The sequence below is a fragment of the Mobula hypostoma genome, chromosome 5, assembly GCF_963921235.1.
Source record: "Mobula hypostoma chromosome 5, sMobHyp1.1, whole genome shotgun sequence".
NCBI classification, from domain to species: domain Eukaryota; kingdom Metazoa; phylum Chordata; class Chondrichthyes; order Myliobatiformes; family Myliobatidae; genus Mobula; species Mobula hypostoma.
The window spans coordinates 81,718,801-81,790,889 of record NC_086101.1 but is presented as its reverse complement, the minus strand read 5'-3'; positions in this window follow the sequence as shown (position 1 = coordinate 81,790,889).

Below are 72,089 nucleotides of genomic sequence, written 5' to 3'. Positions count from 1 at the left end.
ACACATTCAAACTATGACATCCTCACAAAAAGTAATGGATACAGCCAGTTACGTCACAGATAAAGCCCTCCCCATCATTGAGCACATCTACATGAACTGTTGACTAGGGAGATCAGCATTCATAATCAGAGACCCTCACCACCCAGGACATGCTCTCTTTTCACTGCTGCCATCGGGAAGAAGGTATAAATACCTCTGGAATCATATCACCAGCTTCAGGACAAGTTACTACTTTTCAACCATCAGGCTCTTGAACTAAAGGGAGTAACTTCACTCATCTTCACTTGCCCCATCATTGAAATGTTCCCACAGCCAATGGTCTCAACTTTCAAGCACTCTTCATCTCACGTTCTCAATATTTATTGCTCTTTTATTTATTATTATAGTTTCTTATTTTTGTATTTGCACAGTTTGTTGTCTTCTGCACTCTGGTAGAACATCCTTGTTGGATAGTCTTTCATTGATTCTGTTATGGTTATTATTCGGTCGGTTTGTTAAGTATGCCCACAAAACAAGAGTGTATATGATGACATATATGTGCTTTGATAATAAAATTGACTTTGAACTTTGATGGAATACAAAGCATTTCATTTGTACAGACACAAATTTCATTTTTTTTTACATTTTATTTGTTCACCTTTAAAACGGAGCTTAAACCCACCTGATATCTGGCTTTGAAATTAACCCATCAATGAGGATTAGTTTTTTTTATTCCCCTGCAAGGGAATGTAAATTCATCTTTACTTCTGTTTTGAGAAAACTGTTGGCATCTCAAAGGATGCTTCTGGCCATTCACAAATACAGATTGTAAGATTAGTGAATGGAAAATTTCATTGTATGGAAATAATACCAATCATAAACTTTTGCTTGAAGAGCTCTCGACAGAATAGGTAAAACAAGTTACATCACTGATCCTGATGAAGGGTCTCAGCCTGATACATCGACTGTACTCTTCTTCATAGATGCTGCTTGGCCTGCTGAGTTGTTCCTGCATTGTGTGTATGTTCCTTGGATTTCCAGCATCTGCAGATTTTCTCTTGTTTGTTGATTGAAATTACATCACCTCAGTGTTTTATCTTTAACAGATCAATGACAGCAATTAACATATTGCATCAATGATTAACTCTAACAAAAAAGAAGAAACTACGGGTATTTTTATAACTGCTCTAAAAGACCTGTGTTATTCAGAACATATGTCTGCTGTTTAACATTAACTCTCTCACCACAGGAAACTTCCAAGGGTTTTCTACTCAATACAGATTTTAACCTTCATTACTCAAGCCACAGTATAGCTGGTGACATAAAACATAAGATGCATGCAGTCAGTTGCATTATGAGGGGCATGGCAACCTGGTAGCTAGCATAATGCTTTACAGTGTCAGTGCAGTGACTGGGGTCCGAGAGTGAGGAATGGCCCAAGGGCTAGACAATTTCAGTGTAAGACCAGATTGAAAAGGAGGCAAGGAATGCGTAGGTTCAGCTCGCTGCTCCGTGAGGTTCACTCATCCCTGTACTGAACTGGGGCTGTGGTCTGCAACAACAGTCTCCTGAATCGGCTGCAGCGATGCCTGGCTTCGTGGCTGTGGATTCATTTTCGTGAACTTCCGTTGCTTGCTTGCTTTTGTTGTTTGCACCATTTTTATTTCTCTGTACATTCGGTGTTTCATGGTCTATTTATCTAATTGGCTCTATTGGCTGTCTTTGTTTCATGGCTGTCCATGAGGAGACAAATCTCGTGGTTGTATAAAGTATGCATACTTTGACAATAAATGTACTTTGACTTCGACTTTGAAATTGCCACGAGTATCTGTAAGGAGTTTGTACATTTTACCCATGACTACATGGATTTCCTCCAGGTGCTCTAGTTTTCTCCCACATTCCAAAGATGTAGTTTAGTTAGTAAGAATTAGTAAGTTGTAAGTTGGTACTAGAAGCATGGCAAAACTGCAGGCTGCCCCCAGCACATCCTCAGAGTGTTGGTCATGGCCACAAAAGTTTCATTTCACTGTATGTTTCGATATACATAGACAAATAAATATAATCTTTAATATTTTTCTACTGTTGCATTACTTTGCTTTTCTTGGATTATCACAGCAATTATTTCTATGGCCCATTATAATTAGATTAAAATTACAAATAGAAGTTTAATTACATGGAAGATCCCATTTTAGAATCAGCTCTGTAACATTAAGGGCTCATTGGTTTTCTATCAGATTAGCTCTCAAACACCAATGAAGAATGTTGATGATGCTGGAATCTGAAAGGCAAACCAAAATACATTGCAGACCAGTCAGCATTAATGGAAAAAGATGCAAACATTCTGTTCAGGTCATTAACCTTTCATTAGAATTGAAAAATGATATTTTAATAAAGTATGGAGGCATCATAATCTGATTTTCAGAAGAAAGGGAGAAATATTAAGGTTTGTGATCAGTTAAATAAGTAAGTAAATTAATTTATTATTGGCACATATACTGAAGTACAGTGAAAAACAGTTTTGCATGCCATCTATGCAGATCGTTTCATCACATCACAATTGTAATAAGATAGTATAAGGGAAAACAATAACAAAATGCGGAATAAAGTTTCTTGCCACCATGTGTAATCAATTGTTGTACATTCATGTCATTTTTAATCAAAATTTGAAAATTAAAACTGATCTGCCAGAAGTGAACCCTTTAACAGGTGTAGTATATTGAATTAAATTGATTGTTCATAGTTCTGATATTCAAAGTTAAGAATATGTTGGCCAGAAAGAACTGCAATCAGTAAACAGAAATGGAGTTGGCCGTTTTGTGAGACTGTCCTTGCACCGGCCATTTTGTGAACTGCATGATGAACCTATTCTTGCTCTGGGGTAATTTACCTGAGCAATTGCAAATGGACATGGACAAGAAGGGCCGAGATGGCCTGTTTGCGTGCTGTAATTGTTATATGGTTATATATTGTTATACGGACACAAGAATTTTCTGCTGTTGATCGACTAAACCTGACACCAGTCTCAAATAAGAAGCTGATTAATAAGAAGCTATGTAAAATGGCAAGTTTGCAGAAGTAACGTTGTAATCTGGGACCAGAGTCTGGGTGACCTGGTATGATTGGTTTAAACCAGTCAAAGTTGAAGATTAAAACAATACCGCTTATAGCCCTGGTCTACGTCCAATGAGAACTGACATAGTCTGTCAGATGACTTCGAGCCAATGAAACTGAAAATCAGAGATTGATCTGATAAGTGAAGGAATAAAACTGAAAGATTTTGGGAGCACAGCAAAAACAGCTCTCTGGAGACCAACTATTGCATATGTAGCGAACCCTGCATTGGGACTATAAGGAATACCTGGCCAATGTAGATTTTTCTCCTGGTATTACCTTTTCTATTCTTTGACTGTTTATGAAGTGTCAGGGAAACTTGGTGTGTACATATATATTTAGTTGTGTGAATTCATGTGCTTGTGAACTGAGCCAATAAAGTTAGTTGTCAGAAAATATAGATTCTCTCTGTGGCTGACTGATCATTACTACTAAGCGGTGTATGGGGTGTCAGGGAGCGGTAGCACCGCTGGTAGGGGAAAATGTCACGTCCTTTTCAGGGCGGTTAGTCCACCTTTGGTCCCCACCTGGCACTCAGCTCTCACCTGTGGCTCCCCGTAGCTGTTTGCATGCGACAGCGGCCACACCCCGGGCAACGGCTTCCACAAGCCGGCTAAACCAGGTGAGGGTAGCCGACGGGTCTCAAACCCTTGGTGTGATAGGGAGTTGTCTATCTCAGCATGTGAAGGAAGACTCCGGCGGATTGAGCGGACGAGACCTATGGAAGGTCCAACGGTCAAGAAGGCGGTCTCTGCAAGCGTCGTGGAATGTGTAGAGCAGGACAAGACACAGAAGACGTCCTGGTCATCCACTGCACCTAGTCCCATCTCCAGCCGTCTAGACTCTGTCTTGCCACTGGATCCAGATGGGAATTGGGAAGAGAGAGTGAGGCTGACGCTGCGCAACTCTCCCTCACTTAAATCCAAATCACACGCTAGTCTCGACATCATCATAATGGTGTCGAGGTCCTCATCGACGTCAACGATGGGCGAACAACCAACTACTAAGGGGTAAACTTTGTCATAAATATTTTATGGAATGAGCTTTTCTTCTCTTCAATTTTGCTAAATTTCTTCCATCCTGACTCATGCTGAGGTAAGGTTCCATGTTTCCGATAATTCAAAACAACCTCACCCATAAATTTGATTTTCATGCCAAAACTTTAGCAGTGATGTGAGGAAGGAAAACGTGGAAGAAGCAGGTTTATGGGGAAGGTAGAGAGCATATTGCAGTCAAAGAGTGCAATCACCTGAAAGTACATGACTGTGTACATGCCTACCAGAAGAAGGGATTCCTGTTGAGGTATCTGTTCAACAGTCTAATGCTATGTTTTAAAACTTTATTGCCACACAAGCTGAAATCACTTAACCCAACGTACCTCAACACTGCACTGGTTTGGTTCCTAATCATCTGAAAATCAGGAAGCTCGAATAATTATCAATTACTATTGAAGAGGCCACAAGAAATAGGGAATTATTTAATATGTTTTAAATAAAAGCATTAAATAATCCAAATTTCTTGTTTGTTTCATTCTATCGCATATTTCAATTATGCTTGACATCCACTATATATTAGAATCTGAACTCTGATTAATTGAGAGCAGAGTTAAACATTGGACTATCGAGTGTGAGCAATTATCGATCTGTTCCATTACAACTTAGTATATCTGTTCACATTAATCAAGTTATGAGCAGCCATTTACAAAACCATAAGCCTTCATATTTTAATCCATTATACATGCTATATTTTGAACAATAAATTGAGCTGTCATCATTATTTATTACATAAATATATTTTTTTCTGAATCTCCCTGTGCACAATGTGAATGCTTTGCAATGTTTAACAAATTAGCAATAATAAACATTAACTTTCCTATTTATGGGAAATAAAGAAGATTAAATGCACATAGTCATGAAATTATTACTGGGTATTATGGATTCACATGCAATTAGGACTTGGTGTTGAGCTAGCTGAGCTAGCCTTGCAGATTTCATTGTACATCATAGAGTTACCATGGCATTTTGAATACTATCAGTCCAGCAGGTTTTCAAGATTCAGGCATTTGGAATAGACAATATGGGACACAGATTTCTGGACTTGGCATCCTTCAGAAAGAGATTGCATGCAATTTAATAATGCTATTAGAACGAAGTATAGAGTGGCAGAGTAATCCTTGTAGGCTTTCACAGAATGATATATTCACTTCAACATGGATGAAGGCCACTTATCCCTTCAAGTAAAGATGATATAATAGAACATATATCATCTTTATATCAAGTATAGAGCCTTCGGCCCACAATGCTGAGCCTACCTTTTAACTTACTCGAACATCAATCTAACCCTTTCCTCCAACATAGCCCTCCATTTTCCCATCAGTTAAGAGTTGCTTAAGTGCCCTTAATGCAGGGTTCCCAGCCTAGGGTCCACAGACCCCTCAGTTAATGGTAGAGGTCCATGGCATATAAAAGGTTGAGAACCCCTGCTTTAATGTATCTGTTTCTGCCAGCACCACATATATCTTAGCCAGTCACATATCACATCTCTTTATCCAAACTTCCAGCTTAAGTTGTTCTCAGAAAAAGCTTGAATCTCCTTTTCAAGTGTTTTCCAGTGACGTCACCTCTGATGACCATTTGGCTTTAATGGCTACCTGAAACACGTCATTCCGGAGCGTTCCTCTCTGGATATTGTAGTTGGATTCCATTTTGCTTCTAACAGAGGCCCGTTAGTATGCAATGATCATTCCTGTCATCACCTATGTACTGAAATGTGAGGTAAGCAAAATTATATCCAGATGCACGCAAGGCTACAAGGAATGTATGCAGTGATGGAAAAATAAGAAAGCTAGTATCTCTAAGAATAAGTTAAAATAACATTGTGAAGAAGTGCAGTAATTAAGTTAAATGGTAAAATGATACAAAATGTTTGTAATTCATTGGAGGTGGATACTGCAAGTCTCTTATTGAAAACTAAAGCTATTTCATTCATAACCAGCTTCAAGTCTAATGAAGTTGTAGCTTCCTTTGGAATATAGTTTGGACAATGTTAGCTGAGTCAACTAAAAACAATTTTTGTGTATTCATTCAGCACTGCAAACATAGCAAGACATTCTCCGAAAGTGGTGCCACAAGCACACAGGGTGGTGAAGAAGGCTTTCAGCAATGCTGGACATCATCAGTCAGGATATTGAATACAAAAGCTGGAACCTTGTGTTGCAGTTGTACAAGACATAAGTGAGGTAGCATTTGTAATATCATGTTCATTTTTGGTCACCTTGACATAGGAAAGATGCCCTTAAACAGGAAAGAGTGTTGAAAAGAAGAGGATGTTGTCAGGACTCAAGGGAATGAATTATAGACAGAGTTGAGTAGGTTGAGATTCTATTCATTGCAGCATACAGTAGGACAATGAGGGGAGATCTTCATAAGATCATGAAATACCAAAAGGTGAATGAAGACAACCTTTTTCTCAGGATTGGGAGGTGAAGGACTTTGTCATCAACTTCTGGTATGATGGCAGCACGTTCGGTTGCAGCGGCCTCTATGGGGTCAACCAAATGAGCTGGATTTGGTACAGGTGCCACTGCTCCCTGCCTCAGAGAGGCCTCCTTGTGCGAAGGAGGTGTGCAGTCGAACAGCCAGTGATCAGTTCAGTCAAATTTTCTTGTGATGACAAGACTCTGTTGGAGGGCAAATGAACTGCATGGCTTTGGTCATAGCAACAACTAGACCTCAAGCAGTAGTGTTGCTTGTTTACAGCTGCCCAGGAGAGAGGCATTGCAGTTCCATCAGAGGTGGTGTGACGTAGCGTCTAAGCTGAAGTTGGTGCTGCCCCCCCCCCCGCCCCCAGTGTTTGCTCAGAAGAAGCCAAGCCATATTGTGTTCTGCTGAAGGTTTCTGCAACATTCATATATGTGCTTATGCTGTGTGTGACTGTTGGTACTGTGTTTTGAACCTTTTTCCCAGAATAATGCCCTTTCGTTTGGCTGTATACATGGGTGTTCATTTATGGCTGAAGGACGATTAAACTTGAACTATAGACAACATACTGTAGGTTTAAGGTGATAGGGGAGAGATTTAATAGGAGCTGGAGAAGCATCATTTTCACCCAGAAGGAAATTCACACATGGATTGAGCTGCCAGTTGAAGTGATCGAGGCATTTATATTAAATACATTTAAAGGATACTTGGACAGGTACATAGATAGGAAAGGTTTAGAAGGGTTTGAGCCAAACACACCAAATGGGATGAGCTTAGGTAGGCATCTTGGTTGGCATTGACTGGTTGGGACAAAGGGCTTTTTTCTGTGCTGCATGTCTCTCAGACGCTAAATAATCCCAAGGCACCGTACAAGAGTGTTAGATAAATGTGAAATATGACCATAAGGAGGTATTAGGGCAGGATCTCTTCTCATCTGGTCAATGAGAAGGTTTACTGAATGTTTTAAAGGCACAGAGCAAGAGAAGTTTAACTGTCTGGGAAAGGAAGTCCAGAAATTTTGGCCTAGTCAGCTGAAACCATACTTCTTAATGATGGGGTGATTGAATTCAGGAAGGATATAGTTGGAGGAGGCAGGGTGCTGTAGGGCTGGAGTACATGACAGAGGGATTACAAGGAAGGTTTACATAATGCTTTGAAAACAAAGATAAAAATAAGTACAAGGGCAATAGATGATAACTGCCTTTCACTGCAGAACTGCAAGAACCATTTGTTATACATTCCACTTGAATTTCATTTTCACAGAACACAATTATACTAAATTTCATACAAGATGTTATCAGAGAGAGCTGATCTGGTTGACTCAACAGAGGTTAAATCCCAGCTCCTCAACACACAGATTCTGCAATGCTATTGTAAAGAAGCACGCTATCCAAAAGGATATTTCAGTCTACGTTTCAGGTTGATGACGTTTCAATGAAAACTTAGCAGCCTGAAATGTTAGCATTGTTTCTCTCTCTCCTTAGATGGTGTTCTATCAACTGAACGTATATGTATTTTATGTCCTGAAAAAGGGTCTCTGCCTGAAACATTGACTGTTTACACTTCTTCACAGATGCTGCCTGACCTGCTGAGTTTTTCCAACATTTTATTGTGTGTTGCTTTGGAATTCTAGCATCTTCAGACCGTCTCATGATTTTATTTATGCATTTTCTACTTTCTTGTCATATTTCCAGCATTTTTAATACTTTGCTGTTTGGAAACTACCTACTCCCTGAACTCAACAGAACACATTAACATGTGTAGGGAGATGGTAGGACTGGCAGGCCAGATATCGTTTTATATGTTGATATCGACATTGGTCACTACAAACTTGGCTGGAACTACTGCTGTAACATTTCCTCTCTTTCCCTGTTTTCTATTGACAACACCTGATAATGTTGAAGCTGAATTTATTGTTAATCTTAATTTTGCTTTATATAAAATAATCACATTCATTTTGAAGACCTGAGACTACTGGTGTCGGAGGAGACAGTTTGAAGAGGTAAATACAATACTCAAACTTTTATGTTCTTATGGAATTACAATAGGATGCACGTAATTATTTGTACAATTACAGAGATTTATTTGTTTAGACACATTCATATACAAAAAAAAAATTCCTTTCTTCATGTGGAGAAGCAAACAGTACTTATTTGCCAGGAACTAAACAAAAAAAAATTACAGTGGTGTACAGTACAACATCTATCGAAGTTTTTAGTGCCTGTTTCTTTCCAACTTAATTCACTTTTGCTTCATAATGCAGTGTAACTTTTGATTTGTGGTGGATATGCAATGGCACATACTCTAATTGCATTTGTAGCACGTTCAACACTGACCATGAATTAATGGGGAGGAAGGTTAGTAAAGAGACCGCCTCTTCTATCATCTTATACAAAAATAATCACTCCAATCTCATTTTTAAAAGTAGCACACATCTGGTCATGATTTTCCTCAAGTTCAGGTGATTCAAAATTGGCTCAAGGCAAGTTCAAGTTGCTGTTCCTCATTTAAATCAACTTTGTAACTCATGTCAGCAGAACGCTCAGGGAATACATAGATCAGAACTAACTTAAAGCTGTGCATTACAGTGATGAGAACCCCCCAAAAAAGGTTAAGAAAAACGGTGGTGGCGTTAAACCTGCAAATAAGTTGATGGTGGAACACATTATAATACTTTTGCATGACAACCTTAGCACACAGAGACCGGAATTTTTGGGGGGAGGGGTCAAAAAGAAAGCAACTGTTTAGTTGTTTTTATCTTATTTGAGTTAAGAATAAATGCCAAGATGCGTATGAGTATTTGATCAGATCCAACAGCGATGTCAATAGAGCTTTTCTAGGTTCATATTATAACAAATGAAGCCACAAGGTACAGAAAGACAGTTGATGTCTATAAAATATCAATCTAGCATTATAAATAATTTCTGCAGACAAAGTAGCAAAAACATTCCAACAAGCTCAGCTGGCCTTCCTTAAATTAGTAGCATCTGGAAAATGATAGGGATTACTCCTAAAACTTCAAAACCCATTTTTATATGCAGAAAGTGGCATTTGTCAATAAACAAATTCTACAGCAAAACCTGTTCGCTTACATTTCCAAAAAAGCTATAGTGTTGCAAAAGATAATCAATTGAACATTATTGATGTTTACAGGCTAATAGACTGAAGAATTTGTCAGATACACGCTGCACAGTGTTATTTATTATAGAAAGTAGAAAAAAATAGTTTATCATGTTCAGATTTATATCATAGTCAGAATTAATTACTCATGGGAAATACCTTAAGAACACTCAAAGTAGTCATGGTACAAGTAATTTCAAAGAATCACAGCTTCTTAAAATTTAAAATGACTTCCTCAAAATTTATTTTCACACAATTTTGAATGAACTTGTTCCCAGTGTGAGAATTATCAATTGTCCACCGAACATATTATGTTTTGTAATTTCAAAATATTAAACTAGTTCAAAGGAAGTCACGGGAGTCCAGGAACGTGTGTCTAACCTTAAGTTTACTTTAAGCGAGGCATGCATCTATCACGTGGTAATGTGATGAAGTATGCTGTTTACGTATTTTTACATATAATCATAATGAATTAAATAAACAATAAGGAATGCTTAATGAAACATATATTAACTAGTTTACTCAAATATTGCCGAGATATTAAATACACAACATTCCTCCATGCTTAACTATAAACTCCAGCTCAATATAGAATGCATCTCAACTGTATAGACAGTATACCGTATAATACAACTACTATACAGACATCCACAGCATAGTCAATTTTAAATGTTCCACTCAGGCCTAAAGATTAAATTGCTGTGGAGGGTTTCTTACTCTTGCCGGGTAACATCTTTCTCGACAAAGGGGATCACTCTGCTTGGTAGGTGAGACGTGACTGCGAAGCAGTTTCAGGTTCTGGGGCCTCCTTCATGGTGGTTGTAGAAGTTGACTCTGACACTGCTAAAAGTGGTTCTGATATCTTTCTTTTTCCTTTTTCTTCAAGTTTGTGCATCTTGATCTTGGGAAGGTACATTTAGTTCATTGGAGTATTTGCTTAATAATCCTTCTATTGCTCCCTTTATGATCTGGTCTCTTCTTTTACTTTCCTCATCCACAACATCGTCTAATGAATCCTCTGTTTCTATATCTCCATTGACCCCTTTCTTTTTGGACTTCCATTCATCCAGCTGAGCTTTGATCTTTGCACCTACTTTTTCAAGCAACTTTCTGTCTTCCACTTGAAGTTTATCCAATAACCTTGATGCACTATCAATAACTCCAAAAGACTGGAAGTAGAGTAAATACTGAAAAGCTTTTATTAGCAGTAAAATGTGACCTCCACCATGCTGAGTATCTGCCCTTGGACTGAGAGGAGAAGCAATGGCACAATTGCCTTTATTCAGGGAATTTGTGGGAGGAGCTACAGGAGCAGTCAGCAGAGAGGCGTGTCCAGACAGGTAACCCAGTTACAACATATATATATATGGTTTACCACAAACCTTAATGTACACAGATTAGATTCTGGTTTTTCATACTCAAAAAAAGCTGAATGCTTGCAACATTTCAGAAGCAGTTTGGGCTCTCTTCCAGCTTAAAACCAAGCCACATTTTGTGAGTAACTGCCAGATTAACATATCAGAAGCTTTTCCAAATCGGTTGCCTATGAAACCTGTTGTAGTCGGACCACTGCTTTCATAATGTTCATGCTTCCACTGAGCAGCATGGTCCTTCCTTGGTCCAATATGCTTCCCAACTGGAGGCATGGAGGTTAGCACTCATGCTTGTTTGCCTTCTGGTGGGAAACAGTTTGTGGTATACAGCATAGAGACAGTTGTGGCATTATCTCGTACCTTTCTTAATTCAGTTTCAAATGGCTCTGTTGCAGGGGATGTGGCGTCCAAATGATAGATGGATCTCCAATCAAGTTCTAGATGTCTCAGCCAATCACATCCCCACAATGTTGGCCTTCTTGTTTAACCACACACAAGCTCAATGTGGCTTGTTTGTTGTTGTATTTCACTGTTACAAGTGTCATTTCCACATGAGTTATCTTTTTTCCAGTATAAGTTCTTAGTCGGATATCTGCAGGCTTCAGTTTTGTACCTTTGAAATACTGTCCAAACACATTTTGTGGAATGACTGAAACAGCCGAGCAAATGTTCAATTCTATTTTAGTTACTTCACTGTTCACTTCAGGAACAAGCTAAACTGATTGTCTATTGTTAGTTTCCACATTGTAAATCTTAAGTCTGGCCTGTCCTGCATCATGCTTATCATTATTTGATTCTTCTTCAGCACTATGCAGATCAGTGCCCCTTTGGAAACTACAACTTGAATTTTTAGCTTTTTCTCTTCCCTGTGCAGTCTGTTTATTTTTAACTGCCCAACATACTCTTTGTATGTGACCTACTTTGTTCCATTTTCTGCAAGTTTCTCCTTTCAACCAGCATTTGTTTGGTGTACGTGAGCCCCAGCCACAACAGTAACAAAAATTGTTTGGCCAAGCTGGTTTCTGTTTAAGCACTGCAGTTTTATTTATGCTCACTTTCATTCCTGACTGCAACTCAGTTGAACCTCTGCCTGAGGTTTGCATTGAAACAGCTGTTTCAATTGCTCGTTTGAATGTAAGCTGTGTTTCAGTTAGGAGCTGTTTTTGAATGCTTTCTTTTGGGATTCTACAAACCAAATGATCTCTTAGTGCATCATTAAGCCCATTTCCAAACTGAAAATGCTCAATCACTTCAATTCAGCCATGAACATTGAAATGGACTCCCCTTCCTCATTATTCCGCTTATGAAATCTAAAGCATTCTGCAGTCAACAATGGCTTGTGTCCTAAATGTTCTTGCAACACTTTGACAATATCAGCAAACTCACTTCTGCTGGTTTGGTTTGAGCAGACAAACGTCAATAAACTGTATGCCTTTAAACCCAATAAACTCAGCAAAGTTGGTACTTGTTTCTCATTGGCTATTTCATTTGCTTTTAAACATTGTTGAATTAGCTCAGTATACATATTCCAGTTATCTTTTGTGTATTCAAATGTGTAAATTTTTCCAATGTATCCTGCATTCCCGCTTTTTAATGATAATTATCAGCCGACACTCATTCTTTATGAATCTGTGAATTCTTTCAGTTCTGCCTTTATTTAAATTTGACAATCTCTACCCATGCTCGGCTGTTTTTTTTCCACTCGGCATTCCTTGATGCCTTTTTAAATTTCAACATCACGCTGCAATTCAAAATGTCAGTGGCTGTCTTGGGTTCATTTTAAAAATGTCTCTTTGCCAATGTTATATTTTGTAACTTCAAAATATTAAACTAATTCAAAGGAAGTCACGGAAGCTCAAAAATGCAGGTCTAACTTCATGTTTACTTTAAGCAAGGCATGCACCTGTCATGTGGTAGCATGATGACATATACAATTCATGTATTTTTACATAGAATCATAATGAATTACATAAACAACAAAAAATGCTTAATCAAACAACATAGTTATAAGATTACTCAAATATTATTGAAATTTTAAAAACAAAACAGAGTACACCTAGCGAATTTGTCAGTTCCAGAAATTGAAATGGAATTGAACTAAAGTTGGGTGCCAGGGTAATGTAGCACTGTTATAGCCTGGAGCATTCCGGTGTTTGGAGTTCAATTCCTGCACCGTATGTATGTAAGGAGCTTGTACGTTCTCCCCATGACCACGTGGATTTCCTCCAAGTGCTCCGGTTTCCTCCCACGATCCAAAGACGTACCAGTTGGTAGGTTAATTAGTCATTGTAAATTGTCCTGTGATTAGGCTAGTGCTAAATAGGTGGGTTGTTGTGTGGTGCAGCTCATTGAATAAAATATATATAAAGTTATAGAATATCAAAGATATTTTCTGACTGATCAATTAACTACAGATATTTTTTAACCACATTGCAATTTTCCAGTAAACTCTGGGCAGGCCAATCAAAACATCTTCGACTTATTTTATAATTATCTTGGAAACAGAGAGAGAGCTACCAAAAATGCTACTGCTGGCCTTGCAAACAAAAAAAATCAAACCATTTTTCTAGTTATACGTACCCAAAACTATTTGAAACTTTACTTTTACAGAAAAAATGCAGGATGAAAACTTGCTTTTGGTATGTTAGCATGAGACTTACGTGTTTAACCAAAATGAATTTAAATTTATATTTTTAGACACAGTATGAGCTGCTATACCATTTGAAATGAGCTGATATCAAGGTGAATTACTAAGTTTGTGAAGGAAATGATGAAACCCTAGTCACATTGGGATTGGAACCATATTGAGTTGGTGACAGTAATAAAATGCAGCATTGACATCCAGACATGTAAGAGTCATGATGTTATGGTGGGCATACAGAAGCAAGGCTAACAAATGTGAAACTTGAGCACTGGAATGTGGCTTTCAGTATTTTGTAAAAAAATATTATTCAAGGCTTGCTCAGAGAAATTTATACAATGCTGGTTGATAGAATACTTTCCAGTTATACTGAGTCTCTTCACTTCTGTCAATTTCCAACATATATTCACAATCAATTAATGCCTTTAAATTTGATGAAATGCGACAACAAATTGGCGGTTCAACGAGCTTCTGCAAATAACGGTTAAGTAATTGGGTGGAACAACCAGGTTAATTTTTGGATGAGAGATAATTATTGACCAGAAGAATTCCCCAGTGGTGTGAGATCACTTATAGCAATCTGTGATGGCTTCAGTTTTATCCAAAACATGGCCCCTCCAAACAGTGCAATATTCCCTTAGTACTCCACTTGGTTATATTCTAGATTATTTATTTAAGTCACTGGGATATCTTTTAAATCCACAGCCATTTGATTCAGAGACAAGAGTGTGGCCAATAAGTCAACAGCTGAGCACACATTAAAAAGAAACAATAGATGGAATTAGGAAAGTATCGTTTGAGATGCTGCATCATTTGCAATTGGAACATATTATGAGATCCCAAATGAGTAGATCATCAGGCTTACAAAAATTCTGCCCAGTTATGATAGCCAGTAGTTCAAATTTGTAAAAATCTATCCTCTCCCTAGTAAACATGAATTTTAAAACTGTCTTGCCTCAAATTAAAAATACAGCAGTTCCGGCAGGGATTAGGTCTGTGCCAAAAACACAGATCCAGTTCATGTGCAGTGCAAATTTTATGGCACATTAGGTTTACTTTCCATTCTGTGCTATTTTAATCACATGGTTATTGTGTTTACGCAGATTCTGGTCTGTGTATTTTATTGCACTTATTAAGCTATTCAGAACAAATGGGTTAAGAACTCTATTAACATAAGAAGGCAGTAATTAATATGGATGCATTAACTTCTACAGTCAAAACAGCCTGCCTAAGAAATTGAACATTTATTTTTTCATTAAAAAATTATCAGAGTTAGCTTTAAATAAACCATGTAGTAGGCCTTAAAGTACATTGACATGAAAATTCTATCACCTGTTCTCCTGCCTTTTCATCCCTATATGGGATAGTCCATGTTCCAAGCCTATATGGTCCCCAACTTTTCCTTCACTACATTGGTGACTGCATTGGAGCTACTTTCTGTACCCATGCTGAGGTTTTCAATTTCATCAACTTTGTCTCCAACTTCTATCCTGCCCTCAAATTTACTTGGTCCATCTCTGCCATCTCTCACATTTCCCATCTCCAGAGACAAACCATCAAAACTGATAACTTTTTACAAACTGTTCTAACTGTCACAGTTGTCTTGACTTTATGCATCCATAAATGCATCCATATTAATTACTTGCATCCTACCTTGAGCTCGCTCATCCTTTCCTCATAAGACAAGTTCTCTAATTCAGGCATTATCTTGGTAAACCTCCTCTGCACCTTCTCGAAAGATCCCACACTCCTCCTATATTGAGGCAACCAGAATTGAACACAATACTCCAAAGTTTTATAGAGATGCAATGTTATCTCACAGTTTTTTAATTTAGTTTCTTGACTAATGAAGGCCAGCTCACCATAACCCTTCTTATTCACCCTATCAACTTGTGCAGCACTTTAAGGAATCTATGGATTTGGACCCCAAGAACCCTCTGTTCCTCAACACTGCTAAGAATTCTGCCATAAACCCTGTACTCTGCTTTCAAGTTTGACTTTCCAAAGTGTATCACTTCATACTTTTCCAGATTGAATTCCATCTGCTATTTTTCAGCCCAGCTCTGTGTCCTGTCAATGTCCTGTAGTATGACAAGCTTCTCCTCTATCCACAACACCACCAACCTTTGTGACTTCTGAAAACTTACTAACTCAACCCTCTGTTTCTTCATCCAGGTTATTTATAAAAATCACAAAGAGCAGGGGCCCCAGGACAGATCCCTATGGAGCATTAGTAGTTACCAATCTCCAGGCAGAATAGGTTCCGTCTACTACCACACTCTTCCGTACAGGGGCAAGGCAATTCCAAATCTATGCAGTCAAATTTCCATGCACTCTAAGCCTCATGACTTTCTGGATGAATCTTCCATGGGGAACCTTGTCAAATGGCTTACTAAAATCCATATACACTGCATCCACTGCTCTACATTCATCAATTTGCTTTGTTGCCTCCTTGAAGTACTCAGTTATTTATTGACATGCAGCTTGGAATAAGCCATTTAGCCTTTTGATTGGTGCTGCTCAGTTAGGCTCGTCTCTCTCTCTCTCCAAGCCATGGTGACTATACCTAATAAGACTAAGCTTCCCCACATTCTTATAAATCTTGTCCCTAAGAATCCTCTCCAATAATATGCCCACCACTAGCATAAGAGTCATTAGCTTAAAATTCCCAGGATGATCCCTATTAGCTTTCTTGAACAATAGAACAATATTTCCTATCTAATGGAGTATGGAGATTTGACTCAATCAATTCAACACTCAATCACATAAGTGTTAACAGTATTCTTTCTTCTTTGTTTTCCAAGAATAGCTCCATTTGTTATGGTTCTATCACAATGACTCCTCATTTTTAAGTAAGTCTCTTCTGGACCCACTGAACTTGCAGCTATGCTGACAATGAAAGGATAATAGATTTCCTTCTCAGTCCACCAGAATTTTTTTTTTTTAGCTCCCTCACCCTGTGCTGGACATTTGCCTTGGCTCTGGAGTAAGCTTCTTTTTTATTTTAGCCTTGCTGCTGATGTCATTCTGCCAGGCACAAAGGCTTTCCTTCTCTTGGAGATAACTTGTTCTTTCTCCATGTCATTATCACCAAAGCAATCCTGAAGTTTTCTGGACTTGTGCCCAAGGATGCTTTTGCACGTATCAAGGATGGTGGATTTTAGCAGATCCCAGTGTTCTTCGATATCCTCCAGATATACCTGCTGAAGGTTTTCTCCAGATGAGACCTGAATGAGCTGTTAGTTGACAGTGTCAAGCAGGCTCTCAAGTTTTACTCTTGGCCTGGTCTGATTCTTATGAACCCTCCTCTATTTCATGAGTCTGAGGAACATGGTGGAGTGGAACAGGTGATGATCTGTTCAGCAATTATCTGTGCCGATTGTGGCCCTTGTAATATTCACATCATGGGTGTCCTTAGCTTGGACAATGACATAGTCACTGTGATGCTACTGTTTAGATCAAGTGTACTGCCAAGACAGCTTGAATTTGTTTCTCTGGTGGAAGATAGTACTTGTGATGATAAGATTATGCTCAGCACATATAGTGAGAAATGGTTCTCGATTTGAGTTGATGTTGCCAATGCCTTCCTTCATTACCCTTCCAGAAGCTGAAGTCCTGACAGACCCTGACACTGAAGTCCCATAAGAGAATTATCTTGGGGATGCCTGACATTGTTGCATCTAAGAAAGAGTAGAAGGTCTCTTTTCCATACTCATGTGAGTCCAGAGTTGGTGCATAAGCGACTTTTGCTATCTGGTCGCTGGCAAATACCAAATGGATCATCATGACAGATCCCCACAGGAAGTTCAGAGAATTGACTGACAATGTGGTACTTTACTGTACACCTAACAGCAGCGGTCCCCAACCACCGGGCCACAAAGCATGTGCTACCAGGGCGCAAGGAAACAAAATGATTTGGCAATATGAAACGATATGAGTCAGCTGCACCTTTCCTCATTCCCTGTCGCACTCACTGTTGAACTTGAATGTACGCGAGGTCATCAGTGACCCAAGACATGCAAAAGAATGGGTCCGTAACCCATTTGTGAATGTCCCCGGTGAATCATCCGTGTCAGCGCGGGAAAAAGATCAACTCCTTGAGCTTGCACATGACGGTGGGCTGAAAAGTATGTTTGACATAACATCTCTGCCAGCATTCTGGATCAAAGTCAAGGCTGAATATCCTGAGATAGGCACAAAAGCACTGAAAATGTTGTTTCCATTACCAACATCTCATCGCTGTGAAGTGGAGTTTTCTGCAATGAATATAACGAAAACTAAATTGTGGAATAGACTGGACATAAGGAGCTCCCTTCGAGTATCTCTGTCTCCCGTCACCCCTCGATGGGAACGTCTTGTTGCAGGAAAACAAGCCCAGGGCTCCCACTGATTCAGCGATATTGGTGTGTTACAATGATTTTATATGTTCATTCGTGGAAAATATGCGCTATGTGTTTAATATCCAAATGTTACTTAAAATGTTATGATGCTATTGACTTATAAGTGACTTATATGTACCTTGATAATAAATTTGAATGTTGAACTTTGAAAGGAGACCTGATAAAAGTTTATAAGATCATAAGAGACACAGACAGAGTTTTGCTGCTGGCTGGTTCTTTGCTGCGAAGATCAGGAGGGAAAAAGTTCTCCACCACTGTAGGGTTTTTCTTCCTGCCTGCGCTGCGTAGGTCACAATTGACTTATCACTATATTCATACGAGGAAAATATGCACTGTGTTTAATATTAAATTTGTTAGATAAACCCATTTAGAAATGAAATTGAGTGTATTAGCCACTTATAAGTGACTTATAGTTGACTTATCACCTATATTGCGGTCATGATTAACACCCCACCCCCCCCCCCCACCCGGTCAGCCGGTCCACAAGAACATTGTCAATATTAAACCGGTCTGCGGTGCAAAAAAATGGTTGGAGACCCCTGCCTAACACCATGGATCTTGGGCTCATAAGCTGCCTTCCTTCTCCAGAAAAACAGAAATCCAGAGACTGGCAGATTCTGGTGACCCAGGGTGTTTCTTCAGTGTCACCAGAGAAGCTTATGGTACAAGTTACTTTGGATTAAACCTCCGTGCTGAAAGGATGGAAAGAACTTGCTAAAGGATTGAAAGGATACCAATAATTGATGGACAGAGCAATATCAAGAATTTCTTAACCTGCAACAGCAGTTCTGAACCAGAGGTCACTAACCAAAACATCTAGAGACCTGTGAGATAAGTCATAGACTACCAAGCTCTTTGGTGTATACCATCAAGACATGCCTGTCCTGACAAGTACTTATGAATACTGAGGCTACTGCATCATAACATGTCAGCCACAGTACTCAGCAACAGTGGCACTGAATCAGAGTACTTCACTGTCAACACAGGAGTCAAACAGGATTGTATAATTGTATCCGCCCTATTTGCTGTCTTTATTGCTGTCATCCTTCACCTCATTGGACAAGACATGCCACAGAAATCCCTAATCATAAAAAGAAAGGAGAACAGATTTTTCAGTCCAAACCAGTTCAAGGCCAAGAACAAGGCCATCATGATCACTCTCATGGAGCTTCAGTATGTGGGTGATAACGCCATCACAGCACACTCTGAACAAGACACCCGATACATCCTGAACATCTTTGCCAAGGAATATAGAGCCCTGGGTCTTTCTTTGATAGATAAAAGTCACAGGTCCTATATCAGCCTCCACCCAACCAGCCATTACCCAGCCTTCCATAAGAGTTGACGTATCACCCTTGAAAGTGTAGATACTTTTCGTAACTTGGCAGCATTCTCTCTTCAATAGCAGACATCAACTCAGAGATCAACCACTGCCTGAGCAATGTTAGTGGAGTCTATGCAAGCTTAAGGAAAAGAGTCTTTGATGACCACGACCTCCAGGTCCAAACAAAACTTCAAGTCTGCAGCATAGTCATCCTTCCTACATTAAGGAATGAAGTTGAATCATGGACCACCTATAGCAGACATCTGAAAGCCTTGGACAATACCATCAAAGATCCTTATAAATGATTTTCAGAATCAGCTGGAAGGACAGATGCACTAACACCAGCATACTGGAAGCGGAATGGAGCTGAATCAATGAACAACCGCTTACGAGAACATTTTACTCGACTCGAGTAATAGATACAAATAAATTCCTATCTCTAAAAGACAGGTCAACCAGTTATGCCTTTATGAGAATCTGACAGTGCTAAGGTAACTTCTACTGATTCCAGTTTTTTTATAAGACCATAAGATATAAGAGCAGACTTCTGCCCATTGAGCTTGCTGCATAATTCCATTGTGGCTGACTTAGTATCCCTCTCAAACACACTTTCCTGCCTTCTCCCCATAATCTTTTACACCTTTAGTAGTTAAGAACCTATCAGCCCTTAAATATATCCAATGATTTGGCCTTCACAGCTATCTGTGGCAATGCATTCCATAAATTCACCACCAGCTGGCTAAAGAAATTTCTCCTCATCTATGTTCTAAATGGACATCCTTGCATTCTGAGGCTGTGCCCTCTGGTCCTAGACTCTCCCATTATTGGAAACGTCCTGTCCACGTACACTCTATCTAGGTCTTTTCAATATTTGACAGGTTTCAGAGATCCTCCCTCATTCTTCTAAACTCCAGCAAGTACCAGGCCCAGAGCCATCAAACGCTCCTCATATGTTAAGCCTTTCATTCCCAGGATCATTCTCATGAACTTCCTTTGGACCTTCTCCAATGCCAGCACATCCTTTTTAGACATAGGGCCTAAAACTGCTCATTATACTTCAAGTGTGGATGGACCAATGCCTTATAAAGCCTCAGCGTTACATCATTGTTTTCATATTCTGGTTCTCTTGAAATTAATGCTAACATTGCATTTGCCATTTCTATAAAAACAGAATTCAATTTCTGAATCAGCAAGCTTGGAATCTGAAATCACACTGGCTGATTTTACAAATACAAGGGTTCAGGGTTTCTCATTCAGTACCACAAATGGTGCACCACCTCTCACATTTCAAAACTATGGAAGCTTACAAAAGCAAAATCAAGAAGCCTTGAATTATCCTACAGCAATTTCATATTGTTAATATGTCAATAATGTACCTGGAGAAGATTGCAGAGAACTGGTGTAATTCCTGAAGCTAGGATTAGTGTTATTCAAGAAATATGGGAGATAAGTTGAAGAAAAATCTTCGGGTTTCGTGGGTTTTATTGACTAAATCTCAAACCTTTAAGAAGGAAACAAAGAAGGAACTTCATTTAGATTGCCTGAAGGCACACCAAAGTGCTTCACAGTCAATAAATCATTTTAAACTTTAAATCAAACTCAGTTCAAACTCAACACAAAGCAATTCTAAACATATGTTCACATGCCCAGTGTATTTGATTACACTTGGCATTTTTGCAAATATTTACCAGTCTGAATAGACTACATATGTGACACCAATCTTTTGTCTCCATTTAAACTGTGCTGCCAAACATGTTTTTCCTTTGTGCAATAAAACTCGATATCCTTCTCTCAGGCACGGCCTGTCACTGTGTCAGATCTTCCATTAATCAGAGTTTTATAAATTATAAGGACAAAGTTTGCATGTTCGAAATGACACATATTGGTCTTGATCACAAGCATGATACAATCTCAAGGTTTCTAAGAAACGTTTAAATTAAAACATCGATCTCATAGTTTTTGATGTTATTTGAGTTTCAACCCTGTAAATTCTTTGCTGCCATTGTTATTTTATGCATATTGGTTTTATGAATGATCTCAGACATCTGCTTTGCAATGGCTTTGGGCAAGCTCTGGGTTTGGCCAATGTAGCTAAACCTGCAGTAAGAACATGCTTAATTCAGCCAACACTAAAGGAGACAGGCATTTGTAATGTAAAGGCAGTTTCATGGTCTTTGCACATGGAAAAAGACCAAGGTTAATATGCCAATGTGCTGCAAAAGAAATACAAAAGGCTTCATAATGAATTGCTGAAAGTAGACTGTAAGCTAAGATTGTAGGGGAGGAGAAGATAACGCCGCGACGCAGTGCGCACAGCCGCTCTGAAATGATATCGTATTTGTTAAATAGGGGCCATGCACAATCCTGATTTGACGGAGACAGACGTGAGAAGCACGGAGGAACATCTGGAGAAACTTCTGGAATGCCCGCTTTGCTGCGCTGCTACTGTGTGGTCGAGAATCTCCGGAGGGGAAGGCCCCAAATCCTTGGCTTTGCCTATTGCCTGATGCCAGGGTCAGGGTCGAAGCGCTTGGCAGAGATGGTGCTTGGTGCTCGGTGGTGGAGGGCTGGTCGGAGGCTCAAGGTTATCGGATGGACTCAAGAGTCGCTGTGGTCGGGTCCTTCCCGGGGTGTTGCTTCGGCAAGTTTGTGGTGCTGGAAGCTCATGGCAGGGAGAGTTTCTCACTTCTACCATCTGCATGAGATGATGGGACTTTTGAGAGACTTTGAGACTTTTTCTTACCATGCCCATGGTTGGTTCTTCATCAAATTATGGTATTGCTTTGCACTGTTGTAACTATATGTTATAATTATGTGGCTTTTGTCAGTTTTTTATAGTCTTGGTTTGTCTTGTGTTTCTGGAGGAACATTGTATCATTTCTTAATGCATGCATTACTAAATGACAATAAAAGAGGACTGTGTGTCCTCATAATCTAATAATCTGATCTAAGATAAAGTAATTGGAGTGTATTTACAAAACTTAATTATATTTCCTTCTTGAATCACAGTGGTATGACTATCCACACCACCAAGAGGACCACAACCTTTTCCTGGTTTGGAGACTTGCGCGCCTTAATGACCCAAAGAGTTATGCTGGCTGAAGTCAGGGCTTTATGCATTGGCTCTTGGTACAATCACTCATTCAAATGGTCAAAGGGTAGAGGCTAGACTAAGAGTGGTCCACTAATCCTTCAGGTTCAGGGGTTCAGCTCAGGGCTAACCAACCCTGACTGGTCAATCAAAACAGTTATGGAAACAGCAATGAAGAATCCTCCTTCATCAGTGCAGGATTGTATTCCTGAGTCTCCACCCGGGACTTGCATGACTGACAGTAAACTGAGAGGAATCCACTGACAAGATAAAGGAAGCCATGAATGCCACCAGAGACTGAAGACCTTTGTTTGCTGCCTTAAGTGCCAGCGGTGTAATGGGCAAGAGAAGAACAAGAATGGCTGTCCACAGGACGTACAAATCCACAGAGGAGTCTCATCCTTGCTTTCACCAAGCCTGGATTTACCCACAAATGTCCTTGGGACTATTAGTACTCAGGTTGTTAATGGACCCATTCATCAGTCCTTCAAAATTCCCAATATTATTTCAGTGAAAATGCCTTTGCATTACTATGGCCAATTATCCTATATGTTGTATGGGCATATGTCAAATAAAGCTACCTTTTAACCTTTATCTACAGAATCACATTTGCTGAATGGCAATAATGAATTTGGAACAAACAGGTTAAAGATTGACTATGCTGGACAAGGGGTGGAGGTGGAGGAATGGTGAAAAGATCTGCGTGCTGGCAGATAGACTGAGTATTCTGATGTATTTTTTTCTCTCACACAAAGCGAAAATTAATTGCAGACCAGGGATCTATTGTTAGATCTTGAATTTATGTTCCCATACAGCATGACTAACCCAACACAGATTGAAGAGACAATGCTGAAATTTGTTGTAAGGATGGATTCTATAGCAGTTTGACATGGATATATCCTATTGGATATTTGATTAAATTTTTTGAAAATGTAACTAATTTCGTTGATGTCAGTTTGTGATTGATGCAGGATGCATGGATTTCATTAAGAACTTTGACAAGGTCCACATGTGAAACTGGTCCAGATGATAAAAGTGATGGAATTCATGTAACTTGGCAAATTTGGTTGAAAATTGGCTTGGTGATAGAAGGCAGAGGGTGATAATTTTATTGCAATTGAAAGCCTGCAACATAGGAATCAGTGCTGGACCCCTTGGTATTTGTTAGTTATGTTAAAAGTCTATTTGCCAATGTTGGAGGTAGGATCAGTGTGTTTGCAGCATGAGAATATGATCAGGCTCTTTGGTGTCTCCAAGGAGTCTGGTCAGGTTTGGAGTGAACCGTGTGACCTTGAAGCCTGGAGCCCATGATCGACTCCACTGCTTCCCTCTCATTGAGGTGTCGAGTAAGGCTGGAGTCAGTGATGATGAAAGCAGAGGATGGACAGGTGTTCAGTGCTGTTTGCCTGCATTTGATTGGTCTTCCTCTCCCTCTCACTAGCTGGCACTGGAGGAAAGTGCTGGAATCTTGGGAGCCACATTCTAAAGATTGATCAGTGAGGTCGTGGACTAATTTTTCGGGGGCTTTGAGGTCCTTATTGCATTGTGTTTCTGAATTCTGATTACTCTTATCTTTACTACTTTTGAGTGGTTTGATCGGTGCGATTGATACATGCAGGGGAGTTTCAGTGAAGAATGGCATTGCAGCCTGCAGTGGGCTGGCAGTGTGGTTCTGAACTGTACTGAACTGAATACTCCTGGACACCTGGTTTGATATTGCTATGGTGTTATTCACTCACTTTTTGCTGTTTGTGGAATTTGTTCTTTTTTGTATACTGGGTGGTTTCTTGATGGGTTCCATAGTGTTCCTTTTTTCGGGGTTGCCTGTTTGATAATAAATATACTTTGAATTAGTATGTTCACAATATGAGAATTGCTGACTTAGTTGAGAATGAGTGCGGCTCTCCATTAGAGAACAATATTGATGAATCAGTATGTTGGGCAGTGAAATGACACAGAATTTAAACTGAATATCATGAAGTGATGCATCTCAGAAAATCAACATGATACAGGTTGATTGAATAAATGACAGGACCCTAGAAAGTACATAGGGAAAAAAGCTGAACATGCCCAAGGATCCCTGAAGCGAGCAGCACCAGTAGATAAGGTGATGAAGGATACTTGCTATCATTAGATAGGGCACAGAATATAAAATCACAGACATTATATTAGATTGTTTATGTCACATTTGGAGTATTGCGTGGTGTTCTGGTAACATGGGTTCAATCCTGACCTCGTGCTGTCTGTGTGGAATTTACACATTTCTCCAGTGATTACTTTGATTTTTGCAAAGAACCCTCACTTCATCACCCATCACAAGTAAGTGCAGTTTGGACAACTAATTGCCCATTGTGAATTGCCCCAAGTAACTTTGCAAATTGATTCATTCTGTCAAATATTCCAAAGTGCAGTGAAAAAATTGTCTCGCGTATTAATCAGTCAGATCAAATCATTACAACAGTATTGAAATAGTTCAAGGTAAAAGAATATCAGTGTGCAGAATAAAGTATTAGTTACAGAGGAAGTACAGTGCAGGTAGAATATTAAATGCAAGGTCATAAGACAGTGGAACACTCACAACACGCTGGAGGAGCTCAGCAAGTTGGGCAGCATCCGTGGAAAAGATCTGTGGATGTTTTGGGCTGGAACCCTTCGTCAGGACTGTAGGGGGAAGGGGAAGAGACCCTATAAAGAAGGTGGGAGGAGGTTGGGAAGGAGAAGGCTGGTAGGATCCAGGAGAAAAACCAGTAAGGGGAAAGATAAAGGGGTGGGGGAAGGGAGGCAGGGAGGTGATAGGCAGGAAAAGTGAAGAAAGAATAGGGGAAAACACTATGGGTAGTAGAAGGAGGTGGAACCAAGAAGGAGGAGATAGGCAGCTTGGGGAAGGGGGCATAGGGATAGGGGAAGGGGGGGTGGAGGGAATTACCGGAAGTTGGAGAACTCTATGTTCATACCAAGGGGCTGAAGACTACCTAGACGGTATATGAGGTGTTGCTCCTCCAACCTGAGTTTAGCCTCATCATGGCAGTGGCGGAGGCCATGTATGGACATATCTGAATGGGAATGGGAAGCAGAGGTGAAGTGGGTGGCTACTGGGAGATCCTGTCTGTTGTGGCGGACGGAGCCAAAACAGACAGGATCTCCCAGTAGCCACCCACTTCAACTCTGCTTCCCATTCCCATTCAGATATGTCCATACATGGCCTCCTCTACTGCCATGATGAGGCTAAATTCAGGTTGGAGGAGCAACACATCATATACTGTCTAGGTAGTCTCCAGCCCCTTGGTATAAACATAGAATTCTCCAACTTCCAGTAATTCCCTCCCCCCGCCTCGCCTTCCCCTATCCCTATATCACTCTGCCCCCTCCCCCAGCTGTCTACCTCCTCCCTCTTGGTTCCGCCTCCTTCTACTACCCATAGTGTTTTCCCCTATTCTTTCTTCACCTTTCCTGCCTATCATCTCCCTGCCTCCCTTCCTCCACCGCCTTATCTTTCCCCTTACTGGTTTTTCTCCTGGAACCTACCAGCCTTCTCCTTCCCACCCTCCCCCCACCTTCTTTATAGGGCCTCTGCCCCTTCCCCTTACAGTCCTGACGAAGGGTTCCGGCCTGAAACGTCGACAGAGCTTTTCCACGGATGCTGCTTGACTTGCTGAGCTCCTCCAGCGTGTTGTGAGTGTTGCTTTGACCCCAGCATCTGCAGATTATTTTGTGTCATAAGACAGTGAATTGTGAGGTCAAGAGTTATTGTATCATACCAGGGAACCATTCAGTAGTCTTAAAGTAGTGGACAGATGTTGTTCTTGAAACAGGTGCCACGTGCTTTCTGGCTTTTGTATCTTCTGCTCACTGGGAGGAGGGAGAATAAAGAATGTCCAGGGTGTGCGTGGTCTCCGATTATGCTGACTGTTTTTTCACGGCAGCAAGAAGTGTAGGCAGAGTCCATGGAGGAAAGGCTGTTTTCGGTGATGTGCTGAGATTCTTGCAGTTGTGGGCCATGCCATGATGCATCCAAATAGGATGCTTCCAACAGTGCACCAAGAAAAAATGATGAGAGTTAAAGGGAGCATGCCAAATTTCTTTAGAATCCTGGCTATTGCATTAATGTAATGTATTAGAGATGTTCACTCCTAGGAACATGAAACTCATAACCACCTTGACCTTAATATTGTTGATGAAAGGGGCTGATGTGCATCGCCCACCCTCTTGAAGTCAATGACCAGCTCTTTTGTTTTACTGATGTTGAAGGAAAGATTGTTGTCATGACACCATGTTACTAGGCTGTCTATCTCCTTCCTGTATCTCCTCATCATTATTCGAGGTAAGTCCCACTATAGAGACCAACTGCAAACTTGTAGATGGGGTTAGAGCAGAATCTGGCCACATGGTCACGAGAGTAGAGTAGGGGGCCAGGACACAATCATGTGAAGTACCAGTGTTGAGAAGATTTGTGGCAGAGGTGTTGCTGGTAGTCCTTACTGATTGCAGTCGGCTGATCAGGAAGTCGAGAACCCAAGTGCAAAGGGAGGTGTTGAATCCCAGGCTTAGGAGTTTGGTGATGACTTTGCTTGTAATTATGATATTGAAGCTGAAGCTTCAGTAAATAAAAAATAGTCTAACATAGGTATCTTCACTGTCCAACTGTTGCAGAGAGGAGTGTAGGGCCAGGGAGACGGTGTCTGCTGTGGAACTGTTTTGGCAATAGGTGACTTGCAATGGGTCAAGCTTACTTGGGAAGCTGGAAGTAATGTGTGCCATGACCAGCTTATTGAAGCACTTCATGATGGTGGTTACCTTGTTTTTCTTAGCTATCAGGATGATAGCAGTCCTCTTCACATAGGTGGGAAACTCAGTTTGAAGCAAAGAGAGGTTAAAAACATCTGCAAATAATCCCACTACCTGATCTATACAGGATCTTTGGACAAAGCTTCAGGCACCATCCAGGTCAGATGCTTTCCAGAAGACCGACCTTACATCTACAATGTTGTCTCTGGGTTCATGTCCATTGGAGGTTGTTGAGGAGGAGTGTAGTGATATTTCAGTCCTCATTGTGTATTTAATACTTCAGTAATATTTGATTAATATTGTAAATTTATTGTTTGATTAAGCATTGTTTGTTGTTTACATAATTCATTGAGGGTTGTTTGTAAAAGTACATGAATGGCATATCATTACGCCACTACATCATAAGTGCATGTCTCACTAAAAATAAAAATAAAACTGAGATACTCATTCCTGGCTCTGTATTTCCTTTCAATTAGTTTAATACTTGGCTGATAAACAACATAACAGTGGTGACGAGGAAGTTTTAAATGAACCTGAGCTGACTACCTACTCACTGAAGTGCAGTGAGACATTGGAGTTAAAAAAATGCACAGCGAGGCATTCAACTTCTTAGAACACTTCACTTCACTTTGGATATAAGTGCAACTGGGCCTTGGACATAGAGTCTGGTCGCCACACCTTTCTTTGACATTTTACCAAATTGTGGTCTGGGCAAGGAACAGTAGCCATTCCTTATCTTAGTGTAACAGTGGTCTAGTACATTGGGATCTCTGATGCTACAGGTTATATGCTGAAGGTAATTGGGCAGGGTTTTCATCAAATAAGCCTCCGACTATGACCTGAAATGCGTCAGGATGGACTCTTTCTAGTTTGTTGATGGCAACATGCAGTACCATGGGGGCTTGATTAACGTCAGCCACTGGTATCTTAACTGCAGTCAGGGTTATAAGAGACAACCAATATGGCTTACATCAGAAGTGAACAGCAAATTAATTAAAGTGGAATTGGACCCCGGCTCAGCTGTTTTAGTTATTCCACAAAATGAGTTTGATTGGCATTTCAAAGATACTGAACTGAAGCTTGCAGATATCCAACTAAGGACTTATACTGGAGAAAAGATAACTCCTGTGTGAATGACATTCATAACAGTGAAATACAACTAGCAACAAGACATATCAGGTTTGTATGTAGTAAAGACAGGAGGGCCATCATTGTGGTCTGCAAGTGGCTGGGACAACTAAACTTGTTTGGAGATCCATCTCTGATTTGCATGCCACAACCCATGCAAAAGAATCAATTGAAAGCAAATTAAGAAAGATACTGAAAGATGCCATTGAAGTGTTCAATGATGGTAGTGAAAAACTCAAACATATCAAGGGTAAAATAGTGTTAAATGAAAACACCACACCCAAGTTTTACAAAGCCCGTCTGGTTTGTTATATCATCTGTGATAAAGTAGCCTGTGGTCTTGATCTCATGGAGGCTGAAGGAATTCTTTCTGAGGTTGAATGGAGCTCATAGGCAATGCCAGTGGTCCCAGTAGCCAAGTAGAATGGGTCCATCAGGATTGGTAGTGATTTTAAGGTCACCATCAACCCAATACTGAAAGTAGATCAATATCCTCTGCCCAGGATAGAGGATATCTTTGCTTACCTTTCTGAAGGAAAACACATCAGCGAATGAAGAGATGGGCTCTGTTTCTTGGAGGACACAGTTACCAGATCAAATTCAAGAGGACAACTAATTATGGAAATGCTGATGGATTATCCCATTTACCCTTGGAAGAGTAAATACCTGAAAACTTTACAGAAGTGGACACCTTCTTGATGTATTTGCTCTAACACTAATCAAAAATCTCCCTGTTACAGCAGAGATGGTCCAAAGGGAAACCAGGAGAAGAAACCCACACTGTCTCAGATTTACATGGCAACTCAAAATGGTTGGAATGTGCAGCAGAAACTCCAGTTTCTCAAATTTTACCAGCAGCAGGATGAGCCTACCCATAATGAAGGTTGCCTTATGTGGGGATGGAGAATTGTTGCACCATCTAAGCTGAGAACTGAAGTGTTAGAGAAGTGTCGGTCATCTAGACGTGGTCAAAATGAAATCATTGGCTCGAAGCTTTGTCTGTTGGTCTGGGATAGATCAGCAGATTCACCAGCTTGCCACACCCTGTTCAGAATGCCAACACTTCCAGAAGTAAGGTTCCAGGGTTGGCAGAACCACTTCCTGCAGTTCCAGAGTCAACTCCTACAACCACCACAGAGGAGACCCCAGAACTTGGGATTGTTTCACAGCCACGGCTCTCACCTGTCAAGCAAGGTGATCCCCCTAGTCAGGAAAGATGTTATCCCCACAAGAGCAAGAAGTCTTCCGCAGCAATTAAATCGTTTGGTGTGAATGGGACAATTTAAAATTTACTATGCTATGGATGGTTATATGGTAGTAGTATTATATAGTGTATTGTGTATATAGTGGAGATGCATTCTATGTTGAGTTGGAGTTTGTAGCTAAGCAGAGAGGAGTGTTGTGTACAAACAAGAGATAATCTGCAGATGCTGGAAAAACAAGCAATACGCACAAAATGCTGGAGGACCTCAGCAACCAGGAACTCAGAATATTGCGTATTTAATATTTCAGTAATACTTGAATAATATTGTAAGCATATTGTTTGATTCAGCATTATTTGTTGTTTACATAATTAATTACAGGTTATCAGGTTATATGCAAAAGTAAGTGAATGGCATCCATTAGTTTTCGGCTATGTCATAAGTGTGTGACTTGTTAAAAGTAAAAACAAAACTAAGACACACATTCCCATCTCTGTGATTCCTTTCAATTAGTTTTATGTTACTAAAATTAAAATAAAACCCTTCTGTTCAGAACATGCATTAAGCTCATTATGTGTTGTTGGCAATGCTGCCTGTAATCGTGCTGTAGCCTGTAGTAGGATACAAGACCTGCCACAACTAATGGCTGGCCTGGGACATATTTTTGGACTGGTACTGTCTCTTGTAATCTATGATAGCTTTATGGATGTCATAAAGATTGTAAAGATTGTAAAGATTAGGAACTCCCAGATTGAACTCTTATCCTCTCAAAAAGGAAATCATGGATGAAGCAGGAGATCCACTTATTGCTGGAAAAAAGCAGTGGATGCAGTCCAGTCCATCACAGGTAAAGCCCTCCCCACCACTGAACGCAGAGTGCTGTCACAGGAAAGCAGCATTCATCATCGAGGACTCCCACCACCAAGGCCACAGAATCTTCTTGTTGCTGCCATCAGGAAGAAAGTACAGGAGCCTCAGGACCCACACTAACAGGTTCTGGAACAGTTATTACCCTTCAATCATCGGGCTTTTGATCCAGTAGGGATAACTTCACTCAACTTCACTCATGCCATCACCGAATTATTCCACAATCTGTGAACTCACTTTCAAGGAATCTTCATCTCATGTTCTCAATATTTAATGCTTATTTATTTATTATTATTATTTATTTTTTTTCTCTTTTGTATTTGCACAGTTCAGTGTCTTTTGCACATTGTTTGTCCATCCTGTTGGGTACAGTCTTTCATTGATTCTGTTATGTTTCTTGGATTTACTGAGTATGCCTGCAATATAATGAGTTTCAGGGTTGCATATGGTGACGTACAGTATATGTACATTGATAATAAACTTACTTTGAACTTTTAACTTTTTTGAAGTCTAGGTCTGTAGCATTCAAATTAGGTGCTCCGAACCTTTGCAAAGGAAAAAAAAAACCAAGGTATGACAGAGGAAGCACTCATCAAACAGATACAGGAAGAAGTTACCATCATGTCACACCCAAAAGCCTGAGACCATGATGACCCATGGAAACATGGAAACATAGAAAACTTACAGCACAATACAGGCCGTTTGGCCCACAATACTGTGCTGAACATGTACTTACTTTAGAAATCACCTGGGGTTACCCATATCCCACTATTTTTCTAAGCTCCACGTACCTATCAAATTTAAATTGATCCATTTAAATTGACTTCCTTAGGCTTTTGGCATCTTTTAAGAAAGTTAATAAATATGACCTCATACTGGGGAATAACTTCACTAAGTGAGTGGAAGTATTCTTCTACTGAGCTTCAATATACTATGGATGGTAAGGACACAGGTTAGGAAATGATCTCCCAGTATGGATATCCAAGAGTTGTTAGACCAGGAACCTATTTCACTGGCTAAGTTATGCCTGTCACCATGACATTATTTACAGGACTGGCAGGTTAATTGGCCACTGTAATTTGTCCATAGTGAGTAAGTGAGTAGTAGAATCTTGGGAGATGTTAATGAGAAGGTGGAGAGAATAAAATAAGTTTTGCCTGAACAGGTGCTTGATGGTTAGCATATATTTGATGGGTAGATTGGCCTGTTTCTGTTTTGTATGACCTTATGACAAGGGAAGTTGCAAATGGCTCAGAACACACAATCTTTATAGGTTGCATAGAAAATGAAGCAGGCTATAAATCTGGCCTTGTGGAAGAAAATGAATGAGCGGTTCACCACATGGGATGTGATGTTCCTTCTGATCCACATGAGGATTAGGTGCAGAAATTCAGTAGAGAACTCTGTGTTCTCTGCATGAATTAGTGAACAGGAAATGCACGTGAAGCCAAAATATATATCTTCCCCCTACCGAGCCAAACAACAGACAAAATACAAATATAATTTTCCCCTACATAAGAAAGGAACCCTTTGATGTTGTTCTAAAGTTCATCAGTGGAATTGATCTGGTTCCAGGCAAACTCCACGTACATTATGGAAAGTGCCATGAGATGGTACAAAACTCTGCAAGGGTATATGTGCATCAGCCTCTTTGTAAGGTACCTTATTGCATAGTGAACAAGCTTTTCAGATGGTATATTATACCCTGCTGCCAAAGACAGTTAAATTGATACATATTATTCAACTGAAATTGATTAAATCTGAAGAGAAAGTTAAAATTCAGCAGAAAGCTGCCACATGCATCATTGCCCACACTCAGCCGTTTTGTGAGGGTGGTAATGCAGCAGACATCCAAACCTCTGCTTGAGGGTGACACAAGAGACTGACACAGGGTTTCAGTGCAAAATGTTGACAATTCCTTTCCTCCCACAGATTCCACTTGATCTGCTGAGATCTTTTAACAGATTGTTAATCTATGTGACGTTTTTGTCTGTGTGAAATGAGCCTGGCAAAGACCTAGAGCAACATCCAATATGATCCCCAGATGAACAGATGTAATTCCCCAGAAGAGCCACCAGCAGAGGGTAAAGCCTTTCTGAACCAAACTGCAAATTCGGCAATAACTCGAAGGCTAAAGGAACACTTGTTTATCACAATTCCTGTCTTTTCCATCTTTCATTAAATGCCTTGAATTATTCAGAATGGAATATTGATCATAATGTTCTGGGCATGCTCTCTGAGAAGACACAGCTTTGATCAGTGACTGATTGGGAGATCAGAAGCTTGAGAGGAGGGAATTTCACTCAGGCTTGCTAACAGAGTAGGAAAAGAAAGCAAATCACTGCAGTATTTTCTGGAGTCCTGACCAGAAACTATATGGCATTTGGGTCTGAAGAGCAGGAACACATTAAAGGAAGGTAGGGGCAACCATAATGGCCAGCATCAGGGCAGCCATTGTCTGAGCGGACAGAGTTAGAGTGGTCACCTTGAGGCTTTATCCCTTCGAGGCTTTAGTCAAGAAAGCAAAAAATGCAAAGCTGTAAGTTGAGTTTTCGCACCTTCCTTCTTTAAATTTGCTCAGCTCGGACAGTAGAAATGCCAGGCAGGATAGTGGAATGCTCCTCTTGTGAGATGTGGGAAGGCAGGAAGACTTCTGTGTCCCCAATGACTGCAAGTGCGAGGTGCATCCAACTGCAGCTCCTAACCATCTGTGTTAAGGAGCTGGAGCTGCAACTGGATGAACTCTGGATCATTTGGGAGGCTGAAGAGGTGATAGATAGGACATGTAGAGAGGTAGTTACACCCAAGATGCAGGATACAGAAAACTGTGTGGCAGTCAGGAAAGGGAAGGGGTTAAACAATCAATGCACAGTACCCCTGTGGCCATATCCCTGAACAACATACATATCACTTTGGATACTGTTGGGGCCGGGGGTTGGGGGGGGGCGCGGGTGTGTGGTGACCTGGCAGAGGAAAGTCATGGTGCTCAGGTCTCTGGCACTGCGTCTGGCTCTGTGGCTCAGAAGGGAAGGGAGGAGAGGAAATGAGCTATGGTGACAGGGGATTTGTTAGTTAGGGGAACAGAAAGGAGGTTCCGTGGATGAAAACAAAATTCCTTGATAGTATATTGCCTCCCGGGTGCCAGTGTCTGAGACATCTTGGACCAAGTCCTCAGCATTATCAAGTGGGAAGGTGAACAACCAGAGGTTGTAACCAATATGTAGGTACCAATGACGTGACTAGGATGAGTGATGAGATTCTGCATAGGGAGTTCAGGGAGTTAGGTGCTAAGTTCAAGGTAAGGGCTTTTAGGGTTGTGATCTTAGGATTGCCACATGCTGGGGAGGCCAGAACTAGGAAGATTACACAGCTTAACATGTGGCCAAGGAGTTGGTGTAGGAGGGAGGGCCTAAGATTTTTGTCTTCAGGGATCCGCCTTCAAATCTGGATTAGTATGCTGCAGTTGTTACTGACTTAATTTAAATCTGTGTGGATGAGTATGTGCCCACAAAGATTTATTGTGCATTCCCAAACCAAAAGCCATGGATGAACCAGGAGATAAGTCATCTGCTGAAGGCTAGTTCTGTGGTATTTAAGTCTGGCGATCCAGGTCTGTACCAGAAAACCAGATATGATTTGCGGAGGGCTATTTCAAGGGCGAAGAGACAATTTCGAATGAAGTTGGAGGCAACATCGGATGTCTGACAACTCTGGCAGTGTCTGCAAGATATTACTTCCTACAAAGCAAAACTCAATAGTATGAATAGCAGCAATGCTTCACTACCAGATGAACTCAACACCTTCTATGCACACTTTGAAAAGGAAAATATAACTACAGCTGTGAAGATCCCTGCTGCAGTTGGTGACCCTGTGATCTCTGTCTCAGAGGCTGATGTTAGGCTGAACCCTCGCAAGGTGGAAGGTCCCAATGGAGTACCTGGTAAGGCTCTGAAAACTTGTGTCAACCAACTGGCGAGGGTATTCAGGGACATTTTCAACTTCTCACTGCTACAGGTGGAAGTTCCCACTTGCTTCAAAATGGCAACAATAATACTGGTGCCTAAGAAGAATAATGTGAGCTGCCTTAATGACTCGCCTGCTAGCACTCACATGCACAGTGAAGAAATGCTTTGAGAGGTTGGTCATGACTGGACTGAACTCCTGCTTCAGCAAGGATCTGGACCCTTTGCAATTTGCCCTTCGCCACAATAGGTCAATGGCAGATGCAATCTCAATGGCTCTTCACACAGCCTTAGAACACCTGGACAGTACAAACACCGATGTCAGGATGCTGTTCATTGACTATAGCTTGGCATTTAACACCATCATTCCCACAATCCTGATTGAGAAGTTGCAGAACCTGGGGCACTGTACCTCCCTCTGCAATTGGATCCTCGACTTCCTAACCGGAAGATCACAATCTGTGCGGATTGGTGATAGTGTCCCCTTCTCGCTGACGATCAACACTGGTGTACCTCAGGGGTGTGTCCTTAGCCCACTGCTCTACTCACTCTATAACCACGACTGTGTAGCTAGGCATAGTTCAAATACCATCTATAAACTTGCTGATGATATAACAATTGTTGGTGGAACCTCAGGTGGTGACGAGAGGGCGTTCAGGAATGAGATATGCTGAACGTAGAGTGGTGTCGCAGCAACAACCTTGCACTCAGTCTCAGTAAGATGAAAGAGCTGATTGTGGACTTCAGGAAGGGTAAGACGAAGGAACACATACCAATCCTCATAGAGGGATCAGAAGTGGAGAGAGTGAGCAGTTTAAAGTTCCTGGGTGTCAAGGGCTCTGAGGACCTAACCTGATCCGAACATATCGATGCAGTTATAAAGAAGTGACCATAGGAGTTTAAAGAAATTTGGTATGTAAAGAAATACACTCAAAAACTTCTGTAGATGTACCATAGAGAGCATTCTGACAGGCTGCATCACTGTCTGGTATGGGGCGGGGGGTGCTTCTGCACAGGACCAAAAGAAGCTGCAGAAGATTGGGCACTAGCCTACAAAGTACCCAGGACAACTTCAAGGAGCAGTGTCTCAGGAAGGCAGCGTCCATTATTAAGGACCTCTAGCACCCAGGACATGCCCTTTTCTCACTGTTACCATCAGGTAGGAGGTACAGAAGCCTGAAGGCGCACACTCAGCGATTCAGGAACACCTTCTTCCCCTCTGCCCTCTGATTCCTAAATGGACATTGAGCCCTTGGACACTACCTCACTTTTTTAATATATATTATTTCCATTTTTTTGCACAATTTTTAATCTATTCAATATATGTACACTGTTATTTGTTTATTTATTTGTTTGTTATTATTTTATTTTTTCTTCTTCTATATTATGTATTACATTGAACTGCTGCTGCTAAGTTACCAAATTTCACAACACATGCCAGTGATAATAAACCTGATTCGGATTCTGATTCTGATTCATAGTGTCATTACAGCACAGAAGGATGCTACTAAGACTCTTGTATTTTCCCAGGCTCCCTACTAAAGTTACTCATAGCTCAACTTCCAAACTTTTATTCCTAGTCTTGCAAATTGTCCTGCAGCATATATTTACCTAAATCATTTCTGAAGCTGACACCACATCTGCAAGCAGTGCATTCCTAAGCCCAACCATAATACTGCATAAACAAAGCTTTCCCTTGAGTAAATATTAATAATTTTCCCTTTTATTTTATACCTGTGACCTGTAGCCTTCAACTCCTTCACCAATGTGGAAACTGCTTCCCACTATCCACATCCCTCATTATTTTATATACTTCAAACAGATTTCGCCTTAGCCTCTCTACAAAAATGGTCCAAGTTTCTCGAACTGTCCTTATAATTGTATTCTCTCATCCCATAAACCATTTCCCAATTTTGTTTGGGTTCTCTCCAAAGCCTCTACATTCTTACCACAATGAGTGAGCAGAATTGAATACAATACTCTACTTGAGACCAGACCAAATTTTTTAAAAATTTCAGTTTTACTTCACTAATTTTGTGCAGTCCTCCAGCTTCCAGTAGGAAAAATAATCATTCACTATGACACACTATTGTCTGTGTCATAGATAATTTCATGTCTATGTTGTAAAAGTCTCCTTTTTATGCCTTGCCTTGCAACTTTTTGATAAGCTTTCTGTGCAGCCACTTATTAAATGCCTTCAGGAAGCCTATATGCACCATATTGTTTGCATTATTCTATTTATTATCACATCAAAAATTCCATCAGATTAATTAATAATGACAAATTTGTGCTGACTTGCTCTATTTTCCTTTGGGCAACTATTAATCCTATCCCGGATCAATGTTTCTAAAAGCTTTTCCACCACTAAGGTTAATCTGTTCAGCATGCAGTTGCTTGGCCAAAGAATACAGGAGTAGCATTTGCCATCCTCCAGTCCTCTGTAACCACACCCTTAACCCTATTCTAAGAGCTTTGAAAGATGTTAGCCAATGCTTTCTTGCACTTCCCTCAAAATTCTGCACATTTGCAACCCATTCTGTCCTAGTCTTGCAACAAAGTTAGGTTGAGCCATAAAGTAGAAAGATGAGGATACGTGGTAATTCACAAATACAAGGAGATGTCATATAACAGCTAGGTCCCTGGGTTGAGAGGCACATTTATTGTTGTTGGGACTCAGTCTCACTCTTACCAAAAATATCAAGCCACAAACAATGGTGAGAAAGGTTAATTTGTAGGGTGTTACATGCTCAAGGAGATCTGTTTTATTTTGTGAGAATGATGTAATGGTCTTTTGGAGGTCACCTGATGTGATTTTCCCGCCAATGTGAGGTCAGGTGATGACATGTGCCTCGTGACTATATTAGGGTCGACTCAGGTGACGCAGTTGGTTTTTGAGTTTGTAGATTTCCAGGTAGAACGTGTTGTGCCTCCGTTTCTGTTGCGTGTTTGTTTTTGTGATGCAGTTTCATTTTTAAAACGGAGGGTGTGTTCTCTTACAAGATATAGTATTATTGGAGTGGAAACTTTTGCTAGATGTGTTGATTTATGCAATTCCAACATTCGAAGGGAGAATGAAGAATTTATCGAAGTATAGGACTGAAGGATGGAGAGGAGTCAGCATCATTTGGCAGTTTAATAAAGGATTGACCTTATTGAGTCTTTGTTGGAGTAGTAGCTACCTGCATTGAGATAACTCTTGCCAGAAAGAGCAATGAGTTCATGCAAAAAGGTTCTCTCTCTCTCTAAAGGAATTTAAGGTCAGTCGATTTAAACTGTTTATTTTCGGCTTTGTGAATCCTGTCGACAGAACCAGCAGAAAAGTTGCATCTGTGAAGAAATCCTTCTCCAGAGAAGTCTCTCCCAATTGAACGGGTAAATCTGTTAGACTTTCGAAGTTATCACTTTAAGAACTATATCTGACTGTATCGCTTTGAGAACTGTTTTCGCATTTAACGCTTTAAGAACCAGAGCCGAGTAGCGAGTTGGTGAATGGCTGCGTACCTGTTAACTTCAAGTTAAAGTTTTCGTGTGTTTTTTTACCCTTATCATTTATCAGTGTTTAATAAAGGTTTGGTTATTTTTATATAACCTGTCTCGATTGATATTCATTGTTCTTTCTTTCTTTTCAAATCTCTTTATTGTATATATAGGAAAAATAACATGAGTACATCGAAGTAACAACACTTACAATGCCTCAAAAAAAACCCATTATCTTAAAAATTGAAAACAAAATTTTGTGATAACAAAAAAAACCTACTGAGCAGAAAAGTGAAAGAAAAAAAGAACCCATTAGGTGTACAACCCTGGAGCCATGCGTCATACAAAAAGCTTCTAAAAATAAACATCAAACCGCCAGCAAGAAAAGAAAATATACTAAAAAAATTTACAATTAGATCGTGGAAAAATTATATCAATTAACTCAAATGATAATAACGAGCAAATGAGCCCCATCTTTTCTGAAAATCAAATAAAGGTTCAAAGGTTCGACTTCGATATTCATTGTTGCCGGTTACGTAACAAAGAAGAGTTGGTCGTAAGTAGGGCAAATGCAATGCTAGCATTCATTTCAAGAAGATTAGAATGTAAAAGTAAGGATGTAATGTTAAGGCTTTATAAAGCTCTAGTGAAGCTTCACTAGTATTATGAGCACTTTTGGGCCACCTATCTAAGAAATGATGTGCTGACACTGGAGAGGGTTCAAAGGAGGCTCCTGAAAATGATTCTAAGGATAAAATGTCTTGTCATATGAAGAGTGTGTGATGGCTCTGGGCTTCTATTCACTGGAATTCAGAAGAATGAGGTGTGACCTCATTAAAACATATCGAATGTTGAAAGGCCTCGACACAGTAGACGTGGAGAGGATGTGCAGAGTTTAGGAACGGAAGGCACAACCTCAGAATAGAGGAGCATCCCTTTAGAATGGAGATGACGAATGTCTTCACCCAGAGAGTGGCAAATCTGTGGAATTCATTGCCACTGGCAGCTGTGGAGGTCAAATCTTTATGTATATTTAAGGCAGAGTTTGTTGGATTCTTGATTGGTCAGAATATGAAAGGATATGGGGAGAAGGCAAGAGATTGGGATCTCTTGACTCGATGGGCCAAAAGACCTAATTCTGCTCCTCTATCTTATAGTCTTATGAAATGGGCCCAGACCAAGAAACAGAACTGATTTATCACACTAAATAATGTGTTGATGTTCCATTAGGGGAGATGAAGTTGGAACCATAAAACAAAGCATTGCACCTGCCCTATCCCGCCACTACCCCCAATTAACAAGACTGGCACAATAAATGGGCTGGTGTCAATTGCAACTTGCATAGCCTCACAGCAGGGTCAGTGACCATTCACATAACAATGTTGCAGCTCCTGAGGTGTAGCAAACTGGGAATGAGTCAAACATTCAATGTAATTGTGGAGCATGCCAAGTTTCAAAAGGAGAATATTAGAATGAGGAGAAGAATATAATTGGGTCAGAATATCAATATGAAAATATAACCCACAATACTCTTTTCAGTCCTTGACAATTATAGTCACAGGTAGGCTCAGAGGAGAAATGCCCTCTGCTTGGCCAAGTCAAGTAACAGTAGGGACATCATTTACTGTATGTTATTTCATGGGGTATTAGTATTACTGGTTCATTCAGTGTTTATTGCCTATTTCAAATGGCTTTTCAGCATAGATAATTGTCGGGCTACTTCAGATTCATCATCAGCACTGGTATTTGCAATCACACATAGGTTAGCCCAGGTAAAGATGGTTGTTCCTTTTACCAAGATGGATTTTATAACAATATTTTAGTTTTATACCCAATAGCAACATTGTTTTTTCTAATTCCAGACTTATTTTACCACTGGAATTAAATTATACTGCTACTTTTGTCAGAGTCAAACTCACATCTCTAGAACAAGATTTTAGGTCACTGGCTACCAGTCCAGCAACTTAACCACTCTACTATTATACCTGAAATTCGGAGAAATTTTATTGAGAAGTTGAAGATTCATTTCTGCCTCACGTTGGATATAAAATCTTTTGTTCAGTCATGCAGCACAATGGACTTTTGGATCCTATTAATACCCAATGATTCCATGCTGCCAGGTAATTACCTTGAAGTAATTGTACTGTATACAAGCTTCTCCTTGTGTAATGACAGCACGTCGTGTATTTGTAACTGAACATTCAACATCAAAAATGTAATCATAAAAATATAATGGAACTTTTGTGCAAAGGCTAAGGTGAGATATTATAAGATTTTGCACACTTTATGTACAGGCTAATACTGAAGGATATAGTAATCTAGCTTCTAAACACCTCCTTCTGAAATGAAATCGCCACAGGCTCTGTTCATGATGAATTTGTTATTAAACCTCTCACACCTGCTTAGCAGCACAACTCAATGGTACTGAAGTTTTTCTCTTGGTGTCTGTCTCGTTTACTTGCTCCCCAGCAGGGTCTGACAATGCTAATGAACTCACAGCAGTGCAGCATGGTGCAGTTATTACAGGTCTAATTCAGTCATCAACATTTCATTAATGGAATGGCCTCCTGGCTGTCTGCATGACTGCCTGGCATATTGATGAACGCTCCAATACAGCCAACTGCCACTTAATAGAAGGCTTCTATGAGATGAAGCTTGCAGAATACAGCAGACTGGCAGGGGACAAAAAGATTTCCCATTATGGGATAGCCTACCAAAAGGCTCATCCAAGCACATTTATCCTGGCTCCTCTGGGTGTCAGGGCAAATAAAACGAAGAGACAACAAGGCAGTCTGTGGAAATGTCATGTGCTGTTTCATCGCACAAGGCATCTCAAATTCACTGTGTGGACTCTCCTCTTATTCTTGCATGTAATTTTCTCATCTGTAAGAAGTCTTGCTGTCTCTCAATTAACTGAGGTGTTATACTCCCATGGAAACAAAAGCAAAACATGCTTCTAATTTGTTCTCAATTTCTTTTTAAGCCATTTAGACATGAATTGTATGGTCATGATAAGCAGATTGTAAATATACATTGGCTGGCTTTGCAGTTTGGAGGTATTGTTTCTCACACTAATATCGTCAATATATAGACTGAATTTTGAATGTTATGTTAATGATCGAGAATAATGTGGATATGTTACCAACAAAACTAAAATGCCCGCATAAAGGTAAACTGCTCGCCTTCTCATTTTCCATGTTATCTCGTCAGCCTTAAGTGAAGATACTTATCACTTTTTCCTCCTGGCTGAGGCATGACCTTTCTGCATTTTCATCTCTCTTTTTTAGGATCACATATGTAATAAAGACATATAGAACCTGATGACTTTATTATGTTGAGAGTAAACGACAGTAGCATCAATGAAATGAAGATGAAGGTGAGAATGAAGGCAAAACTAATGAAACTTGATGTTATTTATGCATAAATTATAAATAGTAATATATTAAACTTCAGGCAAAATACAAGTAAGATGAGAATGAATTACACAGTTAAACATTGTTGTCTGAGTTGCACAGATCCACACACATAAGTATCTTGTTGCCCAGATACTCTGAAATTTTCTTGAGTACTATGACGAATGTACCAACTAATGGCTTTGTAACCTTGAAAGTTAAAACATGCTGTTGCTAATACTACTATCACTTAAATTTCTGTTAAATGTTAACAGCTGCCAGTCAACTCCTCTTCTTAATAAAATGGAAAGGTTCTCACTCTGATAAGCACCAATTACTAAGTAAGTCCAATTATAATATAAAATTTATTAATTGTATAACTTGCACAATTGATAAAAGAATCAACAGATCCTATGTTATATCCAATATGACAGAGTGGTTGTCCATCATATAATGTTGATTTGTAAGTGTATGGCCTTCTTCAATGATATTGACTGACTTAAAACTAGTCTTCTGGTTTAAGTTGGCACTGGTAAACCTCAGCATCTTCTGGCTGGTGGCTAATGAAGCAAGGAAAATAACTAGATACTTTGTTAATCAAATTTCTTTTCTAGCAAACTATCAGTGCAAGTAATAACATGTAATCTCCTTTTGGACTTGGTGGCAATTCAATGAGGTGGAATCGAGGCGAGGTGAAGCAGTGGGCCCGTTGCCAGGAGCAAAGAAGACCCAAGGTTCGATCAACTTAAGTACCGTGCTGAATTGGAAAGGTTGGGTACAGAATGAATTGACGCAGTATGGTCCAGGCACCAGTGTATCGAGGTGACTGAACCTGACGATTGGACAAAGATTTAAGCACCGTGCCGAATTGGAAAAGTCTGGTACAGGCTGAATCGAGGTGGCGAGGTCCAGGCTCCAAAGTGTATCGAGGCCATTGAACCCAGTGTTTGGACGTCAATTCAGGCACCAAGCCAGATCGAAAAGGTCAGGGTGTCAGGATCTGAGGCGAGGAACAGGCAAGTCAGTTTGCTGCTCTGTGATGCTTACTCAACTCGGCGATGAACCATTGGTCTTGAGCTCTCTTTGTGGACCAGTTCAGATTGTATTTCTTGTGGATATTGTTTGTATGATTTGTTCTTTTTTCCTCTACACACTGGGTGTTCAACAGCCTTTTTTTTGGTTTTCTTTGTTTCATGGCTGCCTGTTAGGAGACGAATCTCAAGGTTGTATTCATACTTTAAACTTTAAAACTTATTCTATCAAAGGAGGATTTTTGAGTGTAGCAAGCCAAAACCTGGGCAACATAATAAGGCAAGAGTGATCCCTGCAACGTAAAAAGTTTCATGCCATTGGAACCAGAAGTAGAGAGATAAGAATTGTACACACAAAGTGAGTGGGCACATCTTTCCTGAACCAAGTATTAGGACAGTTATAGGTAGAAGAACAAGTGACAGAACCAATATGTAGATATTTCAAACCCCAACATTCCTACTTCATTTTTAGCAATAACTCCCTATTGTTATTAAACAAACAACTCCAAGCTTCTTTTATTTCAAACACTGAGAGAAACTTCTGCTTTATTCCACCAAAAAGCTGCTTCGGTATCGAAGTACTCATTGTGATGTTACTGCCTTCGAATTTCACAACATACCTTTCTTCACTTTCTCACAATACAATGCCATTTATTCAGATGCCCTTTCTTTCAAGTTTGTCTCGTCACTTTTTAATCCGATGAATACCATCAGCTGTGTTTACCATCCATCTGATCTTTAAAAATCTGACTCAAGTGGTCTTTTTCAATCATTTCAGGAGAAAATATGGCACTTTCCCTGTTTGGAAGTACCTGCCACCAGTATTTGGTTGATAATTCAATTTACTGGAAGTGTACAGCAGAGTTCAGGATTGTTTCACAATTTAGTCTCTCAGGGATGACTAAAGGTTTAACAGTCCTGCAAAATCCCCTTAACACAAAAGCAAGTTGATTTATTGGATTAGAATGGTCAAAGACTGAGATGTTTCTTCTAAGAAAACATAATATTGCATGCCAGATCCTCTTGGGTTTCTAAATATGGATGTAGCTACAATAGGACAAGTCACATTATCTTTTGCTTAAATTGTTGAGGATTCTCACAACTCTTGCTGGACGGGGTCTGCTGAGCTGGGTGTGCGATAATCTCTTAGGTGAGGAAGCAATGAAAGCACAATATTTTATCAAAACTTTTGGTAGAGTACTGGAAACCAAACCGATGCAACCTTTTGACCTCTAATTCCATGCCACAGATCATCTCCCTTGCTCAGCTAATTTAAATGAGTACATCTGGGCATATTTTTCTTTCCATAATCACCCATCCCCATATGACCTGAGGTGCAGTAAAGGTATGCAACAAAATAATTGTGATGGACAAGCTGCTCTTTATGCAGTCCAGTGAATAAAAGAGGTATTGAATATTTAACTCAATACATTTTCACTTGCCCATTTCACAATGTGGGAAAAAAATGAGTTTCATGTTAGATCTAATTGTTTTGACAAAGACTATTGATTCCATTATAAACACTTGTTGGGAAGAGCTCTATTAGCTGGCTCCCAATGATATGCACAGTGAGGTGATTAATCAGTAATAAATTCAGTGACTTGATAACTGAATTTAAGATTGATGTTGCTATCATTTTGAAAGTACATCAATTACTAATATGCAAAATTTGCTTATTCATCAGTGAACATTTAACAAGACACAGCTCAATTTCGCTGTGAGAATCTAAAGCAAATTCTTTCATTAGCTGAAGATGCAGACTTTTACATTTTGTTCATTTATTTTTATAATTTCAGCATAATATTAGTCACTAGTGCATTTTGATAATAATTGGTAAAGAAAGCACTACCTTTCATATTTTCTTTTCCATGCTCCAAAAGGAATCTTATATGCTACATTATAACGTTTATGATTCTGACCAGTATAAATTACACTGTTTGTAGTCAGTATCAGGATATCTTTCTTCCCAATGATTTCTGATTGATCAGTACCAAGACAAATCCTATTGCTGTTTTTGGTGTTTCTCAGTATGTGTTGCTATTCAAGTTCAAGTTCAAGTTTAATTGTTTCAACCACGCATGAATACCCATGAATACAGCCAAACAAAACAATGTTACTCTGGGGCCAAGGTGCAAAATACAGTACCAACAGTCATACACAGAACAAGGCACATATGGCACATATAAGATATCAGTAAAATGGAGTCACACACAAGAAAATATAGTCCAACACCCTGAATCCATGAATGCCTGCAGTAAATAAATTCAGTAGACGTTAAAACCCCTACTGAGAGCAGAAGAAGAAGAAAATGTTGTTGGATTTTGTTTGTTTCCAATTACATTTGGCGAATCTTGTAAAGTAATTATTCACGATCTTGGATGAGATAACTTTTTATGTCCTTTCTTGTCCTGTCTAAACACTAAGAGGATAAGAAATATGACACTTATTTCTTTCTGTCATATTTTAATTGGTCGCTAATGATATGATCACCTACTGCCTTACTTATATGAATACAGCCCTATGTGCATATGAAAGCTTTCCTAACATAATGGATGAAATTGCATTGAGATTAATTAGAACTTCATCTTCCACCTTGCTTTTGTAAAAATAAACTTTTCTGCACAGTCGGTTTAGTGGCGTAGTGGCTAGTACAATGCTTTTGTCACATGTGACGTGGATTCAGTTCCTATCGCTGCCTGTAAGGAGCTTGTACATTCTCCCTGCGACCATGTGGGTTTCCTATAGGTGCTCTGGTTTCCTCCCACGGTCCAAAGGGGTACCAGTTGGAAGGTTAAGTGGTCATGGTAAGCTGTCCCTCCATTAGGATATGATTAAATCAAGGGATTTGTTAGGCAGCATTGCTCAAAGGGCTGGAATGACCTATTCTGCTCTGTATCTCAGTAATAAAAAAAATCATAAATAAAAGCAGAAAATGCCAGAAATGTGGAGTTCATGCTTCGGCATTTATGATATACTTTATGTAGAAGTCAAAGTGATTTAGATTTAGATTTAGATTATTTAGATTATGAGGACACTCAGTCCTCATTTATTGTCATTTAGAAATGCATGCATTAAAAGATGATACAATGTTCCTCCAGAAAGATATCACAGAAACACAAGACAAATGAAGACTAAACTGACAAAACCACATAATTATAACATATAACTACAACAGTGCAAAGCAATGCCGTAATTTGATAAGAGCAGACCATGGGCACGGTAAAAAAAAGTCTCAAGTCCCGATAGCCCCATCATCTCACGCAGATGGTAGAAGGGAGAAACTCTCCCTGCCATGAACCTCCAGCACCGCAAACTTGCCGATACAGCACCCTGGAAGCACACGACCACAGCCGACTCTGAGTCCGCCCGAAAACTTCGAGCCTCCGACCAGTCCTCCGACACCGAGCACCGAGCACCACCTCTGCCGAGCGCTTCGACCCCGTCCCGGCCGCCGAGCAACAAGCAAAGCTGAGGACTCGGGGCCTTCCCCTCCAGAGATTCTGGATCACACAGTAGCAGTGGCAGCGAAACAGGCATTTCAGAAGTTTCACCAGATGTTCCTCCATGCTCTCACGTCTGTCTCCATCAAATCAGGATTGTGCATGGCACCCTACTTGACAGATGACAGATATCATTCACCGGAGTGGCCGCTGCGCGCTATGTTGCGCCACTATCTTCAGAAGTGATGTTGGAAATTTATTGCCATGCATTTTCACTAGTCCATTTCATGCTAGAGCTAATTGTTTGGACAAAGACTATAGGATCCATTACAAATATGTGTTGGAATAGCCTGATTGACTAACTCTTAATGATATGCACAGTGATTATCACAATTGCTCTGAAGGATTTCAGACCTGAAACTTTAACTTGGTTTCTCTTTCCACAGCTACCACTTGACTTGCTGAGAATTTCTGTCATTTTCAATTTTCATTTCATATTTGCATTTTCACCAGATTTTGCTTTACTTTCCTATTATATTCATTCATCATCATTATCATCATTATGTGCCATGTTGTATGACATGAGTGATTATGGGCTTGTCCATGACCACGTTTGTTCTTAGCAAATTTTTCTGTGGAAGTAGTTACCCATTGCCTTCTTCTGGGCAGTGTCTTTTCAAGACAGGTGACCTCAGCCATTATCATTACTTTCCAGAAATTGTTTGCCTGGCATTGCTGGTCGCATAACCAGGACTTGTGATATGCTCCAGCTGCTCATACGACCACCTACCATCTGCTCCCATGGCTGCTTGACTGGGTGGCTAAGCAGGTGTTACACCTTGCCCAAGGGTGACCTGCAGGCTGGCAGTGGGATGGATTGCCTTACACCTCCTTTGGTAGAAATGTATTTCAACCCTGACACCCTTTAGTTCATCAGCCCAACTAAATAGCAAATTCAAGTAACTCACATTGCACATTTTGGATATTTTGGTTCTCTTTATGGCAGAAGCGTACTTAAATGGCATTCGTATGTGTGAGGTAAACTTGGAGACATATGAGACAACAGAAGCTGTCATCTAGAACTAATATATAAACTACTGGTGGAAATCAGCAGGTTGAGCGGCACCTGTCTGACTCATGTTTCAGATTGAGTCCTTGCATCCAGACTGAGTGTAGAAAGATGGCCAGTATAAAGAGTTGAAGGAAGTGAGGCAGGGGCTGTCATTTAAGAAGTTTAATGAGAGGTGGAGAGGGTGATGGGCGGATGGAGCCAGCTGGGGGCAGGGGATGGGTGATTCAGTAGGTACGGTGTATGGGTGAAAGGTAGATGGGACAAAACGGGTGAGGGGAAAACCTATATGGATCAGAAGAAGAGAGCAAGAAACACAAAGAGTTACCTGAAGTTGGAAAACTCAATGTTCGTACAATTGTATTGTAGACTACCCAGGCAGAACAGGAGGCGTTGTTCTTCTAGTTTGCATCTGGCTTTAACCATGCAGTGGAGAAAGCCAAAGACCGGATGATGTAGGAATGGGGAGGGGAATTACAATGACATGCAGCCGGGAATTCAGAATGGCAATGGCAGGCAGAGTGCAGGCATTACACCAAACTGTTGCTTTGCCTCTCTGATATAGAGAAGTGCACATCAAGAGCACAAAATCGAGTAGCTGAGATTGGAGAAGAATGTGTAAATCTTTGCCTCATCTGTAATGGCTGCTTGGTCCACTGGATGATGGTGAGGGAGGAGCTGTGCTTAAACTACTAGTGTTGTAGGGCAAAATGTCAGGAGACAAGGATGGGTGGCTGAGCAAACCAGGGAGTCACAGAAAGAGTGGTCCCTGCAGAAAGCAGAAAGGGGTGGGGAGGGGATATTTTGACAACTGGTAGTATTATGTTGTAGTTGGTGTAGGTGTCAAAGGTTGATATGCTGGATTTTGAGGCTGGTAGGACATAGGTGAAGACTAAGAAAACTCTGCCTCTGTTCTGTCTGGTGGGAGGTTGGTGAGAGCAGAAGTGTGGGAATTAGAGGAGATGCGGATGAGGGCTCCATCAACCACAGTAAAAGTGACACTACGTTTCCTGCACCAGGACACATTGGATGTCCTGGAACAGATGGGTCAGCTGGAGAAAAAACGCAGTGGATCATGAGTAGCTGAGAGAAAGGAATGGTATCCTCACAAGAGGCCAAGCAGAAGGAAGAGCTATTAAAATAGAGAAGGAAGTCAGTGAGTTTACAGAAGATAGTTTTACTCCTGAGATAGACACAGAAAGATCCAGAAAAAGGAGAGAGATGCCCCAGTAAAGTCATCTACTCTTCCCCAACCATCTGCATCTGCTGTGCTGGAATATTGAACTCATAACTGGAATACCAGTAACTTCACTGATGTAGCTCATGAGAGGCTTAAACAGGCACTCCTTCTATTCCTTGCCTGCAAAGGTGAGTCACATTTATCTTGATTGGCCTTCTATCTCTTTTCTTAAATGATTTCATTTGGTTTTAATTTGTCTAATCAGAGTTACATTCATAGAATGGTACAGTTCAGTACAAACCCTTCAGCAGACATGTCGTGCCAACTTTTTAACTAACTCCTTTGCTTCCACAAAATGCTCCATTTTTCTTTCATCTATGTGCTTATTTAAGAGTCCCTTAATGTTCCTAATGTATCATCTTCTACCATCATCCTGGCAATGTGTTCCAATCACAGAGGGACTGTGTAATTAAAAAAATTCTCATCTAAACACCTTAAATTTATGCCTTCTTATATTAACCATTTCTGTCCTGGTGAAGAAAGGTGCGGCTTGTCTACTCTACCTGTGCCTCTTACCATCATATCAAATCTCCTCCCATTCCCTTTCACCGCAAAGAGAAGAAACCTAGATTTCTCAAACTTTCTTCACAGGAAGAATCCTAGTAAATTTCCTCTGCACTCTCTCTAATCCTTCTATAACCTTCCTTAATGAAACAAACAACACTGAATGCAATACTCCAAGCGTGATCCAACAAAAATTTTATAGAGCTGCAACATTATCCCATGGCTCTTGAGTTCAATCAAAGTTCAAAGTTCAAACTACATTTATTATCAAAGTATGTGTATGTTATACAACCTTGAGATTAGTCTCCTTACAGAAAGCCATGAAACAAGAAATCCAAAAGAATCCATTAAAAAAAGACCAACAAATACCCAATGTGCAGAGAGAGAAAAAAAAGAAATTGTCAAACAATAAAAGCAAGCAAACAGCATTCAAACTGAAAATGAGTCCATAGACATGAAACTCGGAGCATCTGGAGCAGGCCGCAGCCTCAGCGTCAGTTCATCACACAGCGGAGCAAAACATTGCAGAGCCTGCAGATATGAAGCCTGAAGTAGTTGGAGCAGGCCCAGTGCAGCGAATAGAACTGGCCTGACCCTAACCTCTGGTCCTGACGCCCTGCCTTTTTAATGCATCTGGCCTGGCAGTTAAATCGTCCAAACACCGGGCCGTTCCTTGCTCTAAGACCCAGGCTCTTTCTCATCAATAGACTCTCGGCTGCGCTGCCATGCTTTGGCCCTTACCTGACCTTTCAAAATTGGCCCAGTTCTTAGATCGATCAAACCTTGCTCTTGCTCTTGGTTCAGGGAAATGGGCACCGAAACCTTTCCACTCCGACTTTTCTCCACTTTGCACACCCTGACTCTGTCTCAAACATGCCTCAACCCCCCTCTGACCACTTATCCTCAAACATGCGTCTACCTCGCTCCAACTTTGCATCGCAATAGCATGCCTCAAGTCAGCCATGCCTTCACTCGCCTCTTTACTGTTTGCGGTGATTGTTTACCACAATTTTTTATGGAAAAACTGCTATTAATGAAGTATTTAGTTGCATTTCTTGCTTTGAAAACTGCCACTAAGTTGTTGCTCGTCCTCGGTAACGCCATCTTAAACCAGAACTTAATACCTAAAGTAATGAAAGTCAACTCACCATATAGCTTGTTAACCACCCTTTCAACTCGTGCAGCAACTTTTAGGGATCTATAGACTTGGGCCCCAGGATCCCTCTGTTCCTCCATACTACCAACAACCTTGCCATTAAACGCGTATTCTGTTTTGACCTTCCAAAATGAATCACTTCACACTTTGGCAGATTCAATTCCATCTGCTACTTCTCAGCCCAATTCTGCATCTTAACAATGTCCTGTTGAAACCTATGAAAACTTTCTGCACTATCCACAACATGACCACTCTTGGTTACATTTGTAGTTAAATCTTGATGATGCCATTAGGTGCCAATCTGCATGTTTTGAATGCCATTGAGGCTCTCTTGGAAAGCCAGCTTTAAACCTGAGATTGTGCAATCCAGTTCAGACATAACTGGACATCCCACTTAGTCATTCTTCAGGTTCTCTGGGTCGAAGCTGCAATCCTCCCAACTCCATATCCTTCATGTCGACCTTATAACAAAACTGAATCAACAGTGACCTTCAGTGGTCAAATACAGTGTAGGTATTAAAATATGGAGGAAGAATGTTAGAATGCCAGTAACAAATAATTCTCAAATACATTGGATTCTGTACAAAGTAACATGGAATATTAAAACAAGGTACCAATACTTATAAAAGCAGTATTCAGAGTGCGTACGCACATCAAAGTTCATTCTGAGAAAGTAAATCAAATGTGAAATGTACCCTTGAAAATTCATTAAATTGTCTTCCCTGTGCAATATGACTGCTGAGACGTATTGATTAATTTCCACACACAAATGCAAGAAAACGCAAAGTGGCAATGGGAAATTATTTCACTGCTGCCGTGTGCCTCTGGGTTCCGGGTTAAACAGTGCATGCTCAGTTGTTTACTCTGGAGTAATTCCAGTACGGGAGAAAGGCAGGACTTTGGCAGTGGAAGTGCAAGACTGGAGTCACACTGATGTGAATGAATCAAGAGTAACTCTCCACAGAGAAACTCCTAGGGGGGTTTGCCCAAAGAAAAGTGACTTGTTTATTGCTACTCAGCAGTCCTGTGCTTTGAAGAGACAAAAGCAAATGTGCCACATGTGCATCACAGCTCAACAAACAATATAAACTGCAGGATTCTCTTCTCAGCACCATTTGAAGAGAAATAAAAGGGCACAATCATTATTATAATAAACTATACATTTCTTATGCTTCTATGGAATTTATGAAAAGTATAATTAAATTATACTGAAACACCTGTTAAGTGATGATGAGCATTCTCTAGATCAAGAAGCAAGACACGTAAATGCACCTATTCTCTCTTTCAATGGCATTTCACTATGAATGGGCAGAAGTTAGTCATGAGAACTGCGAAGTGTGTGTTCATTTCCAACAAAGGTAGCATTTTCACTGTGCAGTACTGTCAGTTAAAGGGAAGTGAGCAGAAGCGATGCTCCATCTTACAATTCTGGGGATCCGAACATTTCAAGGCATCTCAGAGAAGGTAGCTGCTCTGATTGAGGTCAGTTCTTAAGGAAAATTGAGCCACTACCATGAGCTTTGTTGACTTGACAAATCACTATTGCAGTTATTTTCTTACTCCTACTTTCTCAGCTCCTGTTCTCCTATATCTCCGATTGGTATGTTAGCAATATATCACAAATTTATTTATCTTCTTTGAGACCAGCTTCTCTCCCTTTAAATCTAATATAACTACCCATCAAAACAAACTGTTTTCATCCATCTGTTCTATCTATTTTTCCTTCCTAATTTTTCCCTCTGCATGCTGTGACTGTTCTCTGTCTTTCCACAGCATTGAGTGACCGCCAAGTTAATTTGTGACTCTCATTCCATGTAACTCTCATGGAGTATCATTGTTCAACAATTCGACCACCTTCAATTGACCTGAATATATTAGTCTCAGCCTATATCTCTTCAATATCAGCTTATGCAGGGATTTGCATTACACAGCTTCAGTCACTCTATAGCAATAGCTAATCTACTTCCACTCTCATTTCCTGAGACCAGTTCTCTTACTATATTGATTGTACTTATGCTCAGTGGCCATTTTATTAGGTACATCTGTACACCTGCTCCTGATTGCAAATATCTAATCAGCCAATCATGTGGGAGCAACTCAATGCATAGAACCATACAGACATGGTCAAGGAGTTTAGCTATTGTTCGGATCAAACATCAGAATGGAGCAGAATGGGGAAGAAATGTGATTTAAGTGACTTTGACTGTAGAATGATTGTTGGTTCCAGATTGAGTGGTTTAAGTATGTCAGAAACTGCTGATCTTCTGGATTTTCATACACAAGATTGTCTAGACAGAAAGCATCCAGGGAGTGGCAGTTCCACGGGTAAAAATGCCTTATTAATGAGAAAGTTCAGAGGAGAATTTTCAGACTGGCTCAAGCCGGCATGACAGCCACAGTAAATCAAATAACCTTGCTTTCCAACAGCGGTGTGCAGAAGTACATCTCTGAATACACAACATATCGAATCTTGAAGTGGATATGTTACAGCAGCAGAAGACCATGAGCATACACTCAATAACCACTTAGTAGGTAGAGGAGGTAGCTAGTAAAGTGACCACTGAGTGTGTATTATTCAGGTGCAGCAGAGATATCACTTCTAGAATGAATCATAACTTTCTGTTGTTGAATACCAGGAAAGTATTACTTTATGTGCATATTGATCTCATTCCTTACCTGAGCAATTTTAGACCGAAGTAGGTAATTTTCAGGTTTATCAATCTGTTCAACCACATGCTGATCTTTAAACTCCATATTCTATTAATTGCCAAGACCACCTACTTCCATCTGGATAGCTGTGCATGTTTTTACCTCTACTTCATTTCTTCTGCTGAAACCAAATTACATTAAAACATTACCTGTGTTCCCAACCATTTTAGTTAGACAATTATCCTGTCTTTTCCATAATGGTCTACCATGCATCTTTTATTGTGGGTTAAGGGTACTATGCTCTTTAGTCCACTCTTCATTGAACCACTCTGGTTTCCAGCTTTGCCATAGAGGCAGACAGCTTGGGAATTAGGCCTATTCTGATGATGAAGTACCCCCCTACGATAGTACAATTTTGTTCTCCACATATCTGTTTTGCATTACCATCATAATGTGCTGTGTCATGTGACGTAAGCTGTCATGGTCTTTCTCGTGACCATGAGTGCTCTTGGAAAATATTTCTAGAGAAGTGTTTTGCCATTCCCTTCTTGTGGGCAGTGTCTTTACAAACCGGGTGACCCCAGCCATTATCAATACGCTTCAGAGATTGTCTGCCTGGTGTCAGTGGTTGCATAAACAGGACTTGTGATATGCACCAGCTACTCATATAACCATCCACCACCTACTCCCATGGCTTCATGTGACCCTGATCGGGAGGCTAAGCAGGTGCTACACCTTGCGGGTGACGTCCAGGCTAGCAGAGGGAAGGAGCGCATTACACCTCCTTTGCTAGAGAAGTATCTCCACCCTTCAATAATCTTGCTTAGTACTTTACTAAGCTTCTCCTGCCTTCAGTAACTCCCAAACAAGCTAATCCTCTATGATCGTTGTTTGCATTGTGCCATTGGTAATGGAGGCTTTAAGTTCCTTTGTCCTCTCTTAAAACTCTCTCACTGAAATTCTCTGGCTGTCTATTTCCCATTTCTAGCTCAAAATTCTGCTTGAAATCTTTTCCTCTGAGAAAAAAAAATTAATCACACTTCTGATCTTTTTTTCCATCTTGGCTTTGCATCTTTTTCTAAATACCTGATTCTAAGGTATTTTAGGATATCTATGTTGAAAGAATTAGGTAAGTATCTTTGGCAGTTGTACCTTAACATGGAACATAAATAATTCTTTAGATAAAATATGGACAAATCAGGAAGCAATCACTGAAAAATATAAAACAGAATGTGTGAATATATTGAGATTGATATTGATTATTTGCGACTGAATGCTCAATATATTCCTTTCTTTTAACTGGTAGTAGAGATGTGTGCAACAGGGTTTACGGTTATCTCTAATTTATATGCATATGCATAAAAGGTCAATGCCAGAAGGTAACCTCTCCAAGATAATGTGAACAACTTTGACCTTTATTTCCTGAAAGAAATCAAATCAGAGATGCTTCCTGACCTGGAGAGGATTTCTAATATTTCCTGTTTTTTTATTTCAGGATTTTAAATCTACAGCTATTTTGCTTTATATTATTGGACATGGTAAAATCTTCATGAATGTTGTGAGAAATAGCTTATATACAGTATAACCAAAAAGTAACAGTTGATTTGTAAGATAGTATCTTTAAATTATTTTTATGGTGAGAGTTTAACTTAGCAGACTGAATATTCCCGAAAGTCTGTGACAATGATGCATTGATTTAAACCAGACACACTATAAGACATGAAAATACAAAAAAATTTGAAATTTGAAATGTACACAGAAAATGCAGGAAACATTCAGCAGGGCAGGAGACATGTCTGGGAAAAGTAATAGAGTTAATCGTTGCGACAAAACGTCTTCAAACCGATATGTTAACTCTGTCTTTCTTTCCACAGAAGCTGCCTGACCTGCTGAGGCATTTTCTGTTTTAATTTTAAACTACAAGACATTCTTGTCCAATCAGGATCAGAACATGAACACATGTACGGAGACAGAGAGGGTAGCATATCCATGCTTAATGTTACAGTGACATTGTTATTGCTGGATGCAAGGAATCTTCAACTGACACTTGACAGTAATTGAGTTGGGATAAAGTACAGTCTATGATACAGAATTCACTAGGGAATCGTTGGCTGTTTCTTTGAGATATATGGCTAACACTGTTCTGTCACTTCACTACGGACCGTGAATTCCAGGCTAATATCTTTACTTTGGGGCAGAAAGGTAATGATATAGTAGATTCTAGGAAGCTAAATGACTGCTTTTGCAAAGCTGCAGCAAAGACATGGAGTCCTGGCACTTACATCGGTGTCAGCTTCAGATATAAATGTACCCCCAGAAAAAATTATACACACATTTCTTACCATTTTCATTTCTTGGGCAAGATAAATAAAAGGTCGTCTTGATAGTTATTTTAGGAATGAATGTCATCAAGACCTGGACTTATATGATTTCAATGAACAACGTGCATTGTCTGTGCTGAGCAATAATCAGCAATAGCACATTACATTTTGGTGTTAAAGCTACCTATTAAGAGTCATTTGAAAGAGTGCATGATAATTTCTTGCATGCCAATTAAAGTTAAGCATTATAATATGATGTCATCAAGAAATGAGACCTTAATGACCCTGTGATTTTCCATTCCATAATTTTTCTCTCCATGAATTGCTTAAATAATAAGTAATAAGATGACTGTCATCAGATTATTAGGGTCAGAATAAGATTGGATTTCATAAATATAAAACAATATAAATTTCCATTATTTTCTGTGGAAATATTTAAACAATATTTTGATTAAAGTGGGTGAGTGCCCTAGATATTTTTCATGCTTTTCTAAATACCTCATGGATTCTTGCTTTGCAGTGCCAACTATTGAAAATGTATCTGGGTGGGAGTTAATTGGACCCCTACCTAATTATCAACTGTACAGCCAAGAGTAATTAAGTATCATTACAGAAGGTCATTATGGTCATTGTGAGGTTTTGCCTACTCAGATGTTCTGCATTCAATGAGATTCCAGTGAAAATAAAAATGTTTCCTCACAATTGAAAGTATGCCTAAAGTAAGTGCAAGGGCTGAGAGCGTGTGATTCTAACTAAACATTACTGAGATGACTGTGATTTCCCAAAGGTAATTGCTGTTTCGAAAGAAAAGCAAAGGATTGTTGAAACAAACATTTCTCATTTAGGACCGAGGCTGACATATCTCCATTCCCAGCTGTAACATGCTTACCAAAAGCCGAGGATCAAGAGAAAACCAATCTTGGAAACATGTCCACCAAGGTCAGGTCAGCAAATACAATGAACTTGGCATCATAAAATGATATCAATAAGGTACTTAAATTCATAACAGTAAAATAAAATAACTCAAAAAGCTATTTTTTTCTGGATACTTCCGATATGAAGGCATCTCATGTTGTGGGAGACTCACAAGCATATTGATAAAGAAGATATATAAAAGATGGATATTTTTGCTGTGCTAACACTCAATTGGGTCTTCTGCAAAATAAAGCAAATAGTTAGTTTAAGTAACTTTTGAAATATTGTTTGGACTGCTTACACCAACCAGTAAAATAAGACCTGTGCAACTTCTGGTAGAACATCACCTGATTTAATGAAGAAGGGCACTAGACCTCGAAGATAAACTCTCTTAGCAGTCAGATAATAGAAGCACACAATTAGGCCTCCATCGAGCCTGTAGGTGAAATGGACTCATATTGCTCACTATTTGAAAGGCAATCTATATTGTAGTCAATGAGATATCTTCCAGGGGAAAGTTTTGCGCATCATCTATCCATAAATATTCTCAAGCCCAGTATAAGAAAATCCAGATATGTAAATGGATATAATAGTCTTCACTAGGAGTGAGACTCCTACACAATAGATAAAATGGCAATTGTTTCTTACTTTAATAGAAGGAAGTAAGTAACATTGAAGGATTTTAATTGAGATAAATGTGAAGTAACATACTTCAGAAAGCTAAATACCTATAAGCATATAAGCATATGGCAGGGACCATAGGAGCATTGATATGACTGGACAACAATGATTTTGCTTCCTGAATACTTCTGGGTGTATCTTATGGATTTTCAGCTGCTGTTCAAGAAAATCACCATGCAATTTCCCTATCATGCACCATTTTTTAAAAAAATCACCAATACTTGTTATTTCAATTCATAATTCAAGTCAGAATAACTGATGCCAAGATTAAGGAAGGCACTTTAGTGTTCTCAAAAGAGGTCATCAATGACTGGCAATTTGAATAGCTTCTAGTGGGACCAGAGTAAATCACATGGAAGGCATTTAAGGATATTGTTGAAAATTTTCTTTTCAGGTAGGGTACTAAACTACATGCATCAACAGAATATTTTTAGCTTAGTTGAACTACTGAAAAGCCTCTTCATCATTATGTAATTAAACACATTATATTCAATAAAGGGTAATTTCCTGTTTCTTCACATTCTACACAGTCTGAAATTATATTTGTGTTCAGCTTTAAGCGGTCTATCATAAAAAAAATCTGAGGAGGCAAATCTTTCGAAATAATTTGTTGTCCATTGTATATAGATGCTTCTTGGACTGCAAGTCCCAGGCTCACTGAAAGTGGAAAGTGTAGTGGAAAAGGCATTTGATATACTTGTCTTCATGGACAGAGGTGCACAAGACTGGGGATGTCTTGTCATGTCATGTGAGAATGGCATGTACAAAACATTGGCTAGACTCTACTTGGAGTATTCTGCACCTTTTTGGTTAACACACTACATGAAAGGGAATGGTGGCAATGGAAAGAACATACCAAGATATTGCCTGGAATGGAGGGCTAGAATTATAAGGAGAGAGATTGGATAGGCTGGGCTGATTCTCGCTGGAAGGTATGAGACTGAGGATGATCTTGAGGAGAGAATTATTGACCTTAATCTATTAAAAAAGCACAATAGTGCCTCTTTCACCTCAGATGGTTGAAGAAGTTTGGCATGAGTCCCCAAATCCTAAGGACTTTCTACAGTGACACAATTGAGAGCACCCTGACTGGCTGTATCATTGCCTGGTACGGGAACTGTACTTCCCTCAAATCGCAGGTCGCTGCAGAGAGTAGTGCGACAGCCCATCACATCCGTGTATGTGAACTTCCCACTATTCAGGACATTTACAGCGATGGGTTCATAAAATGGCCCTGAAGGATCATTGGAGACCTGAGCCACCCCAACCACAAACTGTTCCCACTGCTACCATATGGGGAATGATACTTCTGCATTAAAGCCAGGACCAACAAGTGCCAGGACAGCTTCTTCCACCAGGCCAACAGACTGATTAATTCACGCTGACACAATTGTATTTCTAAGCTATATTGACTGCCCTGTTGTGTATCTCGCTGTACATACTATTTATTACAAATTACTATAATTTGCACATTGCACATTCAGATGGAGATGTAACGTAAAGATTTTTATTCCTCATATATGTGACGGATGTAAGATATAAAGCAAATTCAATTCAATTCAATTACGTTTGAATTCATCCATGGTGGCTGGATAATTTAATTGAAGTTAATTAAAACTCTATAGTTAATCAGGGCTCTGGCACTGATGCAACTTCAGACCAATTTTTATTGCTGAAATGTCCAAGCAACAATTTCATTCAAGGTGCAGTGCCAGTACCCACTACAATCAAACAAAATAAGAACAAAGATCCACTTCCAAGCTTAATTCCATTCAAGTCAACAGAACCAAAGTACAATATGGAACTGTTTATTGTTATTCTGCAGGTTTCTTCATGTAATTCAAAATTCAGAACAGTTCTGATGAAATGTCACCAAAATGAAACATTGACCCCTGTTATTTCTCAACAAGTAGTACATGACCTACTTGATTCCAGCATCATCTCTTTTTATTTCAGATTTTCAACATTTACAAAATTCTAATTCTCCATTTTCTCATCCAACATTCTACTGCCCTGGGTGATAGTTCTTCTTGCTTTGGATTCTATTTCTTGCAAAAACTTGTGGGCAATTCTTTCCTAATATTTCAATCTGTTTCACTGTTTGCTTTATTTCTGTTTTTTTTTTCTTTTCACACACAAATTAAAGACTTAACTGGGAACTCCATCAAGTTACTTTTGTGAAACCTTTCTTGAGCTTGGAGTTGTTGATTGAGAAGAGGCTCTCCAACAGTAACCAATATGAGATGGAGTGCCAAGTAACGGTGGTGATGGATTGTTTGTTAGGCCAAGAGGCAAAAGCAACAGCTAATTGACCTTACATTTGCTGAATACATTTCATTCATAAACCATTTCACATCTACCTGAAATATGCCTGAGTTTCTGTTCTTTATAGAAGAGAAGAGAACCTCCAATGCCAGCACATCTCTTCTCAGATAAGGGGCCCAAAACTGCTCACAATACTCCAAGTGCAGTCTAACAAATGCTTTATAGATCTTCGGCATCACATCCTTGCTCATATTCAAATCCTCTCAAATTGAATGCTAACAGTGCATTTGCCTTCCTTACAACGGACTTCTCTTCCTATTTAGAAACAGTCTACACTTCTTATTTCTTCTACCATAGAGCTTGACACTTTCCTACACTATATTCCATCTGCCACTCCTTAGCCTATTCTCCCAAACTGTCCAAGTGTTTGGCAGACTCTCTGCTTCTTCAACATGACCTGCCCCTCTACCTATCTTTGTATTGCATGCAAACTCGACCACAAAGCCATCAATTCTCTCATCCAAATTGTTGACATATAACATGAAAAGAAGTGGTCTCAATACTGTGGAACCCCATTTGTCACCGACACCCAACCAGTATAGACTCCATTTATTCCAACAGTCAGCTAACTTTCTATCCATGCTGGTATCTTTTCTATAATGCCATGGGCTCTTATCTCGTTAAGCGTCTCACGTACAGCACCTTGTCGAAGGCCTTCTGAAAACCCAAGTAAATGGCGTCCACTGACCCTCCTTTGTCTATCCTGCCTGTTATTTCCTCAAAGAATTCCAATAAATTTATTAGGTAAAGTTTCCAAAATCATGTTGATTTTCCCTTACATTATTATGCGTCTCCAAATACCCCACAACCTTATCCTTAATAATGGATTAATAATTATTAATCAATATTTGTCCTTAATAATGACACCTTCCCAACCACTGAAGTCAAGCTAACTGGACTATAATTTCCTTTCTTCTGTCTCCCTTCCTTCTCAAGACTGGAGTGACATTTGCAATTTAGCAGTCCTCTGTAACCATTCCAAAGTCTAATGATTCTTGGAAGATGCCTCCACAATCTCTCCAGCTACTTCTTTCAAAATCTTGGGGTGTATTCCATCTTCAGAGTTTTCAGCTTCCCAAACACCTTCTTCCTAGTAATAGCAACTGCACTCACTTCTGTCCATGACAATTTTGAATTTCTACCACAGTGCTTGTGGCTTCCACAGTGAAGACTAAAGGTTCAAAGGTTCAATTTAATATCAGAGAAATACAAAATGCTTATTAGTTTGTCTGCTATTTCTTTGTCTCCCATTAGTCCGGCTTTATTTTCTGGTAGCCCAATATCTACCTTTACCTTTCTTTTACTCTTTATACTGTATATCTATAAAAACCTATGGTATCCTCTTTGATATTATTGTCTAGCTTGCCTACCTAGTTAATCTTTTCTGCCCTTATGGTTTTTTTAGTTGCCTTCTGTTGGTTTTTAAAAGCTTCCCAATCCTCTAACTTCCCACTAGTTTTTGCTGTTTTATATGCCCTCTCCTTAGCTTTACTGCTGTCCTTGACTTCCCTTGTCATCCATGGTTGCCTTATCCTCCCTTTAAAATACTTATCTATCTCTATCCTGTGTCTTCGGAATTGCTCCAAGAAACTCTAGCTATTGCTATTCTGCTATCGTTCCTGCTGGCATCTCCTTTCAATCAACTTTAGCCAGCTCTACCCTCATGTCTCTGTAAGTCCCTTTACACCACTGTAATAATGATTCATCTGACTTTATCTTTTTCCTCTCAAACTACAGGATGAATTATATCATATTATGATCACTGTCTCCCTAGGGTTCCCTTACCTTACGCTCCCTAATCAAATCAGGTTCATTACATGGCACCCAATCCATAATTGCCTTTCCCCTTGTGAAATCAACCAGAAGCTGCTCTAAAAATCTTTCTGGGATTGCACATGGCATTCTAAAAATTCTCTCTCTTGTGATCCAGCACCAACCTAGTTTTCCCAATCTACCTGCATATTGAAATCTCTTTTTACATACCTTTTCAATTTCCTTTTGAAGGTTCTATACTACATCTTGGCTACTGTTCAAAAGGTTCTGTATAAATCCCAACAGGGTCTTTTCACTCTTGCAGTTTAACTCTACCCTCAAGTATTCTACATCTTCTGCTCCTATATCACCTCTTTCTAAGGATTTGATTTCATTTGTTACCAACAGATTGCCTCTCAATAACAGTGTCTAGCTCATAGTAACAGTAACTTGTGTTCAGTTCTTATCCTGAACGTTTGACGGTAACAGTAACCTGCCTCACAGTAACAGTACTGCGTCAGAGTAATAGTAACCTGCTTCACAGTAACAGTGACCTACCTCACAGTAACAGTAACCTACCTCACAGTAACAGTGACCTGCGTTCATTTCCAACCCCGATTGCTGTCTGTATGGTGTATGCAATTCTCCTTGCATGGGTTTACACTGGGAGCTCCTATTTCCACATCTAAAAGACAGTCAGTTTGTAGGTTAATTGGCTGCACAGAATTGCCTCTCTAGTGCACCTAAGGTACAGAAGCTGGGGATTTATAATGAGAATGTGAGAATTTAATAAGTTTTACTGTAGGATTAGTGTGAATAGACAGTTGATAGTTGTCACAGACTTGACAGGGCAAAGGGCCGGTTGCTTTGTGGTATCTTTCAATGAAATTGTTGCAGTATTTTGCTATAACAAAATACAAAATTGCCTTTAAGCAGCCATATCTAACGCTTGTCAGCTCAACCTGGTAACATAGCAATACCTTTAGCAGGTTAGCAAATATTACTTGCCCATTGACCGATTTTTCTCTCATTTGGAGACAGGCCATGTTCAGAAAGAGGATAGAGAAAGTATATGTATATATATATATATATATATATATATATATATATATAAACATTTGTGTGTGTATATATATATATATATACTTACAGTTTTTTATTATTATGTATTGCAATGCACTGCAGCTGCATAACAATAAATTTCATGACATATGCCAATCATATTAAACTTGATTCTGAATGGTGACTGGCTCAGTAAGCAGTTCAGCCACAGGTGTAGGATTTCCTGTTGCTTCTAGTGGCGTAGGTAGGCCTGTATTAGTTGTGGGCACAATGTTTTAATTGAAATTAAGCAAGAAGTACTGCTGCAATCTTGAATCATTCTTTCTCTGACTGTGACTGCTGAATTCATTATCACAGAGAACACGAAGAATGCTTAGTGTAATTCTATGCTTTGGGACCCCCGACCAAAAGTTTTCTGGGACTCCTGGGTGTAAACCAAGAATGTGGTAAATTGAGAAAAAAGTTATATTACCTCCCATAAACCAAACCAAATCAAATCATTTAGGGATTTCTGGTAAAATGTTGAGGTAGGAAATGGAGGTAAAACATGGTATTTTTAATGTGTTTTGTTCTGCGGCAAAGCCTAATATTTAGCACAATGCATGACCATTTTCTGAAGTAGTATAATAACCCGTATCTGTTTGAAGTTCAGTAAGGTACCTTTGGTAAAGGAGGAAACGAGGTACCCCTGCTTACTACTGAACAGTGCTTCCTAGAATGGAGACCCGTGTTCGTCTTCTCACATATCTAAAACAGAGTTTTCTAAACAGGAAATGCATTACTCTATTAACATTGAACATAGCACATTACAGTACAGACCATTCAGCCCACAGTGCTGTGCCAGCCTTTTAACCTGCTCTAAGATCAATCTAACCTATCCCTCCTACATAGGTCTCCATTTTTTTTTTATCACCCATATGCCTATTTGAGAGTTTATTAAATGCTGCTAATCTAATACATCTGTCTCGACCACCGCAACTGGAGGGTGTTCCTTGCACCCACCACTCTACAGGTAAAGAATCAACCCTCTTATACATTCCTCCAAACACTATTACTGATAGTGATCTTGCTGTATAAGTCTATGAGCCATAGGGTCGTAGAGTTATCCCTTCAACCCAAATGATTCATATTCACCAAGACTCCCATATAAGCTCTTCCTAATTACTTGCATTTAGTCTATATTTAGAACCATAGAACCATAGAACATTACAGCACAGAAACAGACCCTTTGGCCCTTCTTGGCTGTGCCAAACCATTTTTCTGCCTTGTCCCACTGACCTGCACCTGGACCATATCCCTCCATAGACTTCTCATCAATGTACCTGTCCAAGTTTTTCTTACATGTTAAAAGTGAGCCCGCATTTGCCACTTTAAACATTTCTCTAAAATTTACCATCCATATACCTGTGTCCAAGTACCTTTTATGACCATATATGTTAAGAAATTCTTGTAGATTTTTTAGATGTGCATCAAATGGACAAATGCTCTGTTTTAAATTGTAATTTAGAGTCATAGAGTCATAGAAAAGTCCAGCACAATAACAGGCCCTTCAACCCATCTAGAGCATGCTGAGCCATTTAAACTGCCTACTCCCATCAACCTGCACTGGGACCATAGCCCTCTGTACCCCTACCATCCATGTACATATGAAAACTTTTCTTAAACATTGAATTCAAGCTTGCATATACCACTTGTGCTGGCAGTTTGTTCTACAATCTCATGACCCTCTGAGTGAAGAATTTGTGCAAGAGACCAGGCATTACACATTTTCTTTTTTTCTGAGGCCAGGATTGGGGAGTCAATGGCTGCAGAGATAATCCGGCTATTCTGTGGCGAGAGTAGGGATGAAGACATTATACTCCAGAATCTGATCAGAAGGGAGGCAGTGGCACCACTGGATTGCTGGGAGGAGGAATCACCTTTGGAGAATTAGTATCTAAAGCTGTGAGACAGAGGTGAAAGATGGAGGGGTGTTCATCAGAATCAACGAGTCCAACAGTCCACCGCATTGTTCTGTGTTGCAGGACTGGCTGCATGTTAGGACAGGGACTGGGCAGGGAATGGAGATTGGAAACATTTGGAAGAGAATTGGATTGGAAAGGGGCTGTAGTCATAGGGATTTAGCATTTTCTGCAGCATAAGTGTGCAAAAGAAGTAATTCACCTATTTGTAGTAGTCCCAGTTCAATATTGTGCAGGTATGTCCATATGTTCAGAAAACGCCCAACAATGAACACCACAAGAACAGCTTGTTCATCAGGGAAGCTAATGCCAAGAAGTGTCTGATTGAATTTCCAGAATGATGCGAAACATTCTGGAAATATTTCTAACCGTGATTCACTCCAAATAAATGAGTGTTCAGCTGCATAATGCTGAAAAGAAATTATTATGCAACAGATTTTCTAGCTAATAGACTCCAGACACACAAAGTTCAAACTCAAGATAAAATTTAAAAAATGGAAGTGAAAATTTAGAACCTCCAAATTCTTCTAACAAAGCTTGCAATGCAACGTGCTTAAATTCTTAAACTGCCCCACCTGGCTGCCCAAGGCAAAACCACACCATTTAAGTCACGTAATTAGGATCTCATTTTAATATGATTAACTGTAATGTAGTAAGTGTTCCTGTCAATAGTATGAAACCACTGATGGAGAATAGGTCTTGGTGGTAAATAGACAGACACTGCTATAATGGACCTCTAATCATTTTCCAGTGCTTATCTTACCTCACACTTGCTTAACAAGACTATCTAATGAGAAAGGTTGCCATTATTGTTGGCAATTTTCATGACTGGGAAGACATCCTTAGGTTAGCTAAGGACCATAATAAGCAATGGAAACTGTTTTGGGTTTGTAGACAATGCCACAGAAATAAACATATTCTGACATTCAACCTGAAACATCTTTATGTCAACCATTTTGTTCTGACCTAAATATATTGCTGGTATGTTTAATATTTTTCTAGATTAATTAACCGAAGGAAAAAGGCATAAAATCTTCATCTGTTTCCTAAACAGTGACAATAAAATGTGGTTGTCATAGCCGGGGGTGGTAATAGGGTCAAGCTCCCACTACCTATTAAATGCTCCCAATGGCATGCATCTCAAATAGCCTCTGACAACCAAGTCCAGCTCCTGGCCTTCATGGGTGGCTGAGTTACTGAGCCTGGCAGAACCATTTCTATTGACAGGAGAAAGGGCAAAGGTGGGTTACTGGTGCCTTAAAGCCAGTCACTTCAGCAGATGGGGCTTGTCAGCTGTGGCCGGCAGCTCTTCTAGAAGAAGGAAAACTCTGATCTCAAATCTTTTCTGCCTTGCAGATATATCCACTCATGGGGAAGGCTTTGGGAGTAAACCCACAGGAAAAAATCTGGAGCTGGAGTCTATAAGTCAATCCCACACCAGTTGGCAGCTCCTGCAAAGCTACTGGTGCCAAACTCTGTCAGTCTCTAGTCTTCCTTTGGATTCTTCAGCTGCGTGGAGGTGGGGAGTGCTGCATGGGCAACAGCTTGCTCTCCTTATCGTACTGCCCTGGTTTGCGTATTGGCTAGCATGGACAGTTAGGACACAGCATTCATGGTCGACCCTAATCAATGGAGGGCCTACTAACATGTGGTTCATAAGTCCATATACTGTTCTAGGTTAGGTTAGATTATGAGAACACTCAGTCCTTGTTTATTGTCATTTAGAAATGCATGCATTAAGAAATGATACAATGTTCCTCCAGAGTGATATCACTGAAAAACAGGACAAACCAAAGACTAACATTGACGGAACCACATAATTATATCATATAGTTACCGCAGTGCAAAGCAATATCATAATTTGATAAAGAACAGACCATGGGCACGGTAAAAAAAGTCACTAAGTCCCGAGTCCCCGATAGCAGGTGGCAAAGGGAGAAACTCCCTGCCATAAACCTCCAGGCCGCGAAGCACTCGACCACAGCCGACACTGAGTCTGTCCGTCTGAAAACTTCGAGCCTCTGACCAGCCCCTCCGATACAGCCTCCCGAGCGCCATCCTCTGCCGAGCGCCTTCGACCTCGTCCCGGCCACCGAATCAACCAAAGCCGAGGATTTGGGGCCTTCTCCTCCGGAGATTCCGGACCACACAGTAACAGCGGCAGCGAAGCGGGCATTTCAGAAGTTTCTCCAGATGTTCGTCCGTACTCTCACGTCTGTCTCCATCAAATCAGAATTGTGCACAGTCCCCTACTTGACAAATAACAAATGTATAAATTACTTTGTTTCTGTGAATGAATATGAAAAGCAAAAACTAGTTTGCAGCAGTTACAATTCACCCTCATTTAGTATGTGTGTAGCTACTGCTTACTCAGATCCTCTGAAAAGAAATAGCAAAACAGAGCAAAAATCTAATAGATCTGTTAGTATTTTTGTGCCAAAACAGAACCTGTGATGTTCTTCACAGGGGCTGTATGCTGAACCACAGTTACCACATCATTCCCATGTATATAATTAGAAGTGGTTGGGGCTGAAAAAACTCACTCAAGGATGCCACCATCCAATGACAGAAAACTCTGCCATAGCGATGAAAGAAGATGTGTGGGAAGGGGTAGTTCAAAGTAAATTTATTATCAAAGTACATATATCTTACTATACACAAACCTGAGATTCATTTTCTTCAGGCATATTCAATACATTTATAATAGAATAATAACCATGACAGAATCAATGAAAGACAGCGCCAAATGGGCATTCAACCGATGTACAAAAGCCAACAAACAGTGCAAATACAGAAAGAAAAAAAAATAGATTAATAAGCAATAAACATCGAGAAGATCTGATGAAAAATCCATGAAAGTGAATGCGTAGTTTGTGGGACCGTTTCAATGATGGGCCAAATTAAATTGGGAGAAGTTATCCCCTTTGGTTGAAGGGCAATAACTGTTTCTGAACCTGATGATGTGAGTCCTGAGGCTGCGGTACCTTCTTCCTGGTGACAGGTGTGAGAAGAGATGGGGGTCCCTGATGGTGGATGCTGATGGAAAGCAGAATTCTTGCAGATGATGTACTGATCCAATTGGCACCCAACTAAAGAGTGACCACAAATGATTGCAAGTGGTGGTGTGGGTTGATCAGTGAGTCAGTAAAGAGATTATGAAGATCGGAAGTAATTTGTGCAAAGAATCTTGTTATCAGTGCAGGAAAACCACTGATTCATTTTTCATTATGCTGAGCAAAGGGCACTGAGGTTAGCAGGTGTTGTTTGCATAATATCAAACTGTCATAGTGCAGATATTTTAAATGTCACCTCATTGCTATTCACTGTATACTTTGCTCTTACTTATTCTGTTAGTGAATATGAAGGTCTTGTTTTCCAGAATCAGGTTTAATATCACTGGCATATGTCGTGAAAGTTGTTGCCTTTGCGGTAGCAGTACCATGCAATAGAGAAAAATATTGTGAATTACAAGAAATAAATACATATAATGGTAGCAATGAGAAGAGGACATGACCTGGGTGATGCGGGCACCTAATGATAAATGCCATCTTTTAGCGGCACGCTCCTTGAAGATGCATTGGATACTACGGTGGCTAGTACCCAAGATGGAGCTGACTGAATTTACAACTCTCTGCAGCTTGTTTCGATCCTGTGCAGTAGCCACCCCGCCCCCCCTCCCATACTAGACAGTGATGCAGACAGTTAGAACGCTCTCCACGGTCAATTTGTCAAAATTTTCTCTGGAAGACTCACATTGCCATCAGCCTTGGAGGAATTGTAAATTGTGTAACTTGTGGAATCAACTGGTGTACAAAATGCTTCAATGGATGTATTTTCTGCACATCAAGCCCTACAAAATGTCACTGACCCAATCTAATGTGTGTAAGGATCAAATATCATCGGTGTGACAGGGGAAACTAAAGCTGAAACACTTCTTCAAGTTGTTGCTGAAGCCTGGGCTGTAATTCACATTGCTCAATTGATACTATGAGTTGCTGAATGATTATGTGTATCTCTTTGAGGAGTAGTGAATTCCTTTAAACGTTTTGTAATCTTCAGTTTAATGTTAACTGGCTCACAACTCAGCACAAATTGTGAGAGGTATCTATTTGATCTGCACACTTATCTTCGTAGAAATGACGTTGTACAATTTATGATCATGGTAAAGTGAAAAGGCATGTAAATACAGTGGATTCCAGTTAATTGGGACACATAGGGACCAGTACATTTTGCCCCATTTAAGCAGCTGTCTCAATTAGCTGAAGTTTCATGGAAATAATTAAAAAGGAAGTTAAAAAAAAACAAACTCATTTTAACTGAGTATCAAATTATATATTTAATGAAATGCAGGACAAAATAGAACACTAACAATGTTATTACAATACTACAAATTTGTTTATTAGTTCCTAATAGTTATCAATGGAGGAATTCATACATTGTACTTTGCCGTCTTCTTTTGATTGACTGTATATGAACAAAATCAGCGCAGACATCGAGTGCAGATAATGGACTCTCTTCATACAATGCATTCGATGATTACGTCCTCTAAATCTTCATTTTCCTTGTAACAGTCAAGGTGATTGTCGATACCTTCAAATTCTTCATAGTTCCAAACTTTCTGAAGTAGTAAGATCATTTTATTTTCACTCATGGCTGTTTCTCACATCTCCAAGCCTGAATGCATGAAATTGCAGTGAGCAAAACAGTTCTAAATTGTTCTGCTGTTTATTTCTTACCAACTTTCAGTGACAAAAGATCTCTGTTTATTGAACACAAACATGTGCAACTGATGCTATTTAAAAACTGTTTGCTCCAAGCATGGTGCAGTATCTAACAGCACACAAGTGCACTGGCGTATGATAGAAGATGTCTCCTGTCCCAACTAATGACACACAAGTGCACTGACATATGATAGAAGACGTCTCTTGTCCCAACTAAGCAGCACAGTGTCCCAAATATATGAAGGGAATCCTGACTATTTACTCGATTAAATTTTGTTCTTTAAGAATTGTTCCAAATAAGTGGCTGCCCAATTAACCAATGACCCAAATAACTAGAATCCACCGTAATAGTAACAGGAATAAACCATACAGACAACTTAATAAAATCACGGATGATTCTCTACCTCAAAAAACCTTTACCATTTGATTTTCATGTGTCCTTCATTTTCAAACATCTATTACTCTGCCTTGAATATAGTCAAAAAATCGAACACTTATAACCTCCAAGGATGGAGAATTTCAAATATTTACAGTTGACTAATGAAACATCTTCACATTATATAGTGTAGCTATGTATCCAATGCCTTATGTTGAGAACATCCTACCTATTTCAAGACTCATCTTTTAAAGAAAACAGCCTCTCAGTATCCCATTGTATTTCAGAAAGGTCACCTCTCATGCTTCTGAACTTCAGTGAATCGAGGCATTCTTTCTCAGTCTTGTCCCACTGGAAGCCCATCAGAGGAATTGACAGAGTATCTACAGTTCCATATAATGCTGCTAGCACACTACTGCTTCTGCTAACATTAAGAGGGCATATACTTTTATGATTAGATGTGAGAGATTTGAAAAAGTCATGAAGGGAATTTTCTTCTTGCAAAGGTTGGCGCATACTTGGAATGAGCTGCAGGAAACAATGGTTGAGACAGGCATATTAGGAACATTGAAAATTCATGTCAATAAGTATGTTGATAGGAGAGGTTTAGAAGGTGATGGTCCATATGTAGGCAAATGGGACTAGCTTGCTAGGCAATATAGTGAATATGGATGATTTGAACCAGAGAGCCTGCTTCCATGTTGCAAGGCTTCATGACTCGAGTGCAGTATAGCCTTCCTTGGATAGGGGTAATCTAATCTCCACACATAATCATTGTCCAGGCTTGACTTGTCCAAACTCTGCACCATTGCAGCAAGATGTCCTCCATATCAGGTAAAGGAAGAGCTAGAAGTTTTAGGAACAGCAGTTAAACTGTAACTGTAACTATTCTACCTTAGACCAGGTGTTATCAATCAAATGTAATTGGAAAGATTAAGGAAAAAATAAATGTAGTAATGAATTAGATTAATGCATTTTTGGTTTTCAGACTTTTTCTTTGGTTCACTTGAGTACTTAAGAGGAACATTGTTACTATCAGTCACTGCTATTCCAGTTGTTTGGAAGAATAAGAGGAAATGATGTCATTACCATCTGTTAAAAACCCCAGAAATGGCTGTTCCAATTTCACAATCTGGTTTCCCTCCAGTAACCTCCTTTATGACAATAAGATTATGGTGTCAAATGGGATGTAATCATTGGCTGGCAGGCAGATAATCTGGTTACAACCAGCAATGACAGGCAATGTGATGTGTCTCCACAGATTCTATGGACTGGTGTGCTTTATCTTGAAGGCTGTCAAATACGGAAGCAGAAAGCAAATCAGGGTATCAGCATGACCAGCACAGCTTGTTGAAAGGTTCCTAGGCTACAATTTATCAAATAGAAGTACTTCAGGCTCAGTTTTCAAAAACTTTTTCAAAAGCATTTTGGCGAATTAAAGACATTTGTACTTCATTGTTCTGTGGCCAGCAAAAATGCTTATAATCAGAAGCTGCCACAAATGGGAAGGAATTGAGTGTGACCAGGGACATATTAATTAGGCTATTAACTCTATTTAATTCTAAACTTCATTAAACCTGATTAAATCAAATGTATTATAAAATATACATCTGTAACTACTGATTTCATAAAGATGGTGCATATCGATATGTGTAAAGTTACATTACCTCTTCCTCCTTACTCGGGAAATACATTTTCCTGGGCTTTCTAAATGTTATTGGATAGTGGTTTTCCATTCCAATAGATGGTAAAAGCTATTTAAAGGATCTTGATTAAATTTATCTATTCATGGAGATACAATGAATAGGCCTTGCTGGCCCTTTCAGCCTCCTGCACAGCGACCCACTGATTTAACCCTAGCCTAATCACAGGACAATTTACAATGACCTATTAACCTAACAACCGGTACACCTTTGGACTGTGAGAGGAAACCAAAGCACGCAAAGGAAACACACACAGTCACAGGGAGAACATGCAAGGTCCTTACAAGCAGTGACAGGAACTGTATCCAGGTCGCTGGCACTGTAAGGTGTTATGCTAACCACTGTACTACCATGTCACCCCATCCATGCTTTCCCATTCGCTAAGTTTCAGGATAGGATACTGTACTGAGTTATTGAATTAATAATTCAGATTCCTACAACAGAAATGCAGAGATATACATTCAAATCCTACCTCATCACCTTGGGAGATTATTTTAAGTGAACTGAAGATAGATTCTATAAGCACTGTTAAAGGAAGTAGACAAGGTGATATTTATTGGCTACTTCTTGGAAATAAAATAACATTATTAACTCTCTCAGTTCCATAGTTTTCATGAAGCCCCTGTTGGTCATGAGCTGTGCTTGAGGAATGAAGAAGTAAAGAGGAAGACAAGATGCAAAGAGAAAAGAATCCAAACTTATGTGGATAAAGCCATGGACAGATGATAGAGCAGCCCAATTCCTAACCACTGTATAGTGTCTCCTGAGGTGGAGATGGAGGTAGAGGCTCATGTGTTCACGAGGAACCTGTTCTGTACTGAATCTCCTTTATAACACCCCAATGGCTATTGCATAACTAAGTCATGTCAACCCATTGCTGCATATAGATTAGGCTTCATTGTAAGCAAGTGGCACATCTTGAGAAAGCAATTCTCCACAATCATCATCAGACTGGCATGTTGGGTTTAGTCAAGATGGTTGGCTTTATAATGCAGCCAGTTGGGCAACACTAGTTATTAGTCACGGAGATATTTGTGTGATAATCATATATTTTAATAAATAGTTTTGGTCAATAATTCACAGGATGTAGAAGTTGTTGGAAAGAACATGACTGAACAAATATTACATGAAAGGGGAGGTTGGATAAGAATTGTACAGCAGATTACACTGATGCATTTAAATTAGGAATGATAAGCAGAAAAAAATGGCTCCGTGAACTGTTTGGACTAAATGAGTCTATGATGTGTGTTTTACATATTCCTTCCTTTTGCTGATTCCTACCTCCCTGGATACCTTGAATAACTTGCAAACCCCACAATCTTCTACTTATGACTTCAAACAAGAAGGGCAGATTTCCTTCCTTAAAAACATGTTTGAACAGAGTATCTTTTTGCAATCAGGCCCCGGTTTCATCCTCGTTGTTACAGTTTTTTAAATTTCAGATTATTTAAACAACTGAATTCAAATTCCACACCTACTGTGTATGAGGGTGACGTGGTGAAGACACATCTCTACTAAAGGAGGTGTAATGGGATCCTTCCCTTTGCTAGCCTGCAGGTCACCCTAGGGGGAGGTGTGATACCTGCTTAGTCCCTCTGATCAGGGTTGCATGAAGTCATGGGAGCAGATGGCAGGTGGTTGTATGAACAGCTGGTGCATATCACAAGTCCTGGTTATGTGACCACTGATGCCAGGCAGACAATCTCTGAAGGGTATTGATAATGGCTGGTGTAATGTATGGATCTATTTCTTTTATGACAATGACTCCATTTAGCACTACTTATTGACTGATAACTTACCCATGTGTATTGATCTGTTGCTCTCCTGCAGCAAAGTGAATGTACCAGTTAAC